This window comes from Acomys minous, assembly GCF_964271855.1.
Source record: "Acomys minous genome assembly, chromosome: 20".
Lineage (NCBI taxonomy): Eukaryota > Metazoa > Chordata > Mammalia > Rodentia > Muridae > Acomys > Acomys minous.
The window spans coordinates 7,646,650-7,709,875 of record NC_140502.1 but is presented as its reverse complement, the minus strand read 5'-3'; the positions used below and the strand labels follow the sequence as shown (position 1 = coordinate 7,709,875).

The 63,226-nt window shown below is 38.1% G+C and overlaps 1 protein-coding gene across 1 annotated transcript; it reads left to right on the top strand.

The window, feature by feature from the left end:
• Positions 1-11,021: 11,021 nt before the first annotated feature.
• LOC311590876 (vomeronasal type-2 receptor 116-like) lies at positions 11,022-52,772 on the top strand (the record flags this gene model as incomplete). Its single annotated transcript, XM_084770176.1, has 7 exons — positions 11,022-11,141; positions 11,430-11,862; positions 39,722-39,912; positions 40,201-41,013; positions 42,342-42,569; positions 49,037-49,160; positions 51,868-52,772. 7 exons carry the CDS (start codon positions 11,022-11,024, stop codon positions 52,770-52,772), a joined length of 2,814 nt encoding a protein of 937 aa, XP_084626302.1.
• Between the last annotated feature and the right edge of the window lie 10,454 nt (positions 52,773-63,226).

Genomic DNA, 63,226 nt, shown 5'->3' with positions numbered 1-63,226 from the left:
CACGTGGGTCTGGCCTCAGGCCAACCAACTAGTCCTGGGAGGATGGGTGCTCAGTCTCCAGAGACTGGTTGCATATGAGATTTTTCAGCTGTAGCTGTGCTCTATATCTTGGACTGTGTATCTAGGACTGACCTGTGGGTGATGAAACACCAGCTTTTAGATCTGATGGCCCAAGGGAGAACCCAGTCGAATGTGGGAATGAGACCCCAGACAACACATATGCAGTCCTGTGTCTTTAAAGCCCAGCACAGACACCTGGGTGGTACCTGCTCTCTCTCTGACTAAACTGTGGGTTACACTGTAACCTTAGTATCAGCTAGCCCAGAAGGGATCACAGTGTGTATATGGAACAGATCTGATTTCAGAACACCCTGTCAGTTCAAAGAGGAACTCAGAGCCCACATAGCGGCCCAGATGGCTATGGACAGATTCTCTGCTAGGGCATGACTCCCACTCTCTCTGTTGAACTGAATCTAGGTCCCGTGGCTGGAGAAAGAATGGGCGGGAAGAAGTTCATGCCAGTGGACAGCTTCCACACTCTCTGGCAGATTGAACCTAGGTCCCAAGGCCAGGGCTGGAGCAAGAAGAGGCAGGCCCAAGAAAGAATGGGCAAAATCATAAGACAGCTAAGAACTCTGCACTCTGTGGCATACTAATCCGAGATCCTAGAGCCCCTGTGGCCAAGTACAAGATCTCCAAACCCAGCCAAAAGCAGATATTACCTTCATTATCTCAGACTGAACCTTGGGCAGCAGAGCACCATCACCAGCCTCTATTGGCCCAGGCAGGAGCCCAGTGTGTGAAGCAAAGTCCCTTGGAGCTGAAAACAAGTCACTGAAGGATACCTTGATCCCCACAGTTGAAGGATCTATCTCTATAGACACTCCCCAATGAAGTACTCCCAATGATCAGTGAAGGACATCAAAACTACATCCTAACATCAGAAACAGCAAGACAGCTAAAGACCAGCATAAAAACACAAACAACAAAACCAAAAACACATGACATCTCCAGAACAAAATTATCCCAAATAATTAAACCCTGGGACTTCAAACACAACTGAAGCACAAGAAATGACATCAAATCCTAAGTAATGAAGATGATAATGGAGGAAACAAAAATAATCCCTAAAGAAATAGAGGAAGATGTGGACAAACAAATTGAGGACCTTAGGGAGGCCATGACAGAAGCCTATACAGTGGAAGGAACGAATCAGTAGAAGAAATTCAGGAAAATATGAACCATCAGATAATAAAAATCAATAAAACAGTTCAAGACTTGAAAATGTAAATGGAAAAAATGATAAAAGTACAGACAGAAGAAAGCTGGGAATAAAAGAAATTATTTAAGAAAACAGAAAATGCAGAGGTATGCTTCCCTAACAAAATTCAAGAGATGGAGTAAAGAATCTTAGGTGCAGAAGTTACAATAGAAGAATTTGATGCAACCATCAAAGAAAATATTATGTTCCAAAAATTCCTGACACAAGCCATCCAAAAAATCAAGGACATCATGAAATGATGACATCTAAGGATCTAGGAATTGAGGAAAAAAGAAGAATCCCTGCTTCAAGGCCAGAAAATAACTTCAGCAAATTCATATAAGAAAATATTCTCATCTTAAAGAAAGGGATGCATATAAACATAAAAGAGTCCTACAGAGCACCAAATAGAATAGACCAAAAATATACTATTCCCATCACTTAATAATCAAAACACAAATGTATAGAACAATGAAAGGTTTTATTGGCAGCAAAGGAAAAGGGCCAAATGGCAAACCTATCAGAATTACAGTAGACTTCTCAGCCAAGACCATAAAAGCCAGAAGAGCCTGGGCAGAGGTCCTACAAACCATAAAAGACTACAGATGCCAGGCCAGAGTACTATACCCAGTGAAACTTTCAATAAGTATTGGTGGAGAAAACAAGATATTCCATGGCAAAAAACAAATTCAAACAGTACCGATTCACAGATCTGGCTCTACAGAAGTTACTAGAAGGAACACTCCAACACAAAATGAGAAACTACAACCAAGATAACACAGGAAATAGATAACTTCACTGTAGCAAAACAACCACACAAACACTCTACCACAACCAACATCCAAATCACGGGACTTAACAGTCACTGGTCATTCACATCTCTCAACATCAATAGTGTCAATTCTCCAATAAAAAGACATAGACTAAGAGAATGGAAGCATAAACAAGACACACTATTCTTTTGCATTCAAGAAATACATCACAACCACACTGTGAAACATTACCTCAGGATCAAAGGCTGGAAAAACATATTCTAAGCCAACAGACACAAGAATCAAGCTGGTGTAGCCATTTTAATATATAATAAAATAGACTTTCAATTGAAATTAATCAAAAGAGATAAGGAAGGAAATTTCATACTCATTAAAGAAAAATTCAACCATGATGACATCACAATTCTGAGCATCTATACACACAGTACAAGGGCATCAATATTTGGTTTTTTCTTTCTTCTTCTTTTTTTTCCCACCATTGTAAGAAATATTAACAAAGCTGAAGTCACACGATGATCTGAACACATTAGTAGTGGGAGACTTCAACACCACACTTTCACCAAAAGAAAGGTCAATGAAACAGAAACTAAACTGTGAAATAATAAGGCTAACCAATGTCTTGAATCAAATCGACCTAAGAGATATCTACAGAATTTTCACCCAAACAAAAAACTTATACCTTCCTCTCAGCACCTCACAGAACCTTCTCCAAAACTGACCATATCCTAGGTCACAAAGTGAGACTGAACAGATGCAAGAAGATTGAAATAATACCTTGAATCCTATCCAATCACTGTGGTGTAAAGCTGGACTTCAATAACAACAGAAATAGCAGAAAGTCTACACACACGGAAACTGAAAAACTCTCTACACAACAACTGGGTCAGTGAAAAAAATAAAAAAAAGAAATTAAGGACTTTTTAAAATTTAATAAAAATGAAGGTACAACATATCTAAATTCGTGGGATACATTGAAAGCAGTTCCGAGAGGAAAACTCATAACACTAAGAGACTTAATAAAGAGACTGGAAACATTTCATATAGGCAACTTAAAGATATATCTAGAAGCCCTAGAAAAAAAGAAGCAGAAACACCCAAGAGGAGTAGATGGCTGGAAATAATCAAACTCATGGCTGAAATCAATAAACTACAAACAAAGAGAACAATTTAAGAATCAACATAACCAGGAGTTGGTTCTTTTAGTACAGCAACAGGATAAATGACATGTTTGCCAAACTAATTAGAAGCAGAGACACAATATCCAAATCAACAAAATCAGAAATGAAAAGGGAAATAAAGTAACAGACACTGAAGAAATACAAAGAGTCATTAGGTACTACTTCAAAAGCTTATAGTCCACAAAATTTGAAAAACTGAGGGAAATTGGCATTTTCTTGATGGAAACCATCAAAGTTTGAGTCAGTATAAGATAAAAAATTAAACAGTCCTATTTCTCCTACAGAAATAGAAACAGTTATCATAAATCTCACAAAACAAAGCAACAAACCAACATGCCCAGGGGTCAGATGGTTTTAGTGCAGAATTCTGCGAGACCTTCAAAGAAGACTTATTACCAATACTCTTCAAATTACTCCATAAAATAGAAATGTATGGAACATTACCAAACTTATTCTATGATGCCACAGTCATATTAAGACCTTAATCTCAGAAAAACCCAACAGAGAAAAAACATTTCAGACCAAAATTTCTTAAGAACAGTGACATAAAAATACTCAATAAAAAAATTCACAAACCAAATCCAAGAACAAACACGTCAAAGATATCACTCACCACGACCTTGTAGGCTTCATCCCAGGCATGCAGGGATGGTTCAATGTATGGAAATCCATCAATGTTGTCCACCACATAAACAACAAAAAAACATGATAATCTCCTTAGATGCCAAGAAAGCATTTCTCAAAAACCAACACCCATTAAAATGTAAAGACCTGGACCATCAGGGATACAAGGCATAAAAGAAAAATACAACAAGCCAATAGCCAGTGTAAAATAAAATGGAGAGAAACTCAGGGAATTCCACTAAAATCAGGGTCTAGACCAAGCTGCCCACTCTCTCAGCATCTCTTCAAAAGAGTACTTGATGTTTTAGTAGAGCAATAAGACAACAAAGGGACATCAAGGGGAACCTACATTGGACAGGAGGAAGCCAAATTATCACTGTTTGCAGATGGCATGAGAGTGTACATAAGTGACCTTAAAAAGTCCACCAGACAACTCCTGCAGCTAATAAACACCTTCAGCGAAGTGGCTGGATACAAAGTTAACTCAAGGATTGGGAGAATAAACATAGTAAAGATGACCATCTTACCAAAAGCAATTTACAGATTCAGTGCAATCCCTATCAAAATACCTACACAAAGTTTAAAGACATTGAAAGAACAATTCTCAAATTCATATTGAAAAAGTACAGAATAGCAAAAACTATTCTGTACAATAAAAGATCCTCCTGAAGAATCTCTATACCTGATCTCAAGCTGTACTATATAGTAACAGTAATTAAAACAGTATGGTGTTGGGATAACTATAGGCTGGTTGATCAACAGAATCGAATCAAAGACCCATAAATGAATCCACACATATATTGTCACTTGTTTTTGACAAAGAAGTGAAATCTATTCAATGAAAAAGGGATAGTATCTTCAACAAATGGTGCTTGTCTAACTGGATGTCTACATGAGGAACAATGCAATTGGACTCATATTTATAATCATGTACAAAACTCAAGTCCAAATGGAATAAAGACCTCACCATAAAACCAGATACACAAAATTGCTTAGAAGAAAAAGCGGGGAAGAGCCTTTAACCCATTGGCACAGGAGACAACTTCCTGAACAGAAACCCTATAGCTCACGACTTAAGGTCAACAATTAACAAATAGGACCTTGTGAAGTTGAGAAGCTTCTATAACACAGAAGACCCTGTCAATAGAAAAAAGCAACAGCCTACAGATTGGGAAAAATTCTTCACCTACTATAAATCTGACAAAGATCTAATATCCAAAATATATAAAGGCCTCAAGAAACTAAATACCACCAAAGCAAATAATTCAGTTAAGTTATGCGGTACAGAGCTAAACAGAGAATTCTCACCAGAAGAATATACAATTCCTAAGAAACACTTAAAGAAATGCTCAATGTCTTTAGTCATCAGAGAGATGAAACTCAAAATGACTCTGACATTCCATTTCACATCTATCAGAATGGCTGAGATCAAAAACTCAAGTGACAGCACATGTTGCTGAGCATGTGGAGAAAGGAGAATAGTCCTTCATTGCTGTAGGAGTGCAAACTTGTACAACCATTTTGAAAATCCATCTGACCAATCTGTCACTTTCTCAGAAAACTGGGAATAGGGATATCTCAAGACCTAGCTAGTCCACTCCTCAGAACACACCCAAAATATCCTCCACCACACAAGGATATTTGCTTAACCTTCTTCCTAGCAGCCTTCTTCATAATACCAGATTCTGGAAAGAACCTTGATGTCCCTCAGTCGAAAAATGGATGAAGAGACTGTGGTACATTTACACTGTGGAATACTACTCAGGAATTAAAAATGAGGAAAACTAGAAATTTGCCTGCAATTGGATGGAGCTTGAAATGATCGTCCTGAGTGAGTTAACCCAGACCCAGAACGATACACATGGTATATACTCACTCATTCATAACTGGACACTAGCCCCACAGGGATGTCGTCTGAGAGTCTTCATTCAGCAGAAGATTGGGACAGATGCTGAGAATTCCTATTTTGACCCCAGGGGCTAGGGGCCTTGTAGAATGGGAGAATATTAGGACACAAAGGGTCTAGAAACCCTACAAGAAGACCATCAAGGATGGGAGATTTAGACCTATTGCGGTCTTCTCAAACTTCTGTACAAAGCAAAGAGAATGTAGGAGATAAACATAGGCTCCCCATTCAGATATAGTCAATTGACAGCACATTCTCCACAGTTGAGTGGAGAGTGGGAATGACTCTGACATGAACTCTGGTACCCCATGTTTGAGCATTTCTCCTTGGTGGGGAGGCCTGGTGGCACACGGAGAAAGGTAAGTAGGCTATCCAGATGAGACCTGATAGGCCATATTCATAAGGTAGGTGAGGAAGTTCCTTTATGTCCCATGCCTAGTGGAAGAGAACATGGTGAAAGAGTGAGGGAGGAAGGAATGGGAAGATACAAGCAAGGGAATAACAACTGAGATGTAATCTGAATGAATTACTTAAATAAAATTAAATATACATTATCTCTTATATTTTAAATATATAGAATGTTATTTTTATCTAAATGATAAAACAGACAGATGTTTAAGTTTAGCTTGTATATGCTTCATGAATGACTGAAACCACAGAGCAAAGATGAAACTAAATAAATACAATTACTGAGTCCATACTTCTCTTAGACCTATTTGAACTCAGAGGCAAAGCACATGGTGGCCTATACGTAAATAATGGTTTGACCTCAACCTGGAAAAAAATAATGATATCATTCGCAGGAATTTCGAATGGAACAGAAGGTCATTATGATAAGCTAAACATGCAGACTTAGAAAATTCTGAATTTTCATAGACTCTAGTTTAACAGTGTATGTCTTGTATTTATGTGTGTAGGAGTAATTGTTGGTGTGTGTGTGTGTGTGTGTGTGTGTGTGTGTGTGTGTGAATGTGTGACACAGATGCACCTCTTTACACAAAAAATTAGGTCGGGCATTATTTGAGAAGTGCAAAGGCCTACAGGAATTAGGGATCGAATATCTTGTGAAGCTAGTGGGAAGAAAATATCAGTATATGCTTATACTGGCAATGCAGATTCTACACTGCCACGAAGTATAGATTACTCTCCAATTTGTGTAGCAAGAATTTACACATTAAAACCACAGTTGTTTCCCAGTTATTATTTGCTCCTAAGATCCTCAGCACAAGAATTCCTTACAGATATTACTTGAATAGAAATGAGTATAAAACAATACTGAAAAGCAAAGATGAAGTACAAGAAACGGGCTATCACATTTAATTGATCTGTGGGAACTGAGGCTCTAGGATGGAGATCATGTGTTAGAACTCCACTATTTAACATAGTTTATTACTAATAATGTAAGTGTTGGTTGAGGGATAAGTCTCACATAATATTTGAAATGATACACAAAGGTCATGAGTTTCTTTCGATATTGTTGAAGTTTTAAAAATCAATATATGAAGTGTACATGAGCTGCTATTTTGTGAGTAGCTGGATGGTTTTTGGTATAACAGGACTCAAGAAATTTCTGGATTTCACCTGATTATTGGTTCTCTGAACCTGCAAACATAGGCTATGGGTAGATATTCTTTATTTGCCATTGGTGTGACATATCTCACAGTGTGTATGTTCTGAGGTTCTCAGATGGCCCAGACAATTGGCCACCTTTACATCATATAGACTTGGTGATACAATGCTCACCATGCAGTCATTAGCCATTTTATATGCCCAATCTGAATCAATAATTTATATTTCACTGTGCATAATCTAAAAAATATCTACTGACATAGTTTCTATTGGTGTACACATAAACAGATATATAAGATAGTTCTGTAACAAAACTTTAACTAAACAGCATCTGCTCAGGGATTTTAATATCCATAAACCTGAATGATGTCATGAAACCACAGACAGAACTATTATCAAATATATTTATCAACTCATGTTTACCAAATGGACTGTGGACCTCAGATGACAAGTCCCAGGGAAGATTCCTCCAGGAATGAGGAAGGGCCTAAGGGAAAAAAGGAATCATGAATGTGCAAGTAAACTTTTCATTGTCCAGAAACATAAAAGAGGATATGAACACACGAGTGCCCATTTGTTAGGCTGATATGCATGACACTTCACAATCCACAACACCGAGGCTTATAGTAGGACAAAGATGTTCACTTTGATTTTGTTCTACTTGCTTCTGAACACTCCACTTCTCATGTCGAGTTTCACTCCTTCTGGGTGCTTTTGGAGAATGAAGAATGAAGAAAAGTACAGAGAGTTAAGGGAAGCGTGTATTTTCTTCCTTTATGCAGTGCAAAGGTCTGTGGAGAAAGACTATTTAAGCAACATTCCGGATAAGCTGTAAGTGCTTTTTAAATTTTCTTATAGATTTCCTCACAAGTATTTCTAGTAGCTCATCTGTGCAGTTCCTTAAGAAATATATGACTTCTTTTTCTTTTTAAGCTGTTTTATGTCTAAGTGTTTATTCTCTTACATGTTTATCACAGTTACTACCTTCATTTCTCTTTCAGTAATTTTACTAACTATAATTGCATAATTTACCATGTGGATACTCTACAGACTTTTATTTTGTGGATATCTGACTGTTGTTTCCAAGCACAGCAAGCACTTTAGACTACTAGGCACCTCTGGTAGCTCAAGTTATTGATGTTGTTTATATTTAATATGCAAGAGTTAGTGTTTGTGTCACACAAGTTCAAGTATCAACTTTCTAATGTGTTTTACTGAAATTTCCAATGGCATTATTTACTGTGCTGTATAAAGGGTATTTTCAAATGAGCTATTTGTATGGACAAAGATAACTCAAAGGTTCAATTTCCAAATGAAAATCTAATGGTATTTAAATATGAGTGAATCATTCCAAGTGAAGGATTATATTTGATACTTATTTTTCAGATGGTAGGAAATAACTAGCAAGAGACAGGAGTGATTTTTTTCCATAAAGAGAATAAAAAACCTCAATTCAAAAGAGCATTGCTTAGGTCCGCACATCCAGACAACATACAGGCATACATCAGTTTAAAATAATATATTTATTCATGTATTTTACATACAGATCATGGCCCCTCCCTCCTCTACTCCTTGTCACATGCTCTCTCCATCTACTCCATGTGCATTCTCTGTTATTCAAAGAAGGGGAGCCCCGGACTAAGTCACCTCAAATCATGAATCACATCATGACTGAGTGTGTACTTTTCCCATGTGGCCTGAAATAGAAGCAACACCAAGGGAAAGAGAGTAAAAAGACAGGCAACAGAGTCCATGTCAGAGACAGTCCCAGTTCCTCTTACTAGGGGACTACACTATGCCTGAACTAAACATGACCTACAGCTGTTTAGGGGTCCTAGGTCCAGTCTCTTGAGGATCCTTGGTCGGTGATGGAGTCTCCAGAACTCCTACTGTGCCCTGATCAATTGACTGTTGATTTTCTTGTGCAGTTCGTGTTAGTTTTTCATCCTTCTATACTTCCCTCTACTTTTCTATAAGACTCCCAACACTCTTTGTCTAATATTTGGTTTTGATTCTCAGCATATGTTTTGATTCACTGATGTCTGGAACCCTCAGGGGACATCTATGCCAGGCTCCATTCTGAAAGGAGAGCAGGGTATCAATAATAGTGTCAGAGGTTGTCTCCTCCTGTGTTCTGAGTCTCAGTTTGGGCCAGGCATTGCTTGGACATTCTCTATAGCTCTGTTCTATTTTTATCCCTGCATATCTTATAGGAAAGGTAAATTTTGAGTCATAATTCTTGTGGATTGATTGGTATTCCCCTCTCCTTTAGGAGTTCTGTCTGGTTAGAGGGTGTCCTCTCAACTGAGTCACTACCATATTATCCCAGAACTGTCTCATTTATCCATCTTGTCAGAGAGCTATCTCCACCCCTGCCTTATTCTTACTGTTCAGGCCCTCTGACCTGCTGCATCAGCTCTCCCCAGGTCTGTCATTCACCCTCACTTCTATCTGAGCTCCCTCTCCTACATTGTCCTTATCTTCAACTTCTTCTGCCATCTATTATATTTCATTTTCTGAGTTAGAATAAAGTATCTTGTCTGGGTTCGTCCTTCTTCCTCATTATCTTCAGGTCTGTAATTCTAGTATTTTTTATCCTGTACTATATGGCTAAGTAAATACATCCATGTGTGTTTTTGTAATTCTGGGTTTTCATACTCAGCAGATGTTTTCTAGTTTACTTGCCTGAAAAATTTGTGATTTTCTTTGTTTTATATCGGAGTAGTATTTCATTGTTTATTCTCCATTGTTTGAGTGACATCATTTTTTTCTGGATTCAAGCTATTATGATTAATGCTGTTATGAACATAATTGAGCAAGTGTCATAGGCTATATGACCAGGTATAATATAGCTATGTCTGGAGATTAAGCTTTTACCAGTTTTCTGATAAAGAAACAGATTGATTTCCAAAGTTAGACATACATCTATTTAAATATGCATCTCCTGTGTGTGAATGTGTTTGAAAGTAAACCAGTAAAAAGATGCTCTCTCTGAAAAATAATCTAAAAAGAAAAACAACAATATGAAGATGGATAGAGAAGAATATGATATATTTCCAACTAATTATAATTTATTGTTAGTACAGGTACCAAATATTGCCCCAGAAACACTCGTGTGCACTCATCAGTCACTCTTTCACTACATTAGCCAATTCAGTTCATTTCATATGGAAATACCAGAAACTCAGAGGCTCAAACATCATGTGTAATTTTCACATTTCTGTATAATTAATAAATGAATGCATGATCAGGTTCACAGGTTGGTCAAAACCTGTGGCCTCATCTTTACCTTCTGAGCAAGTACTCAACAACCACAGATGAAAAAGCTTTCCATGGAATATGCATGTTTTGTGTAGATGAACTCACATGAAATTTTATAGGTGTTATAAGATTCCATATTTTTATATTTGTAAACCTTATTACATGGGATACTTGTCCCAAACATAGGGATAAAGACAATATCTTCAAGTACAGGATAGTCATTGTATTGAATGCCAATGATTATGTGTATACTTCTGTACATAATAAATATTGTACCATTTTACAGAGCACCATCTGAAAGCCTGTTTCCCTTGGTTTTGGCTTTTTCCTTGGATGAAATAAATAGAAACTCTCATCTTCTACCAAATATGTCTTTAGTATTTCAAGTACCAAATTTTCTAAATGAGTCACTAGTAGAATATCTCCTTGATATTTTACTACAAACTGACATGACTCATCCTAATTATGACTGTACCAAAGGTGTCGGTTGTACAGTACTTCTTACAGGACCAAACTGGGAAACATCTGTACTATATCACACCTTCATGTACAGCCGTGAACCTCAGCAGGTGAGATATTTGTGTGGTTAAAATGTAATGAAATTGTGTCTTCATTGGTGCCTTTGATAAGATGCACAAAAGGGTGTAAAGAGGAGACTGGTCTTACTGTCCTTATGTCAGTCTGGTAGTACAATGGTGTTATTCAGATACTTGTTGGGGATCTGGAATTTCTCTGCGTGAAATGGGGATAAGAGGAGAAGTAACAGGTAAGGGAGATTTCTAGAACTTTTTACAGATAAAATGTGTTTACAAGTTCTTAAAAGTACATGCTACCTCATGCTGTTCCTTGTGTCCTAGGTCCTCCATCTTACTTATGGGCCTTTCCATCCTCTCCTGAATGACCGTGTACAATTTTTCTATATTTATCAGATGGCCCATGAGGATACATCTCTTGCCATGGCCCTCATTGCCTTCTTACTTTATTTAAACTGCAACTGGGTAGGGCTGGCCATCTCTGACAATGAACAGGGTACACAATTTCTCTCAGATTTGAAAAGAGTAATGGAAAAGAATATAGTCTGCTTTGCCTTTGTGAACATGATCTCAGAGAACATGGAAGTATACATGTCAAAAGCTGACATGTATTATAACCAAATCATGACATCATCCACAGATGTTGTTATCCTTTATGGTGACACAGACAGTAATCTTGCTGTGGCCTTTACAATGTGGAAATCTCTAGGTATACAAAGAACATGGATCACCACCTCACAGTGGGATGTTCCTACAAGTAAGAGAGATCTCACACTTGACCCATTCCATGGGACTCTTACTTTTGAATACCACCATGGTAAGATTTCAGGTTTCAAAAATTTTGTCCAGACATTGAACCCTCTCAAATACTCAGATAAATATCTGGCAAGCCAGGGCTGGATGAACTTTAACTGTGAAGCCTCAGGATCTAACTGTAAGACAATGACGAACTGCTCATCCAATGCCTCATCTGAATGGCTAATGGCACAGACTTTTGACATGGCCCTCAGTGATAGCATTTACAACATATACAATGCTGCATATGTTTTGGCCCATGTCTTTCGTGAGTTGCTTCTTCAACAGGTAGAAAATCAGCCAATTGACAATGAGAAAAAACGTGATGATAGCTGCTCAAAGGTAGGGTTTCTTCTAGTGGATTATACATGATATTATCAATGTCATAGTTTTTCAGAGTCTCTCAGATGATTAACTGAGCCAACTAGGACTGTTTCCCCAAAACTTAGGTTTCTAAATGTTTTTATGCTGTCACAATGAATCTAGAGCATTGTATAGAATTTAATACACAGGTCTTGGAATGAAAGACACCATTTATCAGTGAAAATAAGTGACTCTGTAACAGAGCAACTGAATATAATCATTCCTGTTATAATACCGGAGAGATAGTGTCTTCTAATTAATTGTTACCATGATGAAGAGATGACTATTTGTTCATTAATTCTGAAAATTGAGGTAATAAGTTCAGGGGATTGTTTTCTCAATTGATTCTCCCCAAATGTAGTCTCTGTTCACCTTCCTCAAAGGCTTAGTGTAATTACACAGAAAGAGTTATGCGAATCAGTTTATTACACACACACACACACACCAGACACTCACTTTTCTGACTGTATTTGTGTTTCTATGTGTGTTTCTGTGGGCCTGTGTATATATCTCAGTTTATGTGTGTGCACAAATGTGTGTGCACTTGTGCGTATGTGTTTATGTGCTTTTGTGTTTCTGTCCATCTGACTATTTGTCTTTTTGTTGAAGTGAGCATAAGTTGTATGTGTTTCAATGCCCATGTGTGTTTGTTTCTGGTTATGTGAATGTTTCTGATTGTATTTGTCAGTGCATGTGTCTGTGTGTACTGTGTTTCTGTATATTGGATTGCACATATGTATATATCTCTTGCTCTGTGTGTGTATTTTTGTCTGTATCTCCTTGATATTGTGAGCATAAATGTGTTTTTGTGTCAATGTCTCTCTGTGTGAATATTTGTATCTCATTATGTCTCCCTTTGTGTATTTGTCTGTGCATGTGTGTGTCTATGTATGTGTTTGGTATATGTCTGTAGTTGTGTGTCTGTGTGGTGTATATGTCTGTCTGTGCCTGTATGATCTGATGTGTGTCTGGACATGTATGTTATTGTGTGTGTAAACAAATATGTGGCTATATTATGTGAGTATCTCTATGTAGATATGGGTCTCTCTTTGTGCAGATGCATGTGTGTGTGTTGTGTGTGTGTTGCATATCTATGTTTGATGTATATGTGCTTTTCTAATGTTGTGTTTCTTAATTTACTTTCAGAGAACTAAAATTTTTCAAACATTATGACAAATTAATATATCATATTGATTTCATTGAAAATTTCTACCTGATCCCTTCAATAAAATTGCTTTTCAGATACAATCATTAGACATTTTCTCCCAACAAGGAAGGGCATATTTAGTGTATTAAACTGTCTGTTTTTCAGATGCACTCCTTGATGAGAAAGACCCACTTCACTAGCCCTAATGGAGACAATGTGACCATGAACAAGAAAGAAAAAGTTCAGAAAGAGTATGACATTTTCTACATTTGGAATCTCCCACATGATTTTGAACTTAAGGTGAAGATAGGAAAATTTAGCCTAGAATTTCAAACTGGTCAACAGCTGCGTTTATCTGAAGACATGCTAGAGTGGGCCACAGGAAGTCGACAGGTGGGTTGAAAGAACTGTACTGATTTCCATTCCATACCAGTAAACACTGTGTGTTTAGTTGGTCCATTTATGCTTTTTTAAACATTAGTGAAATGAAATAAATTGTCCCATAAGGAACCTACTTCTAGTCTCCTATGTTACGTTTCTTATTTTCACTATTTCTTATGTGACCTTTTGTTAGTCCTTTGAGGAGTTCATGCAATAGTTACACTGTATTTTACTATCAAAGAACTGTGGTTTTGTTTTTTAAGATGAATATGAAACAACTTTTGACCACTCATTTATAATATTTCCAGTAAAGTGAGCAATAGACTCATGGTACCATTCTTATTGCCATATAGTGATTTCCTCACTTATTATGAATCTGTGATAAAAAAATTAAATTATCTGAGGCTAAGTGTAATGATGCAGTAAATTAAAAATCCAAAGGCATTAGAAATGAAACTCACCATTTCTTTTAGTTTTAATTTAAATTTTTTATTTAATTCATTTTACATTCCAGCCTTAGCCCCCTCCCTCATGTCCTTCCAGGCAACCCTTTCTCCTCTTTTCCCCTATGCCCGCTCTGTAGTCCTCAGAGAGTGGAACCCTTCTCCCTTACTCACTGACCCAAGCCTATCAAGTATCATAAGGACTGCCTGCATTCTCTTCTTTTGTGAGATGATAAGGTACCCCATCGGGGGAAGTGATTGAAGAGAAGGCAACAGTTTTATTTTATAGGTTTGCTCAAGCCTCTGACACAGAGTCTCTAAATTGTCAACCCTTCTAATCATAAATTTATAATTTTTGATAAATATTAAATGTTCTATTAATTATTACTTTGTATTTTCTTTCCTTTTTATATGTTATGGATTTTCTGTCTGGATACATGCCCATGCAACCCTGGCGTATGTGGTATATATCGACATTAGAAGGGTGATGCATATTTATGGAAATGTGAGCCAGCTTAGATATGCAAAATGGGTGCAGGAAATCAATTGTTATTCACAGTTTGTCCATGCCTCAGCTCTAAATTATACCATGTATAGAAACTGTTCACTACAGTATCCTTGCTTGGTCCTCTTAATTGTTGTGTTGTTCATTTAAACTAATGAAGCAGTATCTGCTTTCCCTTTCTGTATTTGGAGGTATTTGGTAGTAATACATTTCTGCTGTGCATAAATTTGTGAAAAAAATTTCCATCATAGTTCCAGGGCATGTTCTAGGTATGAATTCTGATGTGGTTGTTATTGAAGTATTCTATTCGAACTATGGAACCACCAAGTTGTTTAAATTTTAAAGATGTTAAGTCCTGAAATTCAGGTTGCACATGTACTCTGGCATTTGCAGTTAATAGTCCGTCTCAGAGTGATGAGGGGAATCATTGTTATGCAGAGGAACACAGGATCTGAAGTTTAGCTACTGAGATACACACACACTCGATGGCAGCAGTGATTTCTCATGTGTGTTCCAAACACAGCTTGATTGGGCATTACAAAAACCTGCACCTGAATAATACTCAATACTAAAAAAAATATAGAACCATTGCTCTGCTTCCAAATATGCATATCAGGACACATGCAGAAGCAAACAAACATAAAAATGATGATATCAAATCTACCTAGCTCAAAATGTTACAGTCATAGTCTTAAATGAGAGTATGTTCAATGATATGCTAAATACATAATTCAAAGAGTGACTATGAGAATGCTCTATGATAAGTGAAGAGACATAATTTTCCTCAGAAAGGATAAGAGGGATCACAAGAACTACCATAAAATAAGTCACTGAAAAAGCATGAGAAAAAGAAATTTCAGGAAAGTACAAAATAATAAAAATACTCAAACAGAAAATATGTACAGGAAAATCAAATAAATGAAATAAAAATCTACGTAAATAGTCTCAGCAAGACAATAGTTCAAGATAAAGACAGGATGGCAAAGCTTGAATATTATTCATAAGTATTAGAAAAATTAGACTATAAAAAAATAAAACAATACTAAGATTCAAAATATAGGAGACTTGAGGATTTCTGATCAGAAGATCAGAATTTCAGTCCAGATCACAAGAGGAAAAGATGGAAACACTCAACTCATCAACACTACATCCAGTATAACGTAATCATAAATTTCAAGTGAGATGTGTTCCCATCTAGATACAACAGTCATTTACATAGCAAAGGTTGAAAATCAGTAAATGAACAACCCTTGCCATATTTAACATAAAAATTATATTGTAAGAAAGACATACACTTGAAGGCTGCAGTACAGAAGACTGTGTCATAGCAAGTTCCTATCTGTATATCAGTCAATGTCACCATGGAAATTTTTACAGGAGGAGAGTAAGAGTGATATATTTCAAACATTTAACAGCCAGCCACAGTAACTATAAACAGAAAAGTTATTCCTCATAATAGAAGGATACAGAACAGAGTTCAATAATAGACACAATCACAGGAATTTAGAAGCACTGAAAAATTACCATGAAAGATGCTAGTTGAACCACTTTACATGATGAATGCAAGGATCAAAGGAACACATAGAAAGCACTAAGCTCCTGAGAAAAGCAACTATTACAAAACTATCAAGTACTACAATATCAACACTAGATAATATTCACCAAATAATCTACAGTAATAATTTATTTTTAATGTTCACATTCTCTAATAAAAATCCATAGACAACAAGATTGGTTCAGTAAAACAACAAAAACACCCCAAAACTTTTTTTGTTACTTCCATTGGAAAAAATGATATTTTTGACCAGAATGAAATCCTTCTATAAAAATGTAGGTGATACATCATTATGAAGTGAAACAATCAAACAAAAAAACAAACGAACAAAATCCATATAACCATTCACTTTGATGGACATGGATGGAATAATTCTGACGTATACACATATCAAGGCAATTCAACAACACACCAGAATGTCTGTTCGCTATACCCAAGTGTATTTCATTCAATAAATGCAATCGTGATTCCAAAATGCAGATAAGTTAAATGTGATAAATCATGTTAATACACTCTAAGATGGAATTATATGATTATACAAAAATATTCATAAATGCATTATAAAGAAATCCATCATCTATTCAGTGTAAAAAAACCATGTTGGAATACAAAGAACAGGTAATATCTTGATAGAATAGGATTTTTATGGCAGACTGAAAGCATTGTACTAGATGCAGAGAAAAACATAAAAATTCAATTAAAATAAGAATGAAGCCAGGTATGTGTGGTGCATGTGTTAATCCAAACAGTTTATAGGCAGATTTAGAAAATTCTCTGTTGATAGGTGACCAGTTTGGCCTAGATAGCTAATCCAAGGATGGCAGTGTGACAGAGACCATGCCTTAAAAAATTGAATAGAAATTTGGCAGCAATATGCACTGTCTCCACTCTTTTTCAAAATGGTCATTAAAATATTAACAAGTGCCTAGCTGGAGATTGGGATAGATACTGGGACTTCTTACTGGTACCATATGTGAGAGAGGTAAGGATGAATGGGGAAATAGAAGGACCCAGAGGATCCTAGAAACCTACAAGGAGACAGTTAAGGCTGGCAGATCTGGACCCAGGTGGGTCAGCTAAAAATACTGTACCAACAAAGGACAATGCATGTAGTCAGCATAGACCCCCTATCCAGATCTAGCCAATGGATACCACTTTCTCCACAATTGTGTGGATAGCAGGGACTGACTCAGACATGAACTCTGGTGACCCCTACTTAACCACTTTTTCTTGGTGGGGAGACTTGTTAATGTTCAGAGGAAAAGTTAACAAGCTCCCAGGAAGAGAAATGAGAGGCTGTGATCTTATAGTGGAGGAGAGGGTCCCTTTCTGTCACAAACCTCAGGGAGGGGATTGGGATGAAAGTGGGAGGGATGGGTAATTGGAAGATACAAATGAGGGAATAAAAATGAGATTTAATCTGAATGAATTACTTAAATAAAGAAATTTTTACCATGTACCAAAACAATTGTGAAAATATATTTTAAAAAGAGAGAATGTGTCCAATTATAAGTGAATATATACCAGTTGAGTCTTTCTGTTTCTGGATTAAGCCATTCAGTATGATAGTTTCTAGTTAAATCCATTCGTCCACAAATTTCAAGAATTCCTTCTTTTTAATAGCAGAGTAGTGTAGATGTGCCACAGTTTCTTTATCCATTCTTCTACGTAGAAACCCTTAGGCTTTTTCCAGGTTCTGGCTATTATGAAGAAGGCTGCTGTGAACATGGTTGAGCATATGCCCTTGTTGTGTGCTAGAGCATCTTCTACGTATATTCCAATGAGTGGAATTGCTGGGGCTTAAAGAAGCCCTATTCCCATTTTTTTGAGATAGATTTCCAAAGACGTTGTTTAAGTTTGCATTCCCACAAGCAATAAAGAAGTGTTTCTGTTTCTCTACATCCTCACCAGAATGTGATATCACTAGAATTTTTGATCTTAGCCATTGTGATGGGTGTAAGATGGATTCTCAGAGGTGTTTTGATTTGCATTTCCCTGAGGACTAAAGGCATATATACTCATTTATAACTGGACACTAACCCAAGGGGCATGTCCCATGAAAGTCTTCACTTACCAGGAAAACGGGATAGATGTGAAGACATCCTCTTGGGACTCTAGGTAAGAGAAGTATTGGAGAACGGGGAAATAGAAGAATCCAGAGGGTCCTAGAGACCTACAAGAAAAACATTATGATGGATGGATCTGGGCCCAAGGGTTCTGTGCAAACTATCGCACCAAGCAAGGACAATATGTGCAGTAATCATCAAACTCCTACCCAGATCTAGACAATGGACAGCACATTCTCCACAGTTGAGCGAGGAGCAAGGACTGACTTTCACATGAACTCTGTTGCCCCATATTTGACCACATCCCTTTGATGGGGAGGCCTGGTGGCACTCAGACGAAAGATACCAGGATATCAAGAAGAGACTTGATACCCTATGATCATATATAGGGAGAGTAGGTCCCCCTCACTCACAGACATAGGGGATGGGACTAAAGTGAAAGTGGAAGGGATGGAGGATTGGGAGGATACAAGGGATGGGATAACAATTTAGATGTAATATGAATAAATTAATAGAACAAGTAAAAAAGAGAGAAAGTAATGTTCCCTGTTTTAGATAGGGAATTGAGGTATCCCAATGCTACAGAGTGAGACCCTGTTTCACAACCACCACAGCAAAGGGAAGCGTTCTAGTTAAGTGTGTATGTGGAGAACATGAGATGAATCTGTGTACCAGTGACAATGTGGTTTTCACATACACCTTAATACTGAATGAACGATTCAAAAGAGCATGCAACACTCAGCAAATTTCCTTTTTATAACATATTTATTAATTTATTCATATTCCATCTCAATTGTTATCCCATCCCTTGTATCCTCCTGTTCCTCCTTCCCTCCTTTTTCCCTCCTCCTCCTCTCCCTTAGGACTGTAAGTGAGAGGGAACATGCGCATAGGGTATCAAGTGTCTTCTTGGTATCCCTATCAGCAGATTTCTAATGCTTCTTACTGAGCCCCATCATAAAGTTTAGTGTAATAAAAACATACCTTTCTTTAACCTGAGAAACCCTTCAATTAACATCAAACAAACTATCTTTTACTCGGGTTCCCACAGTATTTATAGGCTCCTTAAGGTCTTCTCACTTCAGGAAACACATCACATTACAGCTTCTTACATATCAACTCAGCACTTTGTCACTAGGATTGTCCTTTCAAACGTGTTTTTCTTTAAATTAAGTTTGTGAAGATTTGCAGTCTTAATTTATTGGAAGATGTGTTTGTTATTTAAGACTTGAGGAGATATTTCCCCTGTTTAAATGTGCTTTCATCATTTCTTGCAAAGTCGTTGCTTTGTTTAAATTTTGGCCATGAACATGGTGAGGAAGAAAGCTTGTATTGGATCATGTGTTATAAGCAAGGGAAGAAAAGGACGGAACTTGGAGACTGAAATTAAAGCACAGGCCCTTGAGAGAACACTGCTTATTGCTTTGCTCTGTGTCATTTCTCACACATGCTTGCCTAGCAACAGCATTATCTTTAGTAGACTGGGCATGCCTACAATGACTACCAAATAATAAAATGCATTAGCGTTAGAAAGAAGGTTATTCTGATAGAGAAAATTTCTCAAGTAAGGTTCATTCCATGTTCTTTATGTTTTTACTGTACTTTGTGTCAGCTTGATGAAAATCAACAAGAAGACCAGGTGGCATCTCTGTAGTGTTTGCACAAAGTACTCTAAACTTCCGTTTCCATAATGTCTAAAATTTTGCAAAGAGCTCAACTTTTCATCAACTTGTTTTAATATATTCATACACTTGCCATTATACAAAGTACCAAGTGACATGTCGTTCCTCAGTGTTTGTATATAAAATAAGCTTATTGATATCTCAACATGCTAATGTAATATAGTTATGGCTGGAGTAGATAAAACTCAATATGTATCCTATTTCCTCAGATGGTGCCCTCTGTATGCAGTGCTGATTGTGGTCCTGGATTCAGAAAATTCAGGCAGGAGGGAATGTCTCTTTGCTGTTTTATTTGTATCCACTGCCCAGAAAATGAAATTTCTAATGGAACAAGTGAGTGTTTACTGCTGTGATAAACTTTACATTGATAATCCTCTCCATCAACAAAGGCATGCTGAAGGAGTCTAAAATGCAACTACAAAAATATAATATACCATTTTCTCCATTAGCAGTCACAGGAATACCAACATTAACAATGTCTTAACCACCACCACGACCACAACAAAAACCCTTTTGCCTAGTTTTACATTTTCATTCATTTTCTGTCACATTATATTTTCTCAAAGAAATAAAATCAAAGTGCAGTGTGAGCACATAGTGCATGAGATCTGTTCTGTTTATTAATTTCCCCTATAACTACATGCATAAAAGATTCCAGTCGTGAATGCTCAAAATGTAAATTTATTCTTTTTCCATGTATGTATGTGTCCCTACATATGTTTATGTACCCTTATATGTACAGGATCCAACAGAGGACAGAATACCGCACCAGATCTCATGGACTGTGTAATGGAGGTCCTAGAAAACAAGTCTTTATCCGTAGATAAATTAGAGTAGTGATAAAATAATTACTTGTAAAATAATCGGAAATGGCTGAGTATAAGACAAAATTTGTGTGATTCATAGAGGCTCATTTTCTTTCCCCCTAATTGTAATTTATTCTGATTACATCTCAATTGTTATTCCCTTACCCATTTTCAAATGTGTGATGTGAATTGTTTCTAGGAAGGTGAAGATAATTGTTTACACATGGTGTACAAAATATAACAAGTCTTATATATCAAACATTTTATAAATGACACTCAATTAATAATTTCATGAAATAATAGATTAGAACAGTTTTATAATGAAAGTAATTTATACAAACATTAAAAATTTATTGCAAGCTACAGAGGCCGTTTAGTATAATGATTATCTATTTATGCTTGGCTAAATGCAAATGGACAATGAATGGTTTTTCCAACATTTGCCTGTGATACTATGCAATAAAATTTAAGTTCTTAAAATACATTTCTGGCCAATAATATGGCTCTACATTTAAATCATTTGCCACTAAGACTGATAGCTGGAGTTCACCCCCAGGACTCATATACTGAGAGGAGGCAAAGAACTCTTAGAAATGCCTTCTGACATGTATGCACTCAAATAACATCCATAATGATTAAACAATCTGTAATAAAATCGTTTTCAATGTTAAAATGAATAAGAACTAAGGTAATTAAATCAATAAATAGAAAAAGATTAATACTCTTTATAGGTGTTCATGTGCATTGTGAGTGTGTTTGTACGTAAGGGCAGATGAAGGTGAGAGACAACTAATACCTCTATAGTTAATTTTCAGGCAATTGTGAAACACCTCATATGAGTTCTGGGCACTGAACTCAGATTTTCTGTAAGAACAGGACATTCTCTTCATAGTTCAGCTAACTTTCCATCACTTCAGGCAAAACAGCTAGTTACAATTGACCATCAATCAATTGTTCTACATAAAAAGACTTAAAAACCAGGAAGCACATCTTAACTCTGTGCAACTATCTAATGAATCAGCACAATTCCAATGAAATTGCCTACCATTGTCATTTCAAAAGAGCATATTATGAGTGAAGTAGTTTGTTCCACATAAAAAAAATTTGGGTGTGGTGGCACATGCCTTTAATCCCAGAACTTGGGAGGCAGAGGCAGGTGGATCATGGTGAGTTTGAGACCAGCCTGGTCTATAAAGTGGTTCCAGAACAGCCAAGGCTACACAGAGAAATCCTGTCTTGAAAAAAATCTGGGCCACTTTTGTATGTGGGATTTGTTTTATTTCTTCCATGCTGCTTATTGATGTAAAATTTACCTCAGAGTCTATTCACAGAGTTTGAGTCCCATAGAGATTGAAATGAGGGTAGCAGGAAGATGCTGAATGCTTCCCATGAAGGTGGAGTCAAGATGAAGGGCTCTGTGGTGCTCAGTCTGTAGAGAGGTTTCTCTCTTCAGTGATAGATTTAGTGCTTCTCATGATCAAGGCTCAGGGACTCTTTGTCCATACAACCAGGTTAGAACATAAAAAAGGACACATTAATCATTATTTTTTATTTCTTCCAAATTTCAAACCTTTAAATTGCATTTATATACCAGGAAAATTTACTTCTCACACTCACATTCCTATTTCTAACAAATGATTACCATGTATGAGCATATCTTTTACATTTATTTGGACACCCAAATATAAATACACACATGAGTGTGTTTGTGCATGCACACACACACACACACACACCCCTAATGATTTCTTTTCCTGTTCCTTAGATAACATTATGTTTGGGCTGGGAAATAGAAAAGCTGTCACTTTTCTTCCCCAAGCAGAACTCAGTCTCCATCTCTCATAAAGCATTAAATGAACAGTCAGTGAAGTCAGGAGGCACCGAGTGCATGGGAACGGAGGTTTTAAAAGACACTCAGTTACACTGTGTTTAGTGCATTTAGATTTTGTGAATTTGCCAGACACAGCCATTTCATGATAGCATCCAGAATGATGTACACAATCTGCTTTCTAAGGACATGGTAAATCATCAACACTGTTAAATAGACAAACTTTGGATTGTTTTTCTCTATAAAAATAATAAGAATTACTAAATAGAAGCATTGTTATATAACAATTTCCTTCAATTATATTATCAGCAATAAAATGAAGGTATTGCAAAGCTTTTCCAATAGAGTTATTGAAATGTCTTGTCAATAAACTGCTGAAGCTGTACTAACGAATCTGTCCTTTCTCATTAGACATGGATCAATGTGTGAAGTGTCCTGAGGACCAGTATGCCAACACAGAGCAGAATCACTGCATCCACAAAGCTGTGATCTTTCTGAGCTATGAAGACCCCTTGGGGATGGCTCTGGCCTTAATGGCCTTGGGCTTCTCTGCCCTCACAGCTCTGGTTCTTGGGGTATTTTTGAAGCACAATGACACAGCCATTGTGAAGGCCAATAACCGTGCTCTCAGCTACATCTTACTCGTGTCACTCATGTTCTGTTTCCTCTGTTCCTTGCTCTTCATTGGCCGTCCAAACTCAGTCTCCTGCATCCTGCAGCAAATCACATTTGGAATTGTTTTCACTGTGGCTATTTCCACTGTGTTGTCCAAAACAATCACAGTGGTTCTGGCTTTCAAAGTCACAGCTCCTGCACGAAAGATGAGGTACATTCTGGTTTCAGGAACTCTTAACTACATCATTCCTCTCTGTACACTCATCCAAATTATTCTCTGTTCAATCTGGCTAGGAGCTTCTCCTCCCTCTGTTAATACTGATGCACACTCTGAGCATGGCCAGATTATTATTGTCTGCCACAAGGGTTCTGTTATAGCATTTTACTGTGTCCTAGGATACTTAGGCTTCCTGGCCCTGGGAAGCTTCATTTTGGCTTTCTTGGCCAGGAACCTGCCTGACACATTCAATGAAGCCAAGTTCTTGACCTTCAGCATGCTGGTGTTTTGCACTGTGTGGATCACTTTCCTCCCTGTCTACCACAGCACCAAGGGCAAGGTCATGGTGGCTGTGGAGATTTTTTCCATCTTGTCTTCCTGTGCAGGCATGCTGGGATGCATCTTTGTTCCCAAGTGCTACATCATTTTATTAAGGCCAGACAAAAATTCTCTTCAAAAGATCAGGGAGAAATCATATTCGTAAGGTTGTATAGCATGAATATTTTGTGTTAAATTATTTGATTTATTCAACTTTTAACCTGATTGCAGATACCACCCTTACTCTCCTTCTATTCCTACCCTTCCTGCCTTTCTCCATCCTTTCTTCGTTATGCCTCAGATTAGTGATCAAAACTCTGGCATCACAATCCATGTCAGTAACAGCCCCTGTACTTCTTCCTAGAGGAGCCACATGAAGCCTGATCTGTCCATCCTCTACATACGTGTATTTGGCATATGTCCAGTTCATTCATTGTCCTTGGTTGTTTCCTCAGTCTCAGGAACCCTCTTTGTGCCCTGGATGGCTGGCACTTTTGGTCTTTTTGTGGAGCTCCTGTCACTTCAAGTCCATTTCTCCTTCCTCCCACTGTTCCTCAAGACTCCCTATTATCATGGAATGTTTGGCTGTGGTTCTCAGCATTGGTTTTCAACCTGTGTTTAGCAGAACCTCTCAGAGGACAACACAGTTAGGCTTCAGTCTACAAGCACAGCAGAGTATCATTAATAATGTCAGGGGTTGGCTCTGTCCAGAGACTGATTCTTGGCTTGTGCCAGGTAGTCTGACTGGTAAATGAAATCTAACTGAGAAATATGAAGTTGGTACAAAACCACCAAATATTGGGCTGCAGAGCATGATCTGGCTCTTCTTAGGATGTTGCTCACTGTTTCCTGTAATGATGTTGCATAGCAGTATGATGGCTACTAGAGTTCTATATTTTCCATATATCTTGCCCTGATACTTATTTCACAATTTATAACTCTTGGGGCATAGTGCTGAGTGCAAATGTTCTTTTCTTCTTTAGAATAAAAACATTCAAACTATAACCAAACTTTATAATCTCTGGGTGAATGAACTTGATGCCAGTGGAATGGAGATTAAAAATTTGAGAAAGTTTGTGGGAGTGTGAACTCATGTTTGCATATGGAAGTAAACCAATTTTCTTCCTTACAAGGGGAAGGTAAGGGAATATTGACGTTATACAAGGAAGTCGAAGAGTTAAACTTAGAAGCGTGATGGTTTGACAAACATAAAGAATACTAAGGAAGATGGCTTTGTGTCTTAGCCTTAGCAGTTAATAACATACCTAGCTCTTTAATAAGGCATGATTCATTGCTCAGCCCTGAAAAATTTATGTAATCAACACTATGTTACAATAGCTCCAAAGAATAAGATGTCATCTTCTGGCTTTCATGTTACCTTAACTCACCTGTGTACAAAACAAGACAAGAAAATTCACACACTGCCGGACGTGGTGGAACACAGCTTTAATCTCAGTACTCGGGTGGCAAAGGCAGGTGGATCTCTGAGAGTTTGAGTCCATCCCGGTCTATAAAGTGAGTCCAGGTCAGCCCAGGCTACACTGAGAAACCATATCTCAAAAAAGAAAACAAAACAAAAAACAAACAAGCAAAAAAGAAACACACACAAACAAAAACAACCAAACATGTATACACAAATTGTCATATAAAACTGAAAACATGTAGTCTTTGAAAGATTGTAGGATAATATTTTAAAGAGTCTGCATAAGCAAGCTGCTTTTCAGGAAGATCCAAGATGGTGTCCCGAGCACTGCAAAATGGAGCCTGCGGACCCACAAGTCCTGAAGTGTCTTAGGTGAAATGGATCGACAAAATACAGAGCAGAGGTGGGTCTGGCCTCTGGTCTTCCAACTGGCCCACGGATAGCACATGCCCAGTCCCCAGAGTCTGGATGTGTACCAGCTCTGATGATCTGCAGCTGTGCTCTATAGTATGGACTTGGTATCTGGGACTGAACTGTGCATGGTAAACCGCCGGACTCCAGAGATTCTCCCCTAGAGCAATCTCAGGAAAACAGGTGGATCTGATCTCACACCCACCCATGAGTCCACAGAAAGTTCCAGGTTCTGGCAACCATACAGGCACAAAATCCAAAGCCCAAAGCAGTCGAATGTGCTTGCCTCACCTGCGCCCTCCCCCTCCCTCTCTGACAGATGTGTGAGTCACACAGTAATAACATCAGAGTCAGTGGGCCCAGTGGGATGTGAGAATGTGGATCTGATCTCATATCTCCCCACCCATCCACAGTCTATGCTATACAACAACAGTAATAAAAACAGCATGGTACTGGAATAGAAACATGCTGGTTCATCAATAGAATCAAATCAAAGACCCTGAAATCAATCCTCACACCTATGGACACTTGAGATTTTACAGAGAAGCAAAAACCATAGCATGGAAAATACATAGGGTCTTCAACAAATGGTGCTGCTCTTACTGCCTGTCTACACATTAAAAAATGCAAAAAGGTCCATATTTATCACCTTGTACAAAACTAAAGGCCCAGTGTATTAAAAACCTCAACATTAAAAGCAGACACACTAAATCTGTCAGAAGAAAAATTGTGAAAGTGCCTTAATCTATTGTCACAGTGGAAAAATTCCTGTTGATGCCACAAACAGGTCACAATTAATAAATGGGACATCATGAATCTGTAAATCTTCTTTAAGGCAAAGGGCATTGTCAACAGAAGAAAACAAGAGCCTACATCCTAGGAAAAGTTTGCCACCAATCCTACACCTGACAAATAATATCCAAGATTTGCAAAGAATTCAGCACCACCAATAAAAGCAAAAAAATTAAGAAATGAGGTTCAGATCTAAAAAGAGATTCTCAACAGAGGAATATTGAATGGCTGAGAAACACTTAAAGAAATCCTCAACCTCCTTAGTCATCAGAGAAATGCAAATCAAAATGGCTTTGAGATTCCATCTTTTACTCATCAGAATGGCTAAGTTCAAAAATTCAAGTGACAGTAAATGGTGCTGAGGATGTGTAGAAAGAGGAAGAACATGTGGGAGTGCAAACTTGTGCATCCACTTTAGAAATCAATGTGGCAGTTTCTCAGAAAATTAGGAGTAATGCTAACTCAAGACCCACCTAGGACACTTCTTGGCAAATATCCAAAAGATGGTCCACCACACAAGAAGGAAAATTGCTCAACTATGTTGATGGCAGCCTTAATCATAATAGTCAGAATATTGAAACTCCCTAGCTGTCCTTCATTCAAAGAATGGAAAAAGAAACTGGTACATTTATAAAATGAAATACTACTCAGTTATTAAAAAAGAAAGGGAATCTTCAAATTTGCAAGCAAGTGGGTGTAACTACAAATTATCACGTTGAGTGAGGTAACCCAGACTCAGAGGATACGCATGGTATATATTCACTTATAAAAGGATATTAGTCCAACATGGATTTCCTCTGAGAATGCCCACTCACAGGTGATTGTTCCAGATGCTGCAACTCTCTACTGAACTCCAAGTGAGAGTGGTAATGAAGAATGTAGAGATAGAGGATCCAGAGGTTCTAGGAACACACAAGAAGACTGTCAAGGCTTGCAGATGAGGGAGTGGGGAGTTGCAGAAACTGCTGTACCAACCAAGGTCAATGCATGTAGGAAATCTAGTCCATCTTTTCAGATATAGCCAATGGACAGCTCATTCTCCATGGTTATGGTGATAGTGGGGACTGCCTCTGACATGAAGTCTGGTGCTCCTAATTTGAGCACTTCCCCTTGTTAGGGAGGCATGGTGCCACTCAGCAGACGAGGAAGTGGGTTATCTCGATGAGACCTGATAAGTTGTGATCTTATGGTGTATAAAGGAGGTATCCTTGAGTCACAGGTCTAGGGGAAGGGAATAGGGTGAAAGCAGGATGGTGAGCAGGAAGGTACAAGTGAAGACACAACATTTGGGATATAATCTAAATAAATTATAGAAAATAACAATGACAAATAGGTTAATGAGAGGAAGGAAATTCTTAGGGTGAGTTGAAACTGAGGGCTCCAATGTGGTAAGCAGGACACAGCTACTTTATTTAGCTAATGTAGGAGTAAGTTTTGCTCCATTAAACCTCTCATGGAACAATTTGTGTTTTCATAAGTTAGCACTGAATATAGACATTTGTCTGCCGTGTTTATTTCAGCATTACTCAGAATAAACAATATATGAAATCAAATTTAATGGCTCACAACAGATGATGATATGAAGGAAAAATAACATCCAACATTTTTTGATTTTCATCTTCATATCTACATATTCATTTGCTATTTGTAATACATTTTTAGAATCTTAAAAGTTTCATTAAATGTATTATCTCTTGGGTTGATCAAAGATGGCAGTGCCAACTATGCACTGTGTCTGAGCAGCCGGATGGAGCCTAGAGATAGGATGGGAGCTAGAGACCACAAGACCTGGCGAGTGCTAGGTGAGAGATATGGACGTGGTGCAGAGCACAGTTGGGTCTGGCCTCAGGCCATCCAACTGGTCCAGGGAGGATGGGTGCTCAGTCTACGGAGACTGGCTGTATGCGAGACTCTCAGCTGTAGCTCTGCTATATCTTGGACTGTGTATTGGGGAATGAACTGTGGGTGATGAAACACCAGCATTTAGATCTGATGGCCCAAGGGAGAACCCAGTCGAATGTGTGAATCAGACCCCAGACAACACACGTGCAGTCCTGTGTCTTTAAAGCCCAGCACAGACACATGGGTGGTATCTACACTCTCTCTGACTAAACTGTGGGTTACACGCTAACGGTAGTTTCAGCTAGCCCAGAGGGGATCACAGTGTGTGTATATGGGATAGATCTGACTTCAGATCACCCTGCCAGTTCAAAGAGGACCAAGAGCCCACATAGGGGCCAAATGGCTGTGGAGAGATTCTCTGCTAGGGCATGGCTCCCACTCTCTCTGTTGAACTGAATCTAGGTCCCTTGGCTGGAGAATGAATGGGCAGAAAGAAGTTCAGGTCAATGGACAGCTTCCACACTCTGTGGCAGATTAAATCCAAGTCCCATGGCCAGGACTGGAGCAAGAAGAGGCAGGCCCAAGAAAGAATTGGCAGAAGCCTAAGACAGCTACCCACTCTGCACTCTGTGAAATACTAATCGGAGGTCCTAGGTCCCCTGTGGCCAAGTGGAAGATCTCCATATCCAGCCAAAAGCAGATATTACCTTCATTATCTCAGACTGAACCTTGAGTTGCAGAATACCATCACCAGCCTGTATTGGCCCAGTGGGGAACCCAGTGTGTGAGGCAAAGTCCTTTGGAGCTGAAACCAAGTCACTGAAGGATACCCTTATCCCCACAGGTGAGGGGTCTAGCTCTATAGACACTCACCAATGCACTACTCTCAATGACCAGTGAAGGACACCAAAACTACATCCTAACATCAGAAAGAGCAAGACAGCTAAAGACCAGCATAAAAACACACAACAAAACCTAAAACAACATGACATATCCAGAACACAATTATCCCAATACATAAACCCTGGGACTTCAAACATGACTGAAGCAGAAGAAATGACGTCAAATCCTAAGTAATGAAGATGATAATGGAGGAAACAAACAAAATCCCTAAACAAATACAGGAAGATGTGGACAACCAGATTGAGGACCTTAGAGAGGCCATGACAGAAACCTATAGAGTGGAATGAAGAAATCACTAGAAGAAATTCAGGAAATGTGAACAATCAGATGATGAAAATCAATAAAACTGTTCAAGACTTGAAAATGAAAATAGAAACAATGATAAAAGCACAGGCAGAAGAAAGCTTGGAATAAAAGAAATTATTTAAGAAAACAGGAAATGCAGAGATAAGCTTCTCTAACAAAATTCAAAAGATGGAGTAAAGAATCTTAGGTGCAAAAGTTACAACAGAAGAATTAGATGCAACCATCAAAGAAAATATTATGTCCCCAAAATTCCTGACACCAACCATTGAAAAATTCAAGGAAACCATGAAATGATGAAATCTAAGGATCTAGGAATTGAGGAAAAAAGAAGAGTCCCTGCTTCAGGGCCAGAAAATAACTTCAGCAAATTCATAGAAGAAAATATTCTCATCTTATAAAAGAGATGCATATAAACATAAAAGAGTCCTACATAGCACCAAATGGAATAGACCAAAAATATATTAATCCAATCACTAAATAATCAAAACACAAATGTATAGAACAATGAAAAATTTCCTTGGCAGCAAAGGAAAAAGTCCAAATGGCAAACCTATCAGAATTACATCAAACTTCCCTGTAGAGAACATAAAAGACAGAAGAGCCTGGGCAGAGGTCCTACAAACTGTAAAAGACCACAGATGCCAGGCCAGAGTACTATACCCAGTGAAACTTTCAATAACTATTGGTGGAGAAAACAAGATATTCCATGGCAAAAACAAATTCAAACAGTACCGATTCACAAATCTGGCTCTATAGAAGTTGGAGAACACTCGAACACAAAATGAGAAACTACAACCAAGATAACACAGGAAATAGATAACTTCACTGTAGCAAAACAACCACACAAACACTCTACTGCAACCAACATCCAAGTCCCGGGACTTAATAGTCACTGGTCATTCACATCTCTCAACATCAATAGTGTCAATTCTCCAATGAAAAGACATAGACTAACAGAATGGAAGCATGAACAAGACGCACTATTCTTTTGCATTCAAGAAACACATCTCACCCACACTGAAAAACATTACCTCAGGGTCAAACATTACCTAGAATACTAGAAAAAAGTATTCTAAGCCAACAGACACAAGAATCAAGCTGGTGTAGCCATTTTAATATATAATAAATTAGACTTTCAATTGAAATTAATCAAAAGAGATAAGGAATAAAATTTCATACTCACTAAGGAAAAATTCAACCATGATGACATCACAGTTCTGAGCATCTGTACACACAGTTCAAAGGCATCCTCATTTGGTGTTTTTTCTTTCTTCTTTTTATTCCCAACATTGTAAGAAATATTAACAATGCTTAAGTCACACATTGATCTGAACACATTAGTAGTGGGAGTCTTCAACACCGCACTTTCACCAATGGATAGGTCAATGAAACAGAAACTAAACTGAGAAATAATAAGGCTAACCAATGTCTTGAATCAAATCGACCTAACAGATATCTACAGAATTTTCACCCAAACCAAAAAATTATACCTTCCTCTCAGCACCTCACAGAACCTTCTCCAAAATTGACCATATAGTAGAACACAAAGTGAGCCTCAAAGGATACAGGAAGACTGAAATAATACCTTGTATCATGTCCAATCACTGTGATCTAAAGCTGGACTTCAATAACAACAGAAAAGCAAAAGTCTACACACCCGGAAACTGAAAAACTCCCTACACAACAACTGGAGCAGTGAAAAAAAAAAAAAGAAATTAAGGACTTTTAAAAATTCAATAAAAATGAAGGTACAGCATATCCAAATTTGTGGGATACATTGAAAGCAGTGATAAAAGGAAAATTCATAACACCAAGAGACTTCATAAAGAGACTAGAAACATTTCATATAGGCAACTTAAAGATATATCTAGAAGCCCTATGAAAAAAGAAGCAGAAACACCCAAGGGGAGTAAATGGCTGGAAATAATTAAACTCATGGCTGAAATCAATATATTACAAACAGACAGAAGAATTCAAGAATCAACCTAAGCAGGAGCTGGTTCTTTGAGTCCATCAACTGGATTAATGAACTGTTTGGCAAACTAATAAGAAGCAGAGACACAATATCCAAATCAATAAAATCAGAAATGAAAGGGGAAATAAAATAACAGACAATGAAGAAATACAAAGAGTTATTAGGTCCTATTTCAAAAGCTTATAGTCCACAAAATTTGAAAAACTGAGGGAAATGGGCATTTTCTTGATGGAAACCATCAAAGTTTGAGTCAGTATAAGATCAACAAATTAAATAGTCCTATTTCTCCTACAGAAATAGTAGCAGTTATCATAAATCTCCCAAAACAAACCAACAAACAAACTTGCCCAGGGTCAGATGGTTTCAGTGCAGAATTCTAAAGACCTTCAAAGAATACTTATTACCAATACTCTTCAAATTACTCCACAAAATAGAAACATTACCATACTTATTCTATGATGTCACAGTCATACTAAGACCTGAATCTCAGAAAAACCCAACAGTGAAAAAACATTTCAGACCAAATTTTCTTAAGAACAGTGACATAAAAGTACTCAATAAAATATTCACAAACCAAATCCAAGAACAAACACATGAAAGGTATCACTCACCATGACCCTGTAGGCTTCATCCCAGACATGCAGAAACGGTTCAATATATGGAAATCCATCAATGTTATGCACCACATAAACAAAATTAAAAAAAAACCCACATGATCATCTCCTTATGCCAAGAAAGCATTTCTCAAAATTCAACATCCATTAAAATGTAACGACCTGGAGTATCAGGGATACAAGACACATACATAAACATCATATAAGATACATACAACAAGCCAATAGCCAGTGTAAATTAAAATAGTGAGAAACTCAAGGAAATTCCACTAAAATCAGGGTCTAGACAAAGCTGCCCACTCTCTCAGCATCTCTTCAAAATAGTACTTGATGTTTTAGTAGAGCAATAAGACAACACAAGGAGATCAAGGGGAACCTACATTGGACAGGAGGAAGCCAAATTATCACTGTTTGCAGATGATATGATAGTGTACATAAGTGACCTCCAAAATTCCATCAGAGAACTCCTCCAGCTAATAAACACCTTCAGCAATGTGGTTGGATATAAAATTAACTCAAGGATGGGGAGAATAAACATACTAAACATGACCATCTTACCAAAAGCAATTTACAGATTAAGTGCAATCCCTATCAAAATACCTACACAAAATTTAAAGACATGTAGAGAACAATTCTCAAATTCATATTAAGAAAACCCAGAATAGCTAAAAGAATTCTGTACAATAAAAGATCCTCTGGAGGAATCTGTATACCTGATCTCAAGCTGTACTATATAGCCACAGTAATTAAAACAGTATAGTCTTAGGATAACTATAAGCTGGTTGATCAATAGAATAGAATCAAAGACTCAGAAATGAATCCACACACATATTGTCACTTGCTTTTTGACAAGGAAGTGAAATCTATTCAATGAAAAAAGGATAGTATCTTCAACAAATGGAGCTGTTCTAACTGGATGTCTACATGAAGAAATATGCAATTAGACTCATATTTACAATCATGCACAATACTCAAGTCCAGGTGGAATAAAGATCTCAACATAAAACCAGATACACTAAATTGTTTAGAAGAAAATTGGTGAAGAGCCTTGAACCCATTGGCACAGGAGATGACTTCCTGAACAGAGACTCAATAGCTCAGGACTTAAGGTCAACAATTAATAAATGGGACCTTGTGAAGTTGAGAAGCTTCTATAAGGCAGAAGATGCTGTCAATAGAAAAAAGCAAGAGTCTACAGATTGGGAAACATTCTTCACCTACTCTACATCTGACAAAGGTCTAATATCTAAAATATATAAAGGCCTCAAGACACTAAATACCACCAAACAAAATAATTGAGTCCAGTCATGGGGTACAGAGCTAAAGAGAATTCTCAACAGATGAATATAGAATTCATAAGAAACAGTTAAAGAAATGCTCAGTGTCTTTAGTCATCAGAGAAATGAAACTCAAAATGACTCTGACATTCCATGTTACATCTATCAGAATGGCTAAGATCAAAAACTCAGGTGACAGCACATGTTGCTGAGCATGTGGAGAAAGGAGAATATTCCTTCATTGCTTGTGGGAGTGCAAACTTGTACAACCTCTTTGAAAATCCATCTGACCAATCTGGCACGTTCTCATAAAACTGGGAATAGGGCTGCCTCAAGACCTAGCTATTCCACTCCTCAGAACACACCCGAAATATCCTCCACCACACAAGGATATTTGCTTAACCTTGTTCGTAGAAGTCTTCTTTGTAATACCAAATTCTGGAAACACCCTTGATGTCCCTCAGTTGAAAAATGGATGAAGAGACTGTGGTACATTTACACTGTGGAATACTACTCAGGTATTAAAAACTAGGAAATCTAGAAATTTGCCTGTAAGTGCATGGAACTTGAAATGCTCATCCTGAGTGAGTTAACCCAGACCCAGAAAGATACACATTGTCTATACACACTCGTAACTGGACACTAGCCCCACAGGGATGTCCTCTGAGAGTCTTCAATCAGCAGGAGATTGGGACAGATGCTGAGAATTCCTATTTTGACCCCAGGTGATAGGGGCCTCGGAGAATAGGGAAATATTAGGACCCAAAGGGCCTAGAAACCTTACAAGGAGACCATCAAGGATGGGAGATTGAGACCTAGTGGGGTCTTCTCAAAGTGCTGTACCAAGCAAAGAGCATGCAGGCGATAAACATAGGCTCCCTATTCAGATCTAGCCCATGGAAGGCACATTCTCCCCAGTTGTGTGGAGAGAGGAACGGACTCTGACATGAACTCTGGTGCCCTCTGTTTGAGCACTTCTTGGTGGGGAGGCCTGGTGGCACACAGAGGAAAGGTAAGTAGGCTATCCAGATGAGACCTGATAGGCCATATTGAAATAGTAGGTGAGGAAGTTCCCTTCTGTCCCATGCCTAGTGGGAAAGAACATGGTGAAAGAGTGAGGGAGGAAGGAATGGGAAGATACAAAGGATGGAATAACAACTGAGATGTAATCTGAATGAATTACTTAAATAAAATTAAATATATTTTTTTATCCCTACATTCTTTTTTTCCTTTATAAATTTATTCTTGTTACATCTCAATGGTTATCCCATCCCTTGTATCCTCCCATTCTTCCCTCCCTCCTCTTTTCCCCTTATTCCACTCCCCTATGACTGTTCCTGGGGGGATTACCTCCCCCTGTATATGTTCATAGGGTATCAAGTCTCTTCTTGGTAACCTGCTGTCCTTCCTCTGAGTGCCACCAGGTCTCCCCCTCCAGGGGACATAGTCAAAGGTGAGGCACCAAAGTATGTGAGAAAGTAATATCCCACTCTCCACTCTACTGTGGAGAATGTTCTGTCCATTGGCTAGATCTGGGTAGTGGTTTAAGGTTTACCGCCTGTATTGTCCTTGGCTGGTGCCTTAGTTTGATCGGGACCCCTGGCACCAATTCTGCCTATCATAATGTTCTACTTGTAGGTTTCTGGGACCCTCTGGAAAATATATTATTTCCTATATTTTAAATATATAGAATGTTATTTTTACCTAAATGATAAAACAGAAAGATGTTTAAAATTAACTTGTATATACTTCATAAATGACTGAAACCACAGAGCAAAGATGAAACTAAATAAATTCAATTACTGGGTCCATACTTCTCTTAGACCTATTTGAATTCAGAGGCAAAGCACATGGTGGCCTATATGTAAATAATGGATATGTCTGCAACCTGTTAAAAATAACAATATCATTAGCAGGAATTTCGAATGGAACAGAGGGTCATTATGCTAAGCTAAACATGCAGACTTAGGAAATTCTGAATTTTCATAGACTCTAGTTTAACAGTGTATGTCTTGTATCTATGTGTGTAGGAGTGATTGTTGGTGTGTGTGTGTGTGTGTACATATGTGTGTGTGTGTGTGTGTGTGTGTGTGTGTGTGTGTGTGTGTGACACAGACACACCACTTTACACAAAAAAATTAGGTCAGGCATTATTTGAGAAGTGCAAAGGTCTACAGGAATTAGGGATGGAACATCTTGTGAAGCTAGTGGGAAGAAAATATCAGTATATGCTTATACTGGCAATGCAGATTCTACACTGCCACGAAGTATAGATTACTCTCCAATTTGTGTAGGAAGAATTTACCATTAAAACCACAGTTGTTTCCCAGTTATTATTTGCTTCTAAGATCCTCAGCACAAGAATTCCTTACAGATATTACTTGAATAGAAATGAGTATAAAACAATACTGAAAAGCAAAGATGAAGTACAAGAAATGGGCTATCACATTAAATTGATCTGTGGGAACTGAGGCTCTAGGATGGAGATCATGTGTTAGAACTCAATTATTTAACATAGTTTATTACTTTTAATGTAAGTGTTGGTTGAGGGATAAGTCTCATATAATATTTGAAATGATACACAAAGGTCATGAGTTTCTTTCGATATTGTTGAAGTTTTAAAAATCAACATTTGAAGTGTACATGAGCTGCTATTTTGTGAGTAGCTGGATGGTTTTTGGTATAACAGGACTCAAGAAAATTCTGGATTTCACCTGATTATTGGTTCTCTAAACCTGCAAACATAGGCTATGGGTAGATATTCTTTATTTGCCATTGGTGTGACATATTTCACAGTGTGTATGTTCTGAGGTTCTCAGATGGCCCAGACAATTGGCCACCTTTACATCATATAGACTTGGTTATACAATGCTCACCATGCAGTCATTAGCCATTTTATATGCCCAATCTGAATCAATAATTTATATTTCACTGTGCATTATCTAAAAATATCTACTGACATAGTTTCTATTGGTGTACACATAAGCAGATATATAAGATAGTTCTGTAACAAAACTTTAACTAAACAGCGTCTGCTCAGGGATTTTAATATCCATAAACCTGAATGATGTCATGAAACCACAGACAGAACTATTATCAAATATATTTATCAACTCATGTTTACCAAATGGACTGTGGACCTCAGATGACAAGTCCCAGGGAAGATTCCTCCAGGAATGAGGAAGGGCCTAAGGGAAAAAAGGAATCATGAATGTGCAAGTAAACTTTTCATTGTCCAGAAACATAAAAGAGGATATGAACACACGAGTGCCCATTTGTTAGGCAGATATGCATGACACTTCACAATCCACAACACCGAGGCTTATAGTAGGACAAAGATGTTCACTTTGATTTTGTTCTCCTTGCTTCTGAACACTCCACTTCTCATGTCGAGTTTCACTCCTTCTGGGTGCTTTTGGAGAATGAAGAATGAAGAAAAGGACAGAGAGTTAAGGGAAGCGTTTATTTTCTTCCTTTATGCAGTGCAAAGGTCTGTGGAAAAAGACTATTTAAGCAACATTCCGGATAAGCTGTAAGTGCCTTTTAAATTTTCTTATAGATTTCCTCACAAGTATGTCTAGTAGCTCATCTGTGCAGTTCCTTAAGAAATATGTGACTTCTTTTTCTTTTTAAGCTGTTTTATGTCTAAGTGTTTATTCTCTTACACTTTTATCACAGTTACTACCTTCATTTCTCTTTCAGTAATTTTACTAACTATAATTGCATATTTTACCATGTGGATACTCTACAGACTTTTATTTTGTGGATATCTGACTGTTGTTTCCAAGCACAGCAAGCACTTTAGACTACTAGGCACCTCTGGTAGCTCAAGTTATTGATGTTGTTTATATTTAATATGCAAGAGTTAGTGTTTGTGTCACACAAGTTCAAGTATCAACTTTCTAATGTGTTTTACTGAAATTTCCAATGGCATTTTTTTCTGTGCTGTATAAAGGGTATTTTCAAATGAGCTATTTGTATGGACAAAGATAACTCAAAGGTTCAATTTCCAAATGAAAATCTAATGGTATTTAAATATGAGTGAATCATTCCAAGTGAAGGATTATATTTGATACTTATTTTTCAGATGGTAGGAAATAACTAGCAAGAGACAGGAGTGATTTTTTTCCCATAAAGAGAATAAAAAACCTCAATTCAAAAGAGCATTGCTTAGGTCCATACATCCACACACATACAGGCATACATCAATTTAAAATAATATATTTATTCATGTATTTTACATACTGATCATGGCCCCTCCCTCCTCTACTCCTTGTCACATGCTCTCTCCATCTACTCCATGTGCATTCTCTGTTATTCAAAGAAGGGGAGACCCGGACTAAGTCACCTCAAATCATGAATCACATCATGACTGAGTGTGTATTTTTCCCATATGGCCTGAAATAGAAGCATCACCAAGGGAAAGAGAGTAAAAAGACAGGCAACAGAGTCTATGTCAGAGACAGTCCCAGTTCCGCTTACTAGGGGATCCACACTAAGCCTGAACTACATATCGCCTACAGCTGTTTAGGGGTCCTAGGTCCAGTCTCTTGAGGATCCTTGGTCGGTGATTGAGTCTCCACAACTCCTACTGTGCCCTGATCAATTGACTGTTGATTTTCTTGTGCAGTTCGTGTTAGTTCTTCTTCCTTCTATACTTCTCTCTACTTTTGTATAAGACTCCCAACACTCTTTGTCTAATATTTGGTTGTGATTCTCAGCATATGTTTTGATTCACTGATGTCTGGAACCCTCAGTGGACATCTATGCCAGGCTCCTGTCTGAAAGCACAGCAGAGTATCAATAATAGTGTCAGAGGTTGTCTCTCTCCTGTGTTCTGAGGCTCAGTTTGGGCCAGGCATTGCTTGGACATTGCCTATAGCTCTGTTCTATTTTTATCCCTGCATATCTTATAGGAAAGGTAAATTTTGAGTCATAATTCTTGTGGATTGATTGCTATTCCCCTCTCTCCTTTAGGAGTTTTGTCTGGTTAGAGGGTGTCCTCTCAACTGAGTCACCACCATATTATCCCAGAACTGTCTCATTTATCCATCTTGTCAGAGAGATATCTCCACCCCTGCCTTATTCTTACTGTTCAGGCCCTCTGACCTGCTGCATCAGCTCTCCCCAGGTCTGTCATTCACCCTCATTTCTATCTGAGCTCTCTCTCTCTCCTACATTGTCCTTATCTTCAACTTCTTCTGCCGTCTATTATATTTCATTTTCTGAGTTAGAATAAAGCATCTTGTCTGGGTTCGTCCTTCTTACTCATTATCTTTGGGTCTGTAATTCTAGTATTTTTTATCCTGTACTATATGGCTAAGAAAATACATCCATGTGTATTTTTGTAATTCTGGGTTTTCATACTCAGCAGTTGTTCTCTAGTTTACTTGCCTGAAAAATTTGTGATTTTCTTTGTTTTATATCGGAGTAGTATTTCATTGTTTATTCTCCATTGTTTGAGTGACATCATTTTTTTCTGGATTCTAGCTATTATGATTAATGCTGTTATGAACATAAGTGAGCAAGTGTCATAGGGTATATGTCCAGGTATAATATAGCTATGTCTGGAAATTAAGCTTTTTCCAGTTTTCTGATAAAGAAACAGATTGATTTCCAAAGTTAGACATACATCTATTTAAATATGCATCTCCTGTGTGTGAATGTGTTTGAAAATGAACCAGTAAAAAGATGCTCTCTCTGAAAAATAATCTAAAAAGAAAAACAACAATATGAAGATGGATAGAGAAGAATATGATATATTTAAAACTAATTATAATTTATTGTTAGTACAGGTACCAAATATTGCCCCAGAAACACTCGTGTGCACTCATCAGTCACTCTTTCTTTCACTACATTAGCCAATTCAGTTCATTTCATATGGAAATACCAGAAACTCAGAGGCTCAAACATCATGTGTAATTTTCACATTTCTGTATAATTAATAAGTGAATGCATGATCAGGTTTACAGCTTGGTCAAAACCTGTGGCCTTGTCTTTCCCTTCTGAGCAAGTACTCAACAACCACAGATGAAAAAGCTTTCCATGGAATATGCATGTTTTGTGTAGATGAACTCACATGAAATTTTATAGGTGTTATAAGATTCCATATTTTTATATTTGTAAACCTTATTACATGGGATACTTGTCCCAAACATAGGGATAAAGACAATATTTTCAAGTACAGGATAGTCATTGTATTAAAAGCCAATGACTATGTGTATACTTCTGTACATAATAAATATTGTATCATTTTACAGAGCATCAGCTGAAAGCCTGTTTCCTCTGGTTTTGGCTTTTTCCTTGGATGAAATAAATAGAAACTCTCATCTTCTACCAAATATGTCTTTAGTATTTCAAGTACCAAATTTTCTAAATGAGTCACTAGTAGAATATCTCCTTGATATTTTTGTACAAACTGACATGACTCATCCTAATTATGACTGTACCAAAGGTGTCACTTGTACAGTACTTCTCACAGGACCAAACTGGGAAGCATCTGTACTATATCACACCTTCATGTACAGCCGTGAACCTCAGCAGGTGAGATTTTTGTGTGGTTAAAATGTAATGAAATTGTGTCTTCATTGGTGCCTTTGATAAGATGCACAAAAGGGTCTAAAGAGGAGACTGGTCTTACTGTCCTTATGTCAGTCTGGTAGTTCAATGGTGTTATTCAGATACTTGTTGGGGATCTGGAATTTCTCTGCGTGAAATGGGGATAAGAGGAGAAGTAACAGGTAAGGGGGATTTCTAGAACTTTTTACACATAAAATGTGTTTACAAGTTCTTAAAAGTACATGCTACCTCATGCTGTTCCTTGTGTCCTAGGTCCTCCATCTTACTTATGGGCCTTTCCATCCTCTACTGAATGACCATGTACAATTTTTCTATATTTATCAGATGGCCCATGAGGATACATCTCTTGCCATGGCCCTCATTGCCTTCTTACTTTACTTAAACTGCAACTGGGTAGGGCTGGCCATCTCTGACAATGAACAGGGTACACAATTTCTCTCAGATTTGAAAAGAGTAATGGAAAAGAATATAGTCTGCTTTGCCTTTGTGAACATGATCTCAGAGAACATGGAAGTATACATGTCAAAAGCTGACATGTATTATAACCAAATCATGACATCATCCACAGATGTTGTTATCCTTTATGGTGACACAGACAGTACTCTTGCTGTGGCCTTTAGAATGTGGGAATCTCTAGGTATACAAAGAACATGGATCACCACCTCACAGTGGGATGTTCCTACAAGTAAGAGAGATCTCACACTTGACCCATTCCATGGTACTCTTACTTTTGAACACCACCATGGTAAGATTTCAGGTTTAAAAAATTTTGTCCAGACATTGAACCCTCTCAAATACTCAGATAAATATCTGGCAAACCAAGACTGGATGAACTTTAACTGTGAAGCCTCAGGATCTAACTGTAAGACAATGAAGAACTGCTCATCCAATGCCTCATCTGAATGGCTAATGGCACAGACTTTTGACATGGCCCTCAGTGATAGCATTTACAACATATACAATGCTGCATATGTTTTGGCCCATGTCTTTCATGAGATGCTTCTTCAACAGGTAGAAAATCAGCCAATTGACAATGAGAAAAAACGTGATCATAGCTGCTCAAAGGTAGGGTTTCTTCTAGTGGATTATACATGATATAATCAATGTCATAGTTTTTCAGAGTCTCTCAGATGATTAACTGAGCCAATTAGGACTCTTTCCCCAAAACATAGGTTTCTAAATGTTTTTATGCTGTCACAATGAATCTAGAGCTTTGTATAGAATTTAATACATAGGTCTTGGAATGAAAGACACCATTTATCAGTGAAAATAAGTGACTCTGTAACAGAGCAACTGAATATAATCATTCCTTTTCTAATACTGGAGAGATAGTCTCTTCTCATTAATTTTTACCATGATGAAGAGATGACTCTTTGTTCATTAATTCTGAAAATGGAGGTAATAAGTTCAGGGTATTGTTTTCTCAATTGATTCTCCCCAAATGTAGTCTCTGTTCACCTTCCTCAAAGGCTTAGTGTAATTACACAGAAAGAGTTATGCGAATCAGTTTATTACACACACACACACACCAGAGACTCATTTTTCTGACTGTATTTGTGTTTCTATGTGTGTTTCTGTGGGTCTGTGTATATATCTCTGTTTATGTGTTTGCACAAATGTGTGTGCACTTGTGTGTATGTGTTTATGTGTTTATGTGTTTCTGTCCATCTGACTATCTGTCTTTTTGTAGAAGTGAGCATAAGTTGTATGTGTTTCAATGCCCATGTGTGTTTGTTTCTGGTTATGTGAATGTTTCTGATTGTATTTGTCAGTGCATGTGTCTGTGTATACTGTGTTTCTGTATTGCACATATGTATATATCTCTTGCTCTGTGTGTGTGTTTTTGTCTGTATCTCCTTGATATTGTGAGCATAAATGTGTTTTTGTGTCAATGTCTCTCTGTGTGAATGTTTGTATCTCATTATGTCTCCCTGTGTGTATTTGTCTGTGCATGTGTGTGTCTATGTATGTGTTTGGTATATGTCTGTAGTTGTGTGTCTGTTTGGGTGTATATGTCTGTCTGTGCCTGTATGCTCTGATGTGTGTCTGGACATGTATGTTATTGTGTGTGTAAACAAATATGTGGCTATATTATGTGAGTATCTCTATATAGATATGGGTCTCTCTTTGTGCAGATGCATGTGTGTGTGTGTGTGTGTGTGTGTTGCACATCTATGTTTGATGTATATGTGCTTTTCTAATGTTGTGTTTCTTAATTTCCTTTCAGAGAACTAAAATTATGCAAACATTATGACAAATTAATATATCATATTGATTTCATTGAAAATTTCTACCTGATCCCTTCAATAAAATTGCTTTTTAGATACAATCATTAGACATTTTCTCCCAACAAGGAAGGGCATATGTAGTGTATTATACTGTCTGTTTTTCAGATGCACTCCTTGATGAGAAAGACCCACTTCACTAGCCCTAATGGAGACAAAGTGACCATGAACAAGAAAGAAAAAGTTCAGAAAGAGTATGATATTTTCTACATTTGGAATCTCCCACATGATTTTGAACTTAAGGTGAAGATAGGAAAGTTTAGCCTAGATTTTCCAACTGGTCAACAGCTGCATTTATCTGAAGACATGCTAGAATGGGCCACAGGAAGTCGACAGGTGGGTTGAAAGAACTGTACTGATTTCCATTCCATACCAGTAAACACTGTGTGTTTAGTTGGCCCATTTATGCTCTTTTAAACATTAGTGAAATGAAATAAATTGTCCCATAAGGAACCTATTTCTAGTCTCCTATGTTACGTTTCTTATTTTCACTATTTCTTATGTGACCTTTTGTTAGTCCTTTGAGGAGTTCATGCAATAGTTACACTGTATTTTACTATCAAAGAACTGTGGTTTTTGATTTTTAAGATGAATATGAAACAACTTTTGACCACTCATTTATAATATTTCCAGTAAAGTGAGCAATGGACTCATGGTACCATTCTTATTGCCATATAGTGATTTCCTCACTTATTATGAATCAGCGATAAAAAATTTAAAGTAACTGAGGCTAAGTGTAATGATGCAGTAAATTAAAAATCTAAAGGCATTAGAAATGAAACTCACCATTTCTTTTAGTTTTAATTTAAATTTTTTATTTAATTCATTTTACATTCCAGCCTTAGCCCCCTCCCTCATGTCCTTCCAGGCAACCCTTTCTCCTCTTTCCCCCTATGCTCGCTCTGTAGTTCTCAGAGAGCGGAACCCTTCTCCCCTACTCACTGACCCCAGCCTATCAAGTATCATAAGGACTGCCTGCATTCTCTTCTTTTGTGAGATGATAAGGTACCCCATCGGGGGAAGTGATCAAAGAGAAGGCAACAGTTTTATTTTATATGTTTGCTCAAGCCTCTGACACAGAGTCTCTAAATTGTCAACCCTTCTAATCATAAATTAATAATTTTTGATAAATATTAAATATTCTATTAATTATTACTTTATATTTTCTTTCCTTTTTATATGTTATGGATTTTCTGTCTGGATATATGCCCATGCAACCCTGGTGTATGTTGTATATATCGACATTAGAAGGGTGATGCATATTTATGGAAATGTGAGCCAGCTTAGATATGCAAAATGGGTGCAAGAAATCCATTGTTATTCACTGTATGTCCATGCCTCAGCTATAAATTATACCATGTAAAGAAACTGTTCACTACAGTATCCTTTCTTGGTCCTCTTAATTGTTGTGTAGTTCATTCAAACTAATGAAGCAGTATCTGCTTTCCCTTTCTGTATTTGGAGGTATTTGGTAGTAATACATTTCTGCTGTGCAGAAATTTGTGAAAAAAATTTCCATCATAGTTACAGGGCATGTTCTAGGTATGAATTCTGATGTGGTTGTTTTTGAAGTATTCTATTCGAACTATGGAAACACCAAGTTGTTTAAATTTTAAAGATGTTAAGTCTAGGAATTCAGGTTGCTCATGTAGTCTGGCATTTGCAGTTAACAATCCCTCTCAGAGCGATGAGGGGAATCATTGTTATGCAGAGGAACACAGGATCTGAAGTTTAGCTACTGAGATACACACGCACTCGATGGCAGCAGTGATTTCTCATGTGTGTTCCAAACACAGCTTGATTAGGCATTACAAAAACATGCACCAGAATAATACACAATACTAAAAAAATATGGAACCATTGCTCTGCTTCCAGATATGCATATCAGGACACATGCAGAAGCAAACAAACATAAAAATGATGATATCAAATCTACCTAGCTCAAAATGTTACAGTCATAGTCTTAAATGAGAGTATGTTCAATGATATGCTAAATACATAATTCAAAGAATGATTATTAGAATGCTCTATGATAAGTGAAGAGACATAAATTTCCTCTGGAAAAATAAGAGGGATCACAAGAACTACCAAAAAATAAGTCACTGAAAAAGCTTGAGAAAAAGAAATTTCAGGAAAGTACAAAATAATAAAAATACTCAAACAGAAAATATGTAAAGGAAAATCAAATAAATGAAATAAAAATCGAAGTAAATAATCTCAGCAAGACAATAGTTCAAGATAAAGACAGGATGGCAAAGCTTGAATATTATGCATAAGTATTAGAAAAATCAGACTATAAAAAATAAAACAAAACTAAGATTAAAAATATAGGAGACTTGAGTATTTCTGATCAGAAGATCAGAATTTCAGTCCAGATCACAAGAGGAAAAGATGGAAACACTCAACTCATCAACACTACATCCAGTATAATGTAATCATAAATTTCAAGTGAGATGTGTTCCCATCGAGATACAACAGTCATTTACATAGCAAAGATTGAAAATCAGTAAATGAACAACCCTTGCCATATTTAACATAAAAATTATATTGTAAGAAAGACATACACTTGAAGCCTGCAGTACAGAATACTGTGTCATAGCAAGTTCCCATCTGTATATCAGTCAATGTCACCATGGACATTCTTACAGGAGGAGAGTAAGAGTGATGTATTTCAAACATTTAACAGCCAGCCACAGTAACTATGAACAGAAAAGTTATTCCTCATAATAGAAGGATACAGAACAGAGTTAAATAATAGACACAATCACAGGAATTTAGAAGCACTGAACAATTTCCATGAAAGATGCTAGTTGAACCACTTCACATGATGAATACAAGGATCAAAGGAACACATAGAAAGCACTAAGCTCCTGAGGAAAGCAACTATTACAAAACTATCAAGTACTACAATATCAACAACTAGATAATATTCACAAAATAATCTACAGTAATAATTTATTGTTAATGTTCACATTCTCTAATAAAAATCCACAGACAACAAGATTGGTTCAGTAAAACAACAAAAACACCCCAACACTTTTTTTGTTACTCAATGGGAAAAATGATATTTTTAACCTGAATGGAATCCGTCTATAAAAATGTGGGTGATACATCATTATGAAGTGAAACAAACAAACAAACAAAGGAACAAACAAACAAAATCCATGTAAACAATCACTTTGATGGACATGGTTGGAAAAATTCTGACGTATACACATATCAAGGCAATTCAACAACACACCAGAATGTTTGTTCGCTATACCCAAGTGTATTTCATTCAATAAATGCAATCATGATTCCAAAATGCAGATAAGTTCAATGAGATAAATCATGTAAATACATTCTAAGATGGAATTATATGATTATACAAAAATATTCAAAAATGGATTATAAAGAAATCCATCATCTATTCAAGTAAAAAAACCATGTTGGAATACAAAGAACAGGTAATATCTTGATAGAATAGGATTTTTAATGCAGCCTGAAAGCATTGTACTACATGCAGAGAAAAACATAAAAATTGAATTAAAATAAGAATGAAGCCAGGTATGTGTGGTGCATGTGTTAATCCAAACAGTTTATAGGCAGATTTAGAAAATTCTCTGTTGATAGGTGACCAGTTTTGACTAGATAGCTAATCCAAGGCTGGCAGTGTGACATAGAGACCATGGCTTAAAATATTGAATAGACATTTGGCAGCAATATGCACTGTCTCCACTCTTTTTCAAGATGGTCATTAAAATATTACCAAGTGCCTAGCTGGAGATTGGGATAGATACTGGGACTTCCTACTGGTACCCTATGTGAGAGAGGTAAGGATGAATAAGGAAATAGAAGGACCCAGAGGATCCTAGAAACCTACAAGGAGACAGTTAAGGCTGGCAGATCTGGACCCAGGTGGGTCAGCTAAAAATACTGTACCAACAAAGGACAATGCATGTAGTAAGCATAGACCCCCTATCCAGATCTAGCCAATGGATACCACTTTCTCCACAATTGTGAGGATAGCAGGGACTGACTCAGACATGAACTATGGTGACCCCTTACTTAACCACTTCCTCTTGGTGGGGAGACTTGTTAATGTTCAGAGGAAAAGTTAACAGCCTCCCAGGAAGAGACCTGAGAGGCTGTGATCTTATCGTGCAGGATAGGGTCCCTTTCTGTCACAAACCTCAGGGAAGGGAATGGGATGAAAGTGGGAGGGATGGGGAATTGGAAGATACAAATGAGGGGATAAAAATGAGATTTAATCTGAATGAATTACTTAAATAAGGAAATTTTTACCATGTACCAAAACAACTGTGAAAATATATTTTAAAAAGAGAGAATGTGTCCAATTATAAGTGAGTATATACCATTTGAGTCTTTCTGCTTCTGGGTTAAGCCATTCAGTATGATAGTTTCTAGTTCCATACATTCGTCCACAAATTTCAAGAATTCCTTCTTTTTAATAGCTGAGTAGTATTCCATAGTGTAGATGTACCACAGTTTCTTTATCCATTCTTCTACAAAGAAACCCTTAGGCTTTTTCCAGGTTCTGGCTATTATGAAGAAGGCTGCTGTGAACATGGTTGAGCATATGCCCTTGTTGTGTGCTAGGGCACCTTCTAGGTATATTCCAATGAGTGGAATTGCTGGGGCTTAAAGAAGCCCTATTCCCAGTTTTTTGAGATAGATTTCCAAAGAGGTTGTTTATGTTGGCAATCCCATCAGCAATAAAGAATTGTTTCTGTTTCTCCACATCCTCACCAGAATGTGATATCACTAGAATTTTTGATCTTAGCCATTTTGATGGGTGTAATATGGAATCTCAGAGGTGTTTTGATTTGCATTTCCCTGACGACTAAAGGCATATATACTCACTTATAACTGGACACTAACCCAAGGGGCATGTCCCATGAAAGTCTTCCCTTACCAGGAAAACGGGATAGATGTGAAGACATCCTCTTGGGACTCTAGGTAAGAGAAGTATTGGAGAATGGGGAAATAGAAGGATCCAGATGGTCCTAGAAACCTACAAGAGGAACATCATGATGGATGGATCTGGGCCCAGGTGTTCTGTCCAAACTATGGCACCAAGCAAGGACAATATGTGCAGTAATCATCAAACCCCTACCCAGATCTAGACAATGGACAGCACATTCTCCACAGTTGAGTGAGGAGCAAGGACTGACTTTCACATGAACTCTGGTGCCCCATATTTGACCACATCCCTTTGATGGGGATGCCTGGTGGCACTCAGAGGAAAGATACCAGGATATCAAGAAGAGACTTGATACCCTATGATCATATATAGGGAGAGTAGGTCCCCCTCACTCACAGACATAGGGGAGGGGACTAGATTGAAAGTGGAAGGGATGGAGGATTAGGAGGATACAAGGGATGGGATAACAATTTAGATGTAATATCAATAAATTAATAGAACAAGTAAAAAAAGAGAGAAAGTAATGTTCCCTGTTTTAGATAGGGAATTGAGGTATCCCAATGCTACAGAGTAAGACCCTGTTTCACAACCACCACACCCAAGGGAAGCATTCTAGTTAAGTGTGTATGTGGAGAACATGAGATGAATCTGTGTACCAGTGACAATGTGGTTTTCACATACACCTTAATACTGAATGAAGGATTCAAAAGAGCATGCAACACTCAGCAAATTTCCTTTTAAAAACATATTTATTAATTTATTCATATTACATCTCAATTGTTATCCCATCCCTTGTATCCTCCTGTTCCTCCTTCCCTCCTTTTTCCCTCCTCCACCTCTCCCTTATGACTGTAAGTCAGAGGGACCATACTCATAGGGTATCAAGTGTCTTCTTGGTATCCCTATCAGCAGATTTCTAATTCTTCTTACAGAGCCCCATCATAAAGTTCAGTGTAATAAAAACATACCTTTCTTTAACCTAAGAAAACCTTCAATTAACATCAAACAAACTATCTTTTACTCTGGTTCCCACAGTATCTATAGGCTCCTTAAGGTCTTCTCACTTCAGGAAACACATCACATTACAGCTTCTTACATATCAACTCAGCACTTTGTCACTAGGATTGTTTTTTCAAACGTGTTTTTCTTTAAATTAAGTTTGTGAAGATTTGCAGTCTTAATTTATTGGAGGATGTGTTTGTTATTTAAGACTTGAGGAGATATTTCCCCTGTTTTAGATGTGCTTTCATCATTTCTTGCAAAGTCGTTGCTTTGTTTAAATTTTGGCCATGAGCATAGTGAGGAAGAAAGGTTGTTTTGGATCATGTGTTATAAGCAAGGGAAGACAAGGACGGAACTTGGAGACTGAAATTAAAGCACAGGCCTTTGAGAGAACACTGCTTACTGGTTTGCTCTGTGTCATTTCTCACACATGCTTGCCTAGCAACAGCATTGTCTTTAGTAGACTGGGCATGCGTACAATGAATACCGAATAATAAAATGTATTAGCATTAGAAAGAAGGTTATTCTGATAGAGAAAATTTCTCAGGTAAGGTTCATTCCATGTTCTTTATGTTTTTACTGTACTTTGGGTCAGCTTGGTGAAAATCAACAAGAAGACCAGGTGGCATCTCTGTAGTGTTTGCACAATGTACTTTAAACTTCCGTTTCCATAATGTCTAAGATTTTGTAAAGTGCTCAACTTTTCATCAACTTGTTTTAATATATTCACACACTTGCCATTATACAAAGTACCCAGTGACATGTGGTTCCTCAGCTTCTGTATATAAAATAAGCTTATTGATATCTCAACATGCTAATGTAATATATGTAATATGGCTGAAGTAGGTAAAACTCAATATGTATCCTATTTCCTCAGATGGTGCCCTCTGTATGCAGTGCTGATTGTGGTCCTGGATTCAGAAAATTCAGGCAGGAGGGAATGTCTCTTTGCTGTTTTATTTGTATCCACTGCCCAGAAAATGAAATTTCTAATGGAACAAGTGAGTGTTTACTGCTGTGATAAACTTTACATTGATAATCCTCTCCATCAACAAAGGCATGCTGAAGGAGTCTAAATGGCAACTACAAAAATATAATATACCATTTTCTCCATTAGCAGTCACAGGAATACCAATATTAACAATGTCTTAACCACCACCACGACCACAACAAAAACCCTTTTGCCTAGTTTTACATTTTCATTCATTTTCTGTCACATCATATTTTCTCAAAGAAATAAAATCAAAGTGCAGTGTGAGCACATAGTGCATGAGATCTGTTCTGTTTATTAATTTCCCCTATAACTACATGCATAAAAGATTCCAGTCGTGAATGTTCAAAATGTGAATTTATTCTTTTTCCATGTATGTATGTGTCCCTACATATGTTTATGTACCCTTATATGTACAGGATCTAACAGAGGACAGAATATCGCACCAGATCTGATGGACTGTGTAATGGAGGTCCTAGAAAACAAGTCTTTATCCGTAGATAAATTAGAGTAGTGATAAAATAATTACTTGTAAAATAATTGGAAATGGCTGAGTATAAGACAAAATTTGTGTGATTCATAGAGGCTCATTTTCTTTCCCCCTTCTTAATTATAATTTATTCTGATTACATCTAAATTGTTATTCCCTTACCCATTTTCAAATGTGTGATGTGAATTGTTTCTAGGAAGGTGAAGATAATTGTTTACACATGGTGTACAAAATATAACAAGTCTTATATATCAAACATTTTATAAATGACACTCAATTAATAATTTCATGATAATAGATTAGAACAGTTTTGTAATGAAAGCAATTTATGCAAATATTCACATTTTATTGCAAGCTACAGAGCCAGTTTAAGATAATGATTATCTATTTATTCTTGGCTAAATGCAAATGGACAATGAATGGTTTTTCCAACATTTGCCTGTGATACTATGCAATAAAATTTAAGTTCTTAAAATACATTTCTGGCCAATAATATGGCTCTACATTTAAATCATTTGCCACTAAGACTGATAGCTGGAGTTCACCCCCAGGACTCATATACTGAGAGGAGGCAAAGAACTCTTAGAAATGCCTTCTGAGATCTATGCACTCAAATAACATCCAGAATGATTAAACAAACTGTAATAAAATCGTTTTCAAGGTTAAAATGAATAAGAACGAAGGTAATTAAATCAATAAATAGAACAAGATTAATACTCTTTATAGGTGTTCATGTGCATTGTGAGTGTATTTGTACATAAGGGCAGATGAAGGTGAGCAACAACTAATACCTCTATAGTTAATTTGCAGCTAATTGTGAAACACCTCATATGAGTTCTGGGCACTGAACTCAGATTTTCTGTAAGAACAGGACATTCTCTTCATAGTTCAGCTAACTTTCCATCACTTCAGGCAAAATAGCTAGTTACAATTGACCATCAATCAATTGTTCTACATAAAAAGATTTAAAAACCAGGAAGCACATCTTAACTCTGTGCAACTATCTAATGAATCAGCACAATTCCAATGAAATTGCCTACCATTGCCATTTCAGAAGAGCATATTATGAGTGAAGTTGTATGTTCCACATAAAAAAATGTGGGTGTGGTGGCACATGCCTTTAATCCCAGCACTTGGGATGCAGAGGCAGGTGGATCATGGTGAGTTTGAGACCAAACTGGTCTATACAATGCTTCCAGAACAGCCAAGGCTACACAGAGAAATGCTGTGTTGAAAATAATCTGGGCCACTTTTGTATGTGGGTTTTGTTTTATTACTTCCATGCTGCTTATCGATGTAAAATTTACCTCAGAGTCTATTCACAGAGTTTGAGTCCCATAGAGATTGAAATGAGGGTAGCAGGAAGATGCTGAATGCTTCCCATGAAGGTGGAGTCAAGATGAAGGGCTCTGTGGTGCTCAGTCTGTAGAGAGGTTTCTCTCTTCAGTGATAGATTTAGTGCTTCTCATGATCAAGGCTCAGGGACTCTTTGTCCATACCACCAGGTTAGAACATAAAAAAGGACACATTAATCATTATTTTTTATTTCTTACAAATTTCAAACCTTTAAATTGCATTTATATACCAGGAAAATTTACTTCTCACACTCACATTCCTATTTCTAACAAATGATTACCATGTATGAGCATATCTCTTACATTTATTTGGACACCCAAATATAAATACACACATGAGTGTGTGTGTGCATGCACACACACACACACCCCTAAGGATTTCTTTTCCTGTTCCTTAGATAACATTATGTTTAGGCTGTGAACTAGAAAAGCTGTCACTTTTCTTCCCCAAGCAGAACTCAGTCTCCATCTCTCATAAAGCATTAAATGAACAGTCAGTGAACTCAGGAGGCACCGAGTGCATGGGAACGGAGATTTTAAAAGACACTCAGTTACACTGTGTTTAGTGCATTTAGATTTTGTGAATTTGCCAGACACAGCCATTTCATGACAGCATCCAGAATGATGTACAAAATCTGCTTTCTGAGGACATGGTAAATCATCAACACTGTTAAATAGACAAACTTTGGATTGTTTTTCTCTATAAAAATAATAAGAATTACTAAATAGAAGCATTGTTATATAACAATTTCCTTCAATTACATTATCAGCAATAAAATGAAGGTATTGCAAAGCTTTTCCAATAGAGTTATTGAAATGTCTTGTCAATAAACTGCTGAAGCTGTACTAATGAATCTGTCCTTTCTCATTAGACATGGATCTTTGTGTGAAGTGTCCAGAGGACCAGTATGCCAACACAGAGCAGAATCACTGCATCCACAAAGCTGTGATCTTTCTGAGCTATGAAGACCCCTTAGGGATGGCCCTGGCCATAATGGCCTTGGGCTTCTCTGCCCTCACAGCTCTGGTTCTTGGAGTATTTTTGAAACACAATGACACAGCCATCGTGAAGGCCAATAACCGTGCTCTCAGCTACATCTTACTCGTGTCACTCATGTTCTGTTTCCTCTGTTCCTTGCTCTTCATTGGCCGTCCAAACTCAGTCTCCTGCATCCTGCAGCAAATCACATTTGGAATTGTTTTCACTGTGGCTATTTCCACTGTGTTGGCCAAAACAATCACAGTGGTTCTGGCTTTCAAAGTCACAGCTCCTGCACGAAGGATGAGGTACATTCTGGTTTCAGGAACTCTTAACTACATCATTCTTCTCTGTACACTCATCCAAATTATTCTCTGTTCAATCTGGTTAGTAGCTTCACCCCCCTCTGTTAATATTGATGCACACTCTGAGCATGGCCAGATTATTATTGTCTGCCACAAGGGTTCTGTTATAGCATTTTACTGTGTCCTAGGATACTTAGGCTTCCTGGCCCTGGGAAGCTTCATTTTGGCTTTCTTGGCGAGGAACCTGCCTGACACATTCAATGAAGCCAAGTTCTTGACCTTCAGCATGCTGGTGTTTTGCACTGTGTGGATCACTTTCCTCCCTGTCTACCATAGCACCAAGGGCAAGGTCATGGTGGCTGTGGAGATTTTTTCCATTTTGTCTTCCTGTGCAGGCATGCTGGGATGCATCTTTGTTCCCAAGTGCTACATCATTTTATTAAGGTCAGACAAAAATTCTCTTCAAAAGATCAGGGAGAAATCATATTCGTAAGGTTGTATAGCATGAATATTTTGTGTTAAATTATTTGATTTATTCAACTTTTAACCTGATTGCAGATACCACCCTTACTCTCCTTCTATTCCTACCCTTCCTGCCTTTCTCCATCCTTTCTTCGTTATGCCTCAGATTAGTGATCAAAACTCTGGCATCACAATCCATGTCAGTAACAGCACCTGTACTTCTTCCTAGAGGAGCCACATGAAGCCTGATCTGTCCATCCTCTACATACGTGTATTTGGCATATGTCCAGTTCATTCATTGTCCTTGGTTGTTTCCTCAGTCTCAGGAACCCTCTTTGTGCCCTGGATGGCTGGCACTTTTGGTCTTTTTGTGGAGCTCCTCCATCTCAAGTCCATTTCTCCTTCCTCCCACTGTTCCTCAAGACTCCCTGTTATCATGGAATGTTTGGCTGTGGTTCTCAGCATTTGTTTTCAACCTGTGTTTAGCAGAACCTCTCAGAGGACAACACAGTTAGGCTTCAGTCTACAAGCACAGCAGAGTATCATTAATAATGTCAGGGGTTGGCTCTGTCCAGAGACTGATTCTTGGCTTGTGCCAGGTAGTCTGACTGGTAAATGAAATCTAACTGAGAAATATGAAGTTGGTACAAAACCACCAAATATTGGGCTGCAGAGCATGATCTGGCTCTTCTTAGGATGTTGCTCACTGTTTCCTGTAATGATGTTGCATAGCAGTATGATGGCTACTAGAGTTCTATATTTTCCATATATCTTGCCCTGATACTTATTTCACAATTTATAACTCTTGGGGCATAGTGCTGAGTGCAAATGTTCTTTTCTTCTTTAGAATAAAAACATTCAAACTATAACCAAACTTTATAATCTCTGGGTGAATGAACTTGATGCCAGTGGAATGGAGATTAAAAATTTGAGAAAGTTTGTGGGAGTGTGAACTCATGTTTGCATATGGAAGTAAACCAATTTTCTTCCTTACAAGGGGAAGGTAAGGGAATATTGACGTTATACAAGGAAGTCGAAGAGTTAAACTTAGAAGTGTGATGGTTTGACAAACATAAAGAATACTAAGGAAGATGGCTTTGTGTCTTAGCCTTATCAGTTAATAACATACCTAGCTCTTTAATAAGGCATGATTCATTGCTCAGCCCTGAAAAATTTATGTAATCAACACTATGTTACAATAGCTCCAAAGAATAAGATGTCATCTTCTGGCTTTCATGTTACCTTAACTCACCTGTGTACAAAACAAGACAAGAAAATTCACACACTGCCGGACGTGGTGGAACACAGCTTTAATCTCAGTACTCGGGTGGCAAAGGCAGATGGATCTCTGAGAGTTTGAGGCCATCCCGGTCTATAAAGTGAGTCCAGGTCAGCCCAGGCTACACTGAGAAACCATATCTCAAAAAAGAAAAAAAAAACAAAAAACAAACAAGCAAAAAAGAAACACACACAAACAAAAACAAGCAAACATGTATACACAAATTGTCATATAAAACTGAAAACATGTAGTCTTTGAAAGATTGTAGGATAATATTTTAAAGAGTCTGCATAAGCAAGCTGCTTCTCAGGAAGATCCAAGATGGTGTCCCGAGCACTGCAAGATAGAGCCTGCGGACCCACAAGTCCTGAAGTGTCTTAGGTGAAATGAATCGACAAAATACAGAGCAGAGGTGGGTCTGGCCTCTGGTCTTCCAACTGGCCCACGGATAGCACGTGCCCAGTCCCCAGAGTCTGGATGTGTACCAGCTCTGATGATCTGCAGCTGTGCTCTATAGTATGGACTTGGTATCTGGGACTGAACTGTGCATGGTAAACCGCCAGACTCCAGAGATGCTCCCCTAGAGCAATCTCAGGAAAACAGTTGGATCTGATCTCACACCCACCCATGAGTCCACAGAAAGTTCCAGGTTCTGGCAACCATACAGGCACAAAATCCAAAGCCCAAAGCAGTCGAATGTGCTTGCCTCACCTGCGCCCTCCCACTTCCTCTCTGACAGATGTGTGAGTCACACAGTAATAACATCAGAGTCAGTGGGCCCAGTGGGATGTGAGAATGTGGATCTGATCTCATATCTCCCCACCCGTCCACAGTCTATGCTATACAACAACAGTAATAAAAACAACATGGTACTGGAATAGAAACATGCTGGTTCATCAATAGAATCAGATCAAAGACCCTGAAATCAATCCTCACACCTATGGACACTTGAGATTTTACAGAGAAGCAAAAACCATAGCGTGGAAAATACATAGAGTCTTCAACAAATGGTGCTGCTCTTACTGCCTGTCTACACATTAAAAAATGCAAAAAGGTCCATATTTATCACCGTGTACAAAACTAAAGTCCCAGTGTATTAAAAACCTCAACATTAAAAGCAGACACACTAAATCTGTCAGAAGAAAAATTGTGAAAGTGCCTTAATCTCTTGTCACAGTGGAAAAATTCCTGTTGATGCCACAAACATGTCACAATTAATAAATGGGACATCATGAATCTGTAAATCTTCTTTAAGGCAAAGGGCATTGTCAACAGAAGAAAACAAGAGCCTACATCCTAGGAAAAGTTTGCCACCAATCCTACACCTGACAAATAATATCCAAGATTTGCAAAGAACTCAACAAATTCAACACCACCAATAAAAGCAACATAATTAAGAAATGAAGTTAAGATCTAAAAAGAGAATTAACAACAGAGGAATATTGAATGGCTGTGAAACACAGAAATGCTCACCTTCTTAGACATCAGAGATATGCAAATCAAAATGGCTCTGAGATTCCATCTTATACTCATCAGAATGTCTAAGTTAAAAAATTCAAGTGACGGTGCACGGTGCTGAGGATGTGTAGAAAGAGGAAGAACACTCTTCCACTGCATGTGGGAGTGCAAACTTGTGAATCCACTTTAGAAATCAATCTGGCACTTTCTCAGAAAATTAGGAGTAATGCTACCTCAAGACCCACCTTTGACACTTCTTGGCAAATATCCAAAAGATGGTCAACCACACAACAAGGAAATTTGCTCAATTATGTTGATGGCAGCCTGAATCATAATAGCCAGAATCTTGAAACTCCCTAGATATCTTTCATTGAAAAAAGGGAAAAAGAAAATGTGGTACATTTATAAAATGGAATAGTACTCAGTTATTAAAAAAGAAAGGAAATCCTCAAATTTGCAAGCAAGTGGGTGGAACTACAAATTGTCATCTTGAGTGAGGTAACCCAGACTCAGAGGATATACATGGTGTATATTCACTTATAAGTGGATATTTGTCCAACATGGATATCCTCTGAGAGTGCTCACACACAGATGATTGGTACAGATGCTGGGACTCTCTACTGAACTCCAGGTGAGAGTGGTATGGAAGAATGTAGAGATAGAAGATCCAGAGAGTCTAGGACCCCATAAGAAGACTGTCAAGGCTTGCAGATCAGGGAGTGGGGTGTTTCAGAAACTGCTGTACCAACCAAGGTCAATGCATGTAGGAAATCTAGTCCATCTTTTCAGATATAGCCAATTGACAGCTCATTCTCCATGGTTGTGGTGATAGTAGGGACTGCCTCTGACATGATCTCTGGTGCCCCCATTTTGAGCACTTCCCCTTGTGGGGCAGACCTGGTGCCACTCAGAAGAAGGGGAAGCGGGTTATCGTGATGAGACCTGATAGGCTATGATCTTAGGGTGTGTGAAGGAGGTACCCTTATGTCACAGGTCTAGGGGAAGGGAATAGGGTAAAAGCGGGATGGTGAGCAGGAAGGTACAAGTGAAGACACAACATTCGGGATATAATCTAAATAAATTATAAAAAAAATAACAATGACAAATAGGTCAATGGGAGGAAGGAAATTATTAGGGTGAGTTGAAACTGAGGGCTCCAGTGTGGTAAGCAGAATACAGCTACTTTATTTAGCAAATGTAGGAGTCAGTTTTGCTCCACTAAACCTCTTATGGAACATTTTGTGTTTTCATAAGTTAGCACTGAACATAGACACTTGTCTACCGTGTTTATTTAAGCATTATTCAGAATAAACAATATATGCAATCAAATTTAATGGCTCACAACAGATGATAAAATGAATAAAAAATAACATCCAACATTTTGTGATTTTACCTTCATATCCTATTCATAGCATATTCATTTGTTATTTGAAATACATTTTTAGAATCTTAAAAGTTTCATTAAATGTATTATCTCTTGGGTTGATCAAAGATGGCAGTACCAATTATTCACTGTATTTGAGAGGCAGAATTGAGCCTAGAGTTAGAATGGGAGCTAGAGACCACAAGACCTGGAGATCCCCAGATGAGAGATATGGACGTGGTGCAGAGCACAAGTGGGTCTGTCCTCAGGCCAACCAACTGGTCTCGGGAGGATGGGTGCTCAGTCTCCAGAGACTGCCTGCATATGAGGTTTTCAGCTGTAGCTCTGCTCTATATCTTGGTCTGTGTATCTAGGAGTGAACTGTGGGTGATGAAACACCAGCTTTTAGATCTGATGGCACAAGAGAGAACCCAGTTGAATGTGTGAATCAGACCCCAGACAACACACATGCAGTCCTGTGTCTTTAAAGCCCAGCAAAGGCACATGGGTGGTACCTACACTCGCTCCGGCTGAAGTGTGGGTTACACTCTAACCTTAATATCAGCTAGCCCAGAAGGGAGCACAGGGTGTATATGGGGTAGATCTGATTTTAGATCACCCTGCCAGTTCACATAGAGGCCCTGATGGATACTGACAGATTCTAAGCTAGGTCCCATGGCAGGAGCAAGAATGGGCAGGAAGAAGTTCAGGCCAGCGGACAGATTCCACACTCTGTCAGACTGAACCTAGGTCCCATGGCCAGGTTCCCATGGCCAGCAAGAAGAGGAAGGCCCAAGATAGAATGCTCTGCAGTCTCAGACATACCAATCTGAGGTCCTAGGTGCCCTGTGGCCAAGTGGAAGATCTCCAAACCCAGCCAAAGGCAGATATTACCTTCATTATCTCAGACTGAACCTTGGGCAGCAGAGCACCATCATCAGCCTCTGTTGGCCGAGTCGCAATCCCAAAGTGTGAGGCAAAGTCCCTTGGAACTGAAAACAAGTCACTGAAGGACACCCTGATACCCACAGGTGAGGGGTCTAGCCAACTACTCTCAATGACCAGTGAAGGACACCAAAATTACACTCTAACATCAGAAAGAGCAAGACAGCTAGAGACCAGCATAAAAACACAAACTTCAAAACCAAAAACAATATGACATCTCCAGAACACAATTATCCCAAATAATTAAACCCTGGGACTTCAAACACAACTGAAGCACAAGAAATGTCATTAAATCCTAAGTAATGAAGATGCTAATGTAGGAAACAAACAAAATCCCTAAAGACATAGAGGAAGATGTGGACAAAGAGATTGAGGACCTTAGAGACGCCATGACAGTGGAATGAAGAAATCACTAGAAGAAATTCAGGAAAATGTGAACCATCTGATGATGAAAATCAATAAAACAGTTCAAGACCTGAAAATGAAAATGGAAAAAATGATAAAATCACAGACAGAAGAAAGCTGGGAATAAAAGAAATTATAGAAGAAAACAGGAAATGCAGAGGTAAGCTTTCTTAACCAAATTCAAGAGATGGAGTAAAGAATCATAGGTGCAGAAGTTGCAATAAAAGAATTTGATGGAGGAGATCCAAGATGATGGGGAGCAGTGTGGACCGTGTTTGAAAGCTCCAGTGAACAATTCAGGGAATTGCACAGATTTCTGAGCCAGGAACACCAAGGTCCCCACACCACGGCAGCAGAAGTGCTCCTGGGTTCGGAGGGAGCAGGTCCCTCCCCTGCACATGGGAGGAGCGTGGACTTTCTCGGATCAGAGCAGCAGCAGCAGAGACAGCAGTGCCACCAGCAGCACCAGCGGTGGTGGCTGAGGTTTGCAGCTCAGACCCTTCCAGTGGAGGCGACTGGTGTGGTGGATAATGGAAGTTGCTGCGGGAGAGGGGACTCTGGACAGGATTTGGGTCGCGTGGTGCCTTGAGACCCAAACTGGACTCAGAATACAGTTCAGCCCCAGAGTCCTGGGTTTGCTCAGTGAGCTGTGCCATGGAGAAGCTGCCTCAGCTCAGCAAACAATTCTGCCCGAGGAACAGCTCCCCTGCTCTGACACAGGCTGAGCTGAGTGCTCACTTCCACCCTAGGCTCCAGCTCAGCGCAGCTGTAGCTTTCCTGCTGTGACGCAAGCTGGGCCGAGCCCTCACTTCCACCCTAGGTGCTTGCACAGCTCAGTTGCAGTTTCCCTGCTGTGACGCAAGCTGGGGGGAGCGCTCATTTCCACCCTAGGTGCTTACTCAGCGCAGACACAGTTCTCCTGCTGTGACACAAGCTGGGCGGAGTGCTCAGTTCCTCCCTAGGAGCTTGCTCAGCACAGTCGCAGTTTCCTTGCTGTGACGCAAGCTGGGCGGAGCGCTCACTTCCACCAGGTGCTTGCTCAGCACAGTCACAGTTTCCCTACTGTGTCGCAAGCTGAGCGGAGCTCTCACTTCCACTCTAGGTGAATGCTCAGCGCAGACGCAGTACTCGTGCTGTGAAGTAAGCTGGGCAGAGCGCTCAGTTCCACCCTAGGTGCTTGCTCAGCACAGTCGCAGTTTCCCTGCTGTGATGCAGGCTGGGCAGAGCACTCACTTCCACCCTAGGTGCTTGCTCAGTGCAGTTGCAGTTCTCCTGCTGTGGCAGACGCTTCAGGCCCTGAGAAACTAGCTGAGCATGATGCGTGGTTCGGGCCCAGTATCCCTGGCTGGACTTCGCAGGGAACCCAAAAGGCTGTCGATACCTTGGCATGATCCAATGCTCATTCAGATACCCAGAACAATTAGAAGACCCACAACTAAGGGGAGCTGAGGATCACTGGCTGTGAGAGCCCAAAACGACAGGGCTAACCTCCTACCATCCACTCCAGTGAAGTATCAGGGCTTCCAGCCTATGGAAATCGTGAGAAAACAAGTGAATCTATCATCAGATTCCCTCCACCCAATTCTGGAAGTTACCCAACAAAAACAGAGATGGAAAGAGGTCTAAAGGACAGCGTAAAAGCATACGCAAAAAACCCCAAAACAACATGGCATCTCCAGTTCCCAGCTATCCCAAGAAAACAACCTGGAGAACTCAAATACAAGGGAAAATAGGGTATCAAGTCCCTTCTTGGTAGCCTCATCAACAAATTTCTAATGCCCCTTACAGAGCCCCATCATAAAGTTCAGTGCATTAAAAACATAAATTTTCTTTAACCTAAGAAAATCTACAATTAACATCAGAAAAAGTAATTTTTACTCTTGTTCCCACAGTATTTGTAGGCTCTTTAAGTTCTTCTCACCTCAGGAAACACATCACATTACAGCTTCTTACACATCAACCCGGCACCTTGTCACTAGGATTGTCTTTTCAACTTTGTTTTTCTTTACACTAAGTTTGTGAACATTTGCAGTCTTAATTTATTGGAGGATGTGTTTGTTATTTAAGATTTGAGGGGATATTTCCCGTTTTAGATGTGCTTTCACCATTTCTTGCAAAGTCGTTGCTTTGATTAAACTTTGGCCATGAGCATAGTGAGGAAGAAAGGTTGTTTTGGATCATGGGTCATAGGCAATGGAAGACAAGGATGGAATTTGGAGACTGAAACTAAAGCACAGGCTCTTGAAAGAATACTGCTTACTTGTTTGCTCTGTGTCATTTCTCACACATGCTTGCCTAGCAACAGCATTGTCTCAGTATACTGGGCATGCCTACAATGACTACCAAATAATAAAATGCATTAGCATTAGAAAGAAGGCTATTCTGATAGAGAAAATTTCTCAGGTAAGGTTCATTCCATGTTCTTTATCTTTTTACTGTACTTTGTGTTAGTTTGGTGAAAATCAACAAGAAGATCAGGTAGCATCTCTGTAGTGTTTGCACAAAGCACTCTAAAATTCCGTTTCCATAATGTCTAAGATATTGTGAAGAGTTCAACTTTTCATCAACTTGTTTTAATATATTCACACACTTGCCATTATACAAAGTACCAAGTGACATGTGGTTCCTCAGCGTCTGTATATAAAATAAGCTTATTGATATCTCAACATGCTAATAGAATATAGTTATGGATGAAGTAGGTAAAACTCAATACGTATCCTATTTCCTCAGATGGTGCCCTCTGTATGCAGTGCTGATTGTGGTCCTGGATTCAGAACATTCAGGCAGTAGGAAATGTCTGTTTGCTGTTTTATTTCTATCCACTGCCCAGAAAATGAAATTTCTAATGGAACAAGTGAGTGTTTACTGCTGTGATAAACTTTACAGTTGATAATCCTCTCCATCAACAAAGGCATGCTGAAGGAGTCTAAAAGGCAACTACAAATATATAATATACCATTTTCTCCATTAGCAGTCACAGGAATACAAACATTAACAATGTCATAACCACCACCACCACCACCACAACAAAAACACTTTTGCTTAGTTTTACATTTTGATTCAGTTTCTATCTCATCATATTTTCTCAAAGAAATAAAATCAAAGTGCAGTGTCAGCACATAGTGCATGAGATCTGTTCTGTTTATTAATTTCCCCTATAACTACATGCATAAAAGATTCCAGTCATGAATGTTCAAAATGTGAATTTATTACTTTCCATGTATGTATGTGTCCCTACATATGTTTATGTACACTATATATGTACAGGATCCAACAGAGGACAGAATATGTCACCAGAATTGATGGACTGTGTAATGGATGTGTTAGAAACCAAGTCTGTATCCTTAGAAAATTTAGAGTAGAGATAAAATAATTACTTGTAAAATTATCAGAAACTGCTGAGTATAAGACAGAATATGTGTGATTCATAGAGACTCATTTTCTTTTTCCCCGTTTTTTATTGTAATTTATTCTGGTTACATAGTTACATCCCAATTGTTATTCCCTTACCAAATTTAAATGTCTGATGTGAATTGTTTCTAGGAAGGTGAGGATATTTGTTTACACATGGTGTACAAAATATAAGAAGCCTTATATCGAACATTTTATAAATAACATTCAATTAATAATTTCATGAAATAATAGATTAGAACAGTTTTGTAATGAAAGTAATTTATACAAACATTAAAATTTTATTGCAACCTACAGAGCCAGTTTAGTAAAATGATTATACATTTATGCTTGGGTAAATGCAAATGGACAATGAGTGTTTTTCCCAAACTTTGCCTGTGATACTATGCAATGAAATTCAAGTTCCTAAAATGCATTTCTGGCCAATAATATGGCTCTACATTTAAATCATTTGCCAGTAAGACTGATACTTGGAGTTCATGCCCAGGACCCATAGAGTGAGAGGAGTCAACGAACGCTGAGAAATGCCTTCTGACGTGTATGCATTCAAATAACATTCATAATGATCAAATAAGCTGTTATAAAATTGTTTTAAGTGTTATAATGAATAAGAGCTAACTTAATTACATCAATAAATATAAAAAGAATAATATTATCTTTAGATGGGTATGAGCATTGTGAGTGTATGTGTACATAAGAGCAGATGAAGGTGAGAGACAACTAATACCTCTGTAGTTAATTTGCAGGCAGTTGTGAAATACCTCACATGGGTATTGGGAACTGAACTCAGGTTTTCTGTAAGAACAAGACATTCTCTTCATACTTCAGCTAACTTTCCAACACTTCAGGCAAAATAGCTAGTCACAATTGCCCATCAATCAATCAATTCTACATAAAAAAACTTAAAAACCAGGAAGCACATCTTAACTCTGTGCAACTATCTAATGAATCAGCACAATTCCAATGAAATTGCCTACCATTGCCATTTCAGAAGAGCATATTATGAGTGAAGTAGTTTGTTCCACATAAAAAAATCTGGGTGTGGTGGCACATGCCTTTAATCCCAGCACGTGGGAGGCAGAGGCAGGTGGATCATGGTGAGCTTGAGACCAGCCTGGTCTATAAAGTGCTTTCAGGACAGCCAAGGCTACACAGAGAAATCCTGTCTTGAAAAAAAATCTGGGCCACTTTTGTATGTGGGATTTGTTTTATTTCTTCCATGCTGCTTATCAATGTAAAATTTACCTCAGAGTCTATTCACAGAGTCTGGGTCTCAAGAGATTGAAATTAGGGAAGCAGGAAGATGCTGAATGCTTCCCATGAAGGTGGAGTCAAGATGAAGGGCTCTGTGGTGCTCAGTCTGTAGAGAAGTTTCTATCTTCAGTGATAGATTTAGTGCTTCTCATTATCAAGACTCAGGGATTCTTTGTCCATACCGCCAGATTGGAACATAAAAAAGGACAGATTAATCATTATTCTTTATTTCTTTCAAATTTCAAACCTTTAAATTGCATTTATATACCAGGAAAATTTACTTCTCACACTCACATTCCTATTTCCAACAAATGATTACCAAATGTAGGAGCACATCTTTTACATTTATTTGGACACCCAAATATAAAGA